Source organism: Rhincodon typus, chromosome 37 (genome assembly GCF_021869965.1).
Source record: "Rhincodon typus isolate 14 chromosome 37, sRhiTyp1.1, whole genome shotgun sequence".
NCBI classification, from domain to species: Eukaryota; Metazoa; Chordata; class Chondrichthyes; order Orectolobiformes; family Rhincodontidae; genus Rhincodon; species Rhincodon typus.
In genome coordinates, this window is record NC_063368.1 from 7949478 (window position 1) to 8014253 (window position 64776).

The following is a 64776-nucleotide window of genomic DNA, read 5'->3' on the forward strand; positions in this document are numbered from 1 at the left end:
TTACAACGGGCCGTAGTTGAAGTGAACAGTATAGGTGCATTTAAGGGAAATGAAAAAGGCATTTTTTTACAATTCATTTACAGGATGTGGGCATAATTGGCCAGGCCAGCATTCATTGCCCATCCAGCAGTTAAGTGGCAACCACATTGCTGTGGGTCTGGAGTCACATGTAGTCCAGACCAGGTAAGGAAAGCAGTTTCCCTCCCCAAGGGACATTGGTGAACCAAATGGGTTTCTCCCCCCGACAGTCAATTCATTGTCATCATTAGACTGCTAATTCCAGACATTTATTGAATCCAAATTCCACCATCTGGCGAGGCAAGATTCAAGCCCAGGCTCCCCAGACATGGCTGGGATCGCCAGATTAACAATCTAGTGGTAATAACACTAGGACATCACCTCCCATGCAATGATAGGAAAGATGGGAGGAAGTTCAAGTGCAGCAGATACTGGGACTGGTGAAGTTGAATGTCTTGTTTCTGCACTGTTTATCTCATGTAATTCCACTTGCAATGGTTTCAAGTGTTCTTACTGTCACAGTCTTATGACACAAGTTTTGTCTCATGTTGAAATTGCTGATTGCACTGCCTCAGTGCATTTAACAGGGTCATGCAGCTGTTTCATAAAGGAATTTGCAATCTCTGCAGCCAAACTCTGCTTTTAATATTCATGCCTGTCATGCAAGGGAAGTTTCACATAGCAAACTGACTTCCAAACCTGTAGGTGGGGATTTTTACAAGGGGAGCACAGCTCATCAAAATCTGGCTTCTTTTCAACACTGTGGCTATTCTTATGAGTTTCGGAACAAACTCTTCCTCCCCTGCCCAGTTAACGCTCTCCTGAAAAGACAATCAACTTTTTGGCCCCTTGGCTCATGTCAGCTGTAGCTCAGTGGTTAGAGCTTCCAATTCCACTCCAGAAATTTAAATCACAAATTCTAAGCTCAGACTACAATGCCTCAATTTAAAAATTATCTTCCTTGTTCACAAATCCATCCATAGCCTGAACCCTTGCTACATCTTATTGTGATAGTGATGCAATATGAACTATCAATTTTCAACATCCATCGTTTTATCTTAAGACGTGAGAGTTTCACGGGCTGTAATAGTTTGGAGACAGAAAGATATTGCCTGAAAGATGGCCACTGTGATCACCTGACCACAGATTGTACCAACATCGGGAAGCCAGACAGACATGAAGAAACACCTATCTCCTTTTTTTTTAATTTACACCTGCATGACACATTTCAGATGTTGGAGAAAAAGTCTCACCTATAATTATCCAGCTTGGAAACAATGACACCAGGCATGGGTAGATGTAAAAGAATATTTTGAGTTAAGCTTTTGCAGAGCAGGATGAGGTAAAATGGATGTGGGGAGGCAATGGCCTAGTGGTATTATTGTTGGACTGTTAATCCAGAGTGCCAGATAATGTTTTGGGGATCTGGGTTTGAATTCTGCCACAGCAGATGGTAGAATTTGAATTCAATAAATATCTGGAATTATGAGTGTAATGATGACCATGAACCCATTGTCAATTGTCAGGAAAACCCATCTGGTTCACTAATGCCATCCTTACCTGGTCTGGCCTACATGTGACTCCAGACCCACAGCAATTTGGTGACTCAGCAACACACTGGGCGATTAGGGATGGGCAATAATCCTGGTCTAGCCAGCAGCACCCTGATCCTGTGAATGAATGAATAAGGAAAATTTGTAACTGCAAGGAGGTGGGGCAGAATCTCCCTCTTTCTCTAACCGCATTGTCTAACCAGTGGCCAAGTATGGCTGTGAAAGCTGGGCCAACAAGAAGGGTGAAGAGGTTCCTACAAAAGCATTTGAAATGAAAGGATATTATGTATGTCATGGACAAAGAAACCAGTTCTTGGGAAACTATTGTCAAGAGAAACTTGTTTGATGCAGTGGTATTAGGAAACCTCATGTAGCTTGGGCAGGTTACATGACCAAGAGGGGAGTGTTTGGAAAAGTACAAGACAGATCTAAGATGACACGGATGGACATTCTTAAAATATGGACAGTTCTCTCTATGAGACAGACAGCGAGGGCAGTGGAGAACAGAACTTGAGTGTAGAAAATTGTACGTGTGCGGTCAACCCTTGGAAGGAAAATAGATTGAAGACAAGACAAGATCACCTTGATATAAGAGTAAAGAACTGGCTTGGGGGTGGGGCGATGCCAGTGGGCTGGAGGCTCGGGAATGGGGCAGGGCCGGTGGGCTGGAGGCTCGGGGGGGGGGGGGGGGGGGGGCGGGGCCGGTGGGCTGGAGGCTCGGGGATGGGGTGGGGCCGGTGGGCTGGGGACCGGAGAAGGTGCTCAGCAGCTTGCAAACCCAGGTGGGCCACATGCTGAAGCCCCTGTGCTGATCTACTACAGATTCTGAATGGAAAGACTGTAACGCTTATCTTTTCAACTTTATTCCCATTTTTCTATCTTATACTTTGAACAATTATAAATAATGTAACTTTTTTCCTTTCTTTTTCCCTTTATTTCTGTATTTTGTACCTAAGATGGCACCATATGGGGTGACATTGTAAACTTTTCATTGTACTCCTGTACTTGAGTACATATGACAATAAAGGATATTCTAGTTCTAATTCTAATTCTTCTAATTCTAATTCCTATAACTGGACTGGAGACAGTACTCCAGAAGATGCTTCATGGTCTGGTAAGATGATGAAGACTTTTTATGCCTGGCACTACCAGCTTTTGTTGCCCATCCCTAATTGCCCATGAGACAACTAAGTGGCTTGCCAGGCTATTCCAGAAGGCAGTTAATTGGGAGTCACATTGCTGCGAATCTGGATTTACATATACAGGATTTACTTCAATGGAGGCTAGGCAGCACTGAAGATATCACCTGGAAGGAGGATGAAACGTTTGCACGAAAACCAGTCAATTCAGCGAACCAATCACCAACGATTTACATACAGACAAGAATGAGTAAGGATGGCAGATATCCTGTCTTAAAGGACATTTGAGCGCCAGATGGGATTTTATGATAATCTAGAACTTTCAAAGTACATACTAAAATCAGCTATTAATTCCAGATTTATTTGATTAACTGAACTTAAGTTTCACAGCTGCTTTGAATTCATGACGTGTGGATTATTTTTCCCATTATTTTTCTCTGAATTACTAATGCAATAACATGACCACTGAGAGGAAAGGACTGGAACAGGGAAGCAATAAAAAAAAAATAGGTGGTTGGCAGGGTGTATTGCAATTATTGGACGCTGTTTTCAGTGGGTAAGTTTAACAACAGCTTTAACAAAGTCAAGGATTTATTGCTGAGTTACTCATTTCCTGACACCTGTAGGACTGCGCTTTCTCACTTTCCAGCGGTCTCATGTTGTGAGAACAAATATCGCCCATTCTTTACCAATGAGGCAAACTGTTGATGGTTTGCACCTACCAGTGCCACGGAAAGGGCATCCTAAATCTAAACTTAGCAGCAGTGGGGTATTGTTGAGTGGAGAAAGTGCTCCCACTAAACAATTAATTCGAACACTGCAGGGTTTAAATGGAGAGTGGCATCAAAGAACGTGAGGAAAATTGTGCTCCGTGTGGATCAAGGCAAAAAATCTCCTCAGTGGCAGAAGTTACACCTGACAGAAAGGACAACATCCAGGTCCAACTATACAATCAGTTCATAGAATCCCTACAGTGTGGGAAGAGGCTATTCAGCCCATCGAGTCTGCACTGACCCTCTGAATAGCATCCCACCCAGATCCACCCTATCCCCAATTTTAGCATGACCAATCCCCCTAACCTGCATCTCCTTGGACTGTGGGAAGAAACCAGAGCACCCAGAGAAAACCCACACAGACAGGGGGAGAACGTACAAACCCCACACAGACAGTCATAGAACAAAAACAAAGTTGCTGGAAAAGCTCAGCAGGTCTGGCAGCATCTGTGGAGGAGAAAACAGAGTTAACGTTTCAGGTCCGGTGACCCTTCCTCAGAACTGATGGTGGCTGAGAAAACGTCAGTTTATATGCAGAATATGGGAGGTGTGTGGGTTAGGGAGTAAACGATAGGATAGAGCCCAAAGAGAGAGAAAGACAGTTGGGCAGACAAAGGAGTTGCTAACGATCAGGCTGGTAGGGTGAGTAGTTGTTAATGGGGACTGTTAGTGAGTAACAACAGGGGGTGTGTAGTGGCAGGCTATGTGGTAACAAGGCCTGGTGTGTGGGGTGGGGGGCTGGGACATGGGAGAGTTTAGGCCCTAAAATTATTGAATTCAATATTAAGTCTGGAGGGCTGTAGGGTCCCCCAGTGGAAAATGAGGTGTTGTTCCTCCAGCTTGCGCCGGGCTTCACTGGAACACTGTAGCAAGCCAGAGACAGAGATGTTGGCCAGGGAGCAAGGTGGTGCATTGAAGTGGCAGGCAACAGGTAGTTCAGGGTCTTTTTTGCGAGTAGAACGCAGATGTTCTGCGAAGCGGTCGCCAAGTCTACGGACAGTCATAGAGTCATCCAGCATAGAAACAGACCCTTCCATCCAACTCCCATTTGCCTGTGTTTGACCCATATCCGTCTAAACCTTTCCTATCCATGTACCTGTCCAAATGTCTTTTAAATGTTGGAATTGCACCTGCATCTACCACTTTCTCTAGCAGTTCATTCCACATACCAGCCACCCTCTGTGTGTAAAAGTTGCCCCTCATGTCTCTTTTAAATCTTTCCCCTTTCACCTTAAAGATATGCCCCCTAGTTTTGAACTCACCTACCCTTGGGAAAAGACTTTTGCTATTCACCTTATCTATGCCCTGTCATGATTTTGTAAACATCTATAAGGTCACCCCTCAACCTCCTACGCTCCAACATCACCCAAGGCTGGAATCAAATCCAGGTCTGTTGTGCTGTGAGCCAGCAGTGCTAATCACTGAACCACCCTGCAGCCATTGCTACAACATAAGATCTGACATCGGTATGTTCGCAAATGCTCACACAGTGTTCAGTTCCACGTGCAATTCCTTAGATAATGGAGCTGTCTGCATGCAGGGAGAGCAGGCCAACATGCTATCAGGCTTGGTCTAATAAGTGGCAAATAACATTCCTGTTGTACAAATTGTGGATTGAACAGCAGAATTGGCTTAATAGGCTGAAATGACATCCTCCTGTTGTTAATGGTCCACTGAAGGTCCAGGCTAGGATGATGTGTGGCTAGGAGAGAAGGTTGGAAGGTAATGGCACCTCTTGTATTGAACCCAGTGCATAGAGTGGGACCTGCTAAACTCAGGACCTTCTTGGTTTTTATGGCTTGGTTACTCTTTACCCGAATTCACTGCATCATTAAGCAGACCTTGTTAGAACAGTCCTTAAGGAGTTAACCAATACTCAAGTCTTTCAGTTGCCTGGTTACAGGGAAGGGTAACTGGTTCATCAAAAATCAACATCATCCACAGCCCACAGTAAGAAATGTGGTTTGTATCACATGCTACAGTGAGCACGAAGAATTTCAACAGGTGAATCCTGTTTGTCTCATTTCTTCTAAGGTTGTTATTACCTTGTGTGCACCTATGCAGCCATTGTGTTCACACCTGTAACATTGCCAACACCAGAACAGTATTGTCCTCCATTTTCCCTCACTCATATGCCTGTCATCCTTCATTGGCTCCCACTTAACCAATGTCATGATTTTATAATCTTCATCCTTGTTTTCAAACTACTCCATGACCTTGCACTGTCTTCCCCCAACTTTATAATCTGTTATATACCTACAAACCTCTGACGTTTCCACATTTTTGCAATTCTGGTCTCTTGCGCAACCCTAATTTTAATTGGTCCACTGTTAGTACCAGACCTTCTGCTCCTGAGACGCCAAGTTCTGTAATTCCTCTCTAAACATCTCAAATTGTTACAGCTCTTTCCGCCTCACCTGACCAAATTTTTGGCCATTTCCCCCAACTATCTCCTTACATGACTGGATCTAGTTTGATGCCATTGCTGTGAAACAACTAGAGATGTTTCATCTTGTTAAAGGTTCTGTATAAATGGACGTTAATGTTGTTTTGCTTTTGAAAAAGTGTCTGTACATCACTGTTTCTGCATAATTATTTTTCTTCCTTGTGCTTTAAGAAATTGTGGAATCAATAGAATCCCTGAAGTGTGGAAGCAAGCCAATCGGCCCATCCTGACACTTAAAAGAGCATTCCATTCAGATCTAGCCACTAGCATATCACTGTATTTCCCATAGCTAATCCACTTAGGCTACATGGGGCAATTAAGCATAGTCAATCCATCTAATTTGCACATCTTTGGACTGTGGGAGGAAACCAGTGCATCCAGAGGAAAGCCACACAAACATTGGGAGAATGTGCAAACTCCACACCTGATGGTGGGATCAAACCCAGGTCCCTGGCACTGTGAGGCAGCAGTGCTAACCACTGAGCTACCATGACGCGTAAAATTTGACTTGAAACGTGAACTCTGTTTCTTGCATCACTGAGGCTGTCAAGTCCAATGAGTATGCCTAGTATTTTTTAACCTTCTTGGTCTCTTCCTACCCCTCAATTTTCCTTCTCTTGCTCCTGGTTTGCCCTCTGACTCTTCAAATGAGCAGTATTTCTGTCCAAAGGTTTTTTTTTATTTATCCACTGGTGGGGCATGGGCATCACAGGCTGGACCAACATTTATTGCCCGTCCCTAGTTGCCCTTGAGAAGGTGGTGTTGAGCTGCCTTCTTGAACCACTGCAGTCCACTTGTTATAGGTTGACCCACAATGCTGTTGGAGAGGGAATTCCAGAATTTTGACCGAGTACTGGTGAAGGAACGGCGATATATTTTCAAGTCTGGACGATGAATGGCTTGGAGGGAATCTTGCAGATACTGGTGTTCCCATGTATTTGCTGCCCTTGTCCTTCTAGATGGAAGTGGTCATAGGTTAGAAGGTGCTGTCTGAGAATCTTTGGTGAATTTCTGCAGTGCACCTTGTAGGCAGTACACACTGCTGCTACTGAGCGTCGGTGGTGGAGGGAGCGGATGCTTGTGTATGTGGTGCCAATCAAGCGGACTGCTTTGTCCTGGATGGTGTTAAGCTTCTTGAGTGTTGTTGGAACTGCACTCATCCAGGCAAGTGGGGAGTATTCCATCACAATCCTGACTTGTGCCTTGTAGATGGTGGCCAGGCTTTGGGGAGTCAGGCGGTGAGTTACTCACTGCAGTATTCCAATCCTCTGACCTGCTGCAGTAGCTACTGTATTTATTTGGCAAGTCCAATGAGTTTCTAATCAATGGTGACCCCCTTGGTAGTGGGGGATTTAGTGATGGTATCAACACTGAATGTCAAGGGATTGTTAGATTGTCTTGTTTTGAAGATGGTCATTGCCTGGCATTTGTGTGGCACAAATGTTATTTGCCACTTGTCAGCCCAAGTCTGGATGTTGCCCAGATCTTGTTACATTTGAACATGGTTTGCTCTGGTATCTTAGGAGTTGCTAATGGTGTTCAACATTGTGCAACCATCGGCGAACATCCCCACTTCTGACCTTATGATGGAGGCAAGCTTGATGATGGAAGTTGAAGATGGTTGGACCTTGGACACTATCTTGAGGAACTCTTGTAGAGATATCCTGGAACTGAGATGACAGACCTCCAGTGAACACAACCATTTTAAAAAAAAAATCGAATTCAAATTCCATCATCTGCCACAGCAGAATTTGAACCTGGGTCCCCAGAACATTAGCTGAGTCCCCAGATTAGCAGTCAAGCACAAATGCCATTTAGCCATTGCCTTTCCTTAAGTAACAAAGAAACGGAATATGGGTGAAGGCCATTCAGCCCTTGAGTCTGACCCATCATTCAATTAGATCATGGCTGTTCTGAGTTGCAGTATGCGTTGCCAATGCCAAGGTGAGCACAAAGATGGCCACCACCTGCATAAGTGACATCATGATGCATCATTACACACACACAGATGCATTTTTAAATGCAAGTGTTCCTAGAGCTGTGCATGTGAATTCCAATTTAATCAGAGCTGACTAGGCTGCAAACTTGATGTCTTACCAAAGTCTTTTGGGGAGGGTGAGATTCACTGTATATGAAAATTTTTATGGGAGGTTGGAGGGCATCACAGGGCACTTTCCACCTGCAGATGGGTAACAAACTAGACAGCTTGGAAACAGTTGAAGCAAGCAGCAATATTTCTGTGCAACATACTGTTACAGGTTGACAGGTAGTGCTCCCAGGATTACAGTTGCACTGTCCCTGTTACGGTACCCAGGCTGGTGGGGGATGGGGTTGGGGGGTGGGCGCCAACACTACTCCTGCACGTCTGTTCAGATGTTGGGTCCTAATTGCACTCCATCATATGGGCAGTGCCATCTTTGTTCCTGATGTGCCAATGCAAACCTATGTTTCCATGAGTACACAGTTACTGAACCACCTAGCAGTAGCATTGATAATAGTTGCAACCTTAAAAATGTGCTTCCTGGAATATTTAAATGTCCACATGACTTGATGCCAGGGTTTCCTATAGCAACGGTCTGCAGATTAGTTTTACACTCTAAACTTTGGAAGATTGACAAGCCCAGAGATGCGTGAGAAGTGAAGATTGGGAAATAGGTATGTGATCAGGAAAGACAAGGTGAAGAGTCGAGATGCAACAGTCAGGTGACAGTCAGCGACCTGGAAATTTTAAAGCAAAGTTAATGATCAAGCCTCCCAGTTCTGGGAAAGCCTATAAAATGGCTGCTACACATCATGAGATGAAAGCAGGTCTTTGCCCTCCTCAGCCTGAATTAGCTTACCAAGAAGCAGAATGATATTGCTCCCTACTGGCAGCTGGGTGTAATAATTGGACAAGCATCACAAAACGCACACAGGTTCCAAACTGACCAGGTTCTCTAATCGGTCACCGGAGAATAACACAGCACAGAAACTAGCTGTTCGGCCCAGCTGTACCAGGTTGTTGCAACAGCCATCCATTGAGTCCGACATGTTTCCCATGCTCTGCACATTTCTCCCTTGTGAAAATTACCATTTACTCTGCTTCCTTTCAGGCAGCACATTCCAGATCGCAAGAACTCACTGTGTAAATCTGTTTTCGTGTCACCTTCTGGTCCTTCTCCCTATTCATACTATCAAAACCCTTTCACGTTTTTGAACACTCCCTGGCAAATATAAAACTAGAAAGGTTTTGCCAAAACTATACCAGGCGTTAAGCAGACCACAACTGTAATACTGGAAACAGTTTATCTAAGGCAAGGCATACTGACATAGGATGCAGTGCAAAGGAGGTTCATTAGGCTTATGCCAGATTGGAAGAACTGTCTTGCAATGAGAGGTTTTCTCGTTGGGGCCTGTACTTGTTGGAAGATAGAAGAATGAGAAGCGCCCTTATTGAAACATAAAAGATTCTTAGATGTGGAAATGTTGCTTCCCCTTGTGGGAGAGTCTTAGCATCAGAGGGCATAATCTCAGAATAAGGGGTTGCACATTTAAGACAGAAATGAGAAGGAATTTCTTTTCTCAGAGGGTAGTGAATCCGTGGAATTCTTTACCGCAGAGAACTGCTGAGGTCGGATCATTAAATATTTTCAAGGCTGAGACAGCCAGATTTTTAATCAGTGAGGGAATCAAGGGTTATGGGGAAAAGGTAAGAAAGTAGAGTTGACAGTTATCAGGTCAGCCATGATCTCATTGAATGGAGCAGACTCGGTGGGCTGAATGGCCTACCTCTGCTCCTACATCGTACAGTTTCATAAATCTTGCCATAAACTTCTTGGCAGTTATAGTCGGTGTACTCAAGATTCTTTTCAGTACAGTTCTAGTGCTGAATGATGCCTGGCAGAGTTGCTTGGAAACTAGTGCTGATTCAGAAAGGTTTGCTGAAAGTTTATACTGAAGATTGCTTGAGCTGATATGTTGCACTTCCCAGACTGAAGGTTATTTGATTCAAAATCAGACTCGAGACATTATTCCTTTAGGGGATGTGGGTGTCACTGACTAGGCCAGCAATTATTGCTCATTCTTATGGTCCAGTTAAGTGTCATCCTCATTGCTGTGGATCTGGAATCACAAGTAGGCCAGATTTCGTAAGGATGGCAGATTTCCTTTGCTAAGGGAAGTTAGTGGACCAGATGACGTTTTCCAATTACGGTTATACTGTCACTATCAGACCAGAATTTTATTGAATTTAAATTTATCACCATCTGCCACTATAGGATTTGAACATTAGCCTGGTGACTAGCTCAGTGGTATATTACCACAATGCCAATGCCTCCCCACTTGAACACAAAGTCTGGGCTGTTAGAGCAGTACTAAGGAAGTGCTACACTGTCGACAGTGTTGTCTTTTGGGCTAAAGTTAGCCTTTTCTCTCAGCTTGGTGCAAAAGAACCCTTCGTAAAAAGCAGGGGAGTTCTTGAGTTGTGTCATTGAGTCATGCAGCACAGAAATAGACCCTTCAGTCAAATCCATCCACATGGACCAGGTTTCCTAAACTCAGTCACATTTGCTTGCATTTGGCCCACATCCTCTAAATGTTTCCTATTGATGTACATATCCAAATGTCTTTTAAATGCTGTGACTATACCTGTATCTATCACTTCCTCTAGCAGTTTATTTCACATTTGAACCACCCTCTGTGTGAAAACAGCTGTCCCTTTAAAACTTTCTCCTCTCATCTTAAAAATATGCCCTCTAGTTTTGAACTCTCCTACCCTAGGGAAAAGACCTTTGCTATTCACCTTATTTATGTCTCTCATGATTTTATAAACCCCTATAAGGTCACCTCTCAACCTCCTTTGTTCCAATGTAAGAAGTTCGAGCCTATCCTGCATGTCCTTATTACTCAAACCTTGCATTGCCTGCAACATCCTACTTTTCTATCATGTGGTGCTCAATGTCTACACTCCCATTTCTAATTGTCTGATCATTATCACATGATCTTGCCTTATGCAGGGCATAGTTTTTAAGGCATTCCTCACCTTGTATAAAAGAATGTGCAGCTGTGGTTCAAGAGGTCCTGCAAACTCTGCAGGGTAATTAGGTATTAGCAATAAACATGACCAAGCCAATGGTGCCAACATCCTGAAGGAGAAAAAAAAAAGCATCATCTGATCAGCAAGTGATTTCATCTCCTACTCATCTTTTTTTTTCTCCCTGCTGCTCCTCAATGGACATAGCCACCAAGATGGCCTGGGTGTCAAATCTGCTGTTAATGAGGAGGTAAACAGTAACAGTTGTGAGTGACTCAATGTTTCCTTCACGGGTTAAGTACACAATAATGCACTTGCAACTTTCCAGGAATAGTCATCAAGGTCCATTCATCTGTCTGATAGGAATAGCTGGTAGGCTATTCAGCCCATCAAGCCTGTTCCACCAATCCATTAGATTGCAACTAATGTGCATCTTATCCACCTGCCTTGATTCTGTAACACTCAACAATTTCCATTTGTGATTTTTAATTGACACCAGATTCAACACCATTTTGGGGGGAGGTCCAGGTTTTCTTTTCTGATGAAGGGTCACTGGACTCAAAATGTTAATTATGTTTTTCTCTCAACAGCTGCTGTTAGACTTGTTCAGCTGCTCCAGCACTTTCTTTGTTCCAGATTTTCACTTCCCTCTTTGTGGAGGTTACCCTGAATGGCTGACCTCTAATTTTAAGGCTATGATACCTGTTTCTCCAATCAGAGGGGGGAAAAGAAAATCGAACAATCACTTAAAAATCCTTTAATGCTAAAATACCTCAATGAGATCACCCCTTGATCTAGACTCGGGGGAACACAAGCTCAAAAAACACAATTTATTATAATTTAACTTGTTCACCCTGGTAGCATGCTGATAAACCTGCAATGAACTCCAAAGTCTTCCTGAAGTGACATGCCGAAAACCACTCACAGTTCCAGATGGACTCTAATGCTATACAACTGTACAGTGACTCCACTCTTTGTCCTAGGTTTCTTTGTGATGAAGACTAGCACTCCATAAGCCTTTTTAATTACTTTTTTCTACATTTTAACTAGCTTGTATTCAGTTATCTACTAATCAAAATCCTCACTATGATCAATTCCATACATATAATTGAAAATGCTCCGGTCTCTATACAGAGCTTCTTAAGTCCCTTTAGTGCAACAGGATTTGCAAAGCAAATAGCAGTTTTAAGAAGAATTGCTGGACACACTGATCGCCCCAAAACGAACAGCAGACTTGATGGGCTGAACGGCTTACTTTTGGTCCTACATTTATGGTCATATAGTGTCTTGGGGAGAGCTCAGTTAGAAGTTCGTGGGCAGGTGGAAGAGACCCTCCTGAAGCAGTAACACAACTTGCTTTTTCTGATGCTCTGGATGAAAACAGGGCTACAATAGAAATATCCAAAGTGATAGGTGTAGGAAATGGAAGGTGGATTTCTAATAATCAGGTTTTCCTGAATTCTTTTGTGGGGTTTCACTTTTGTGGTCATGTGGAACTCTTGCATGTACTGCAGTCACTAAAGGTTGTATGACTGTAGTCAAAGTCATAGAGCTATACAGCATGGAAACTGACCCTTCGGTCCAACTCATTCATGCTGGCCAGATATCCTAAATTAATCTAATCCCATTTGCCAGCATTTGGCCCATATCCCTCCAAACCCTTCCTATTCGTGTACCCATCCAGATGCCTTTTAAATGTAATTAGATCCTCACCATTCTCGACAGAAGGCATTGTCATGCATGCTCTGCCCTGCATCTCCCAACACAAACTGGGGCTTAAAAGTCTAGAGAGATGGGAGGGAAAACGAAATACATTTACAATGCAAGCCAAAGATATGTCAGCAGCTATGCTTTCATGTTAAATCCAAATTCAGTGGTGAGTGTGTATTAACTTTCATATCACGTTACCTCAATCTAGATTTAAAAAAAATCCAGCTTCACAAACAAAGACAGATTTGCATTTATATAGCACTGTTCACAACCACTAAAGGTTCTTACAGTCACTGTCATATTGCTGGAAACACGTCAGCCAATCTACACACAGCCAGCTCCCATGAACAGCAGGGTAATAACAATCAGATTGTCTATTTTGTTTTTGAGACATTAATTGCTTGATAAATATTGTCCAATTAACGAGGAATGACATCCCTTCTCTTCTTCAACATGGTGTTACGGCCTATTTTATATTCAATTGATTGTGCAGATGTACTTCACATTTGAAGGAAGGCACCTGTATGAGTGTAGCCTCCCCTCAGTACTGCACTGGAGTGTCAGCCTTGATCTTTGCTTTCAGGTCCTGTGGTCAGACTTGAACCCAGAATGCTGTGACTCAAGTGAGGCCAGAGATAAGGTTTATTACCAAGAATTAATTCTGATCTGTGTAACAACACAGTGTAGCTCACTGGTGACAGCAGCTGCTGGGGGCAATCTTTTTATTTATTCTTTCATGGGATATCGGTCTCACTGGCCAGGCCAGCATTTACTGCACATCCCCAGTTGCCTTTGAACTGAGTGGCTTGCTAAACTGTTTCAGAGGGCAGGTCTCTTTCCTCCATAATATTAGTGAACTAGACGGTCTTTTCATGATAACTGATTATAGTTCCATGGTCACTGCTACTAAAACTAGCTTTATATTCCAGATTTATTCATCCATTGCATTTAAACTCCACCAGCTGCCAAGTTGGGAATGAACCCATGACTCCAGCACATTAAGCAGGGATTATTGTGGTTGACTCTTAAACTGCCCTCAGTTCTAGGGCAATTAGGAATGGGCCAGCAATACCATATCCCATGAAAGAATGAAGAGGATAACAGGGTTGAAATTAACCATGGTTTCAATCTTATGTGAGGTATTGATCAAAGGTGCAATCTTCAGAATAAATGAGATGTGAGTTGTTTTCTGAACTTTATACTTCCTGTTTTGAAAACACTGGAAGTTTAACAAGGAGAGGGAAGATGCAGGGGCAGGGGTGTCATTAATTGTTCAGTCAAAGTCTTCATCCTATCTCAGTCACATTACCATTCTTCAGGAATTAGCCTTAACAATGAGTGTGAAGATCATGCAGAAGAGACAGGGATCACAATTCTGCCCAATTTCATCCATATTTGATGTCCACATGTAGGCGTTATCCCATGTGTTTATCTCATAGTGCTAAGGAGCAGGAACCTTAGCGCCAGGGGCAACGCAGTGAATGGTAGCCACCCCAGAGATCAGCAAAGACTAGGCTTGAAATTTAGCATCCTGGTCTACCTGCCTGGATAAACCAGCAAGATGGCTGTCCTCTTTAGGATGGTTTGTGGTGGACTGGAAGAGAAAGTGTGAAATTATCTCCGAGCGTTCCTGTTCCATGAATAAAAACCGTGACGTGACTGGGAGCTAAAGGTTACATAAATGGTGGTGCTTGTCAAACCAGGGTTTCCCAAATGGGATTTGCGACCCTAAGTGGGGTTGTGAGCTGTTTGGCAGCAAGAAGCTTCAACCGAGTTAGAACAACCGAGCTCCCTATCAAACAAGATCCTATACTCTCAGTGGGAGAAAGATTGGGAGACACAGTGTTAGACATAGCATTCTAGTGATAAGCGCAAGTAATCTGGTACAATGCAAGGTTTACTCTTTGCTTAACACAAATGTTTGCATGTTGATGTGAAACACAGAAAAGGAGAACGCAAGGTTTTAACAACTAAATAAATGACTAGCAGATGCTGGCAGGTCTCAATCTTGGGATGAACTGGATTTTCTCTCCTCGTTAGGTCTCTCTTGCTCTCACTCACGGATCAGATCAGTCCCCAGGACAGTCTTCATGATTAAGACTTGAGGTAGGCGTTGCTTACAAGGTTTGTGATGTCGTGGTCTGATCTCTCCCCCAACAACTGAAGCCTGCTTGTCCACTCTTTTCACCAAAAGTCAAGGTTAAGGTGCCCCAAAATACTCTCTCTCAAACTTTCTAAAGTCACTCTCTGTGAATATGCTCTTCTCTTCCTTCTTCACTTCCTTTTCCTCTGGGCGATCCTTCGCTTTCCTTCCTTGACTGTAATTCAAGACCTAAAATTAATTTTTAAAAAAATTAGAATTTTATGTTGAGAGTTAACTTCCACGTCAGTCTTCTCTGGCAGCCTGTGTGATAAACTGGAAGAGGCAATAGCTTTATATTTACATAACACCATTCACAGAATCGCAGAATAATACAGGGGAAGGAGGCCATTTGGGTCATCAATGTGATATCATTAGTCCCACATTTGGTTACATTCCCATAGGTCTTGGATAAGGTGTACAGCACGCGTGTTCACCCCAGTGTCCTGGTCAATAATTATCTCTCAATTAACATCACTAAGGCACACAATTTGGTTGTTGTTACACTGCTGTCTGTAGGATCTGGCTGTGTATCAATTGGCTGCCAAGTTCCCTTCATCACAACAGTGACAGACATTTCAAAAAGTACTTCACTGGCTGTAAAGCATTTTGGGTGGGCCTGTAGTGGTGAAAGGCACTATAGAAATGCAAGTCTTTCTCCTTTCATTTAGAAAGGGCTGATCATCTGTTTTAATGATTTTAGTTGAGAGGTAAGTATTGGCACAGGGTGCACTCCCATGCCTTTCTTCAAAATAGAGCCGCATGATTTTTTTTTACAGTCACCTGAGAAGGAAGACAGCACTTTGGTTTGAGGTCAAATCCGAAAGGTTTAACCTCTCTCAGTGCAGCAGTCTCTCAGCCTCTACAGTAAGATTCTGAGGTTAGACTGCGACCCACTGAACCGTGACTGACACATTCTTATGAGCCTAGTCTGTTGTCCAGGCTTGTCTAATACAGCTTCAGCATCTGGTTTCATCAACAAAGTTTCTTCTGGGTAGGACTTCAATCTACAATCATCTGACACATGTGGGAGACAGTGAGAAAGCGATCTATTAGAAACCCTCACCTTTTTAGTCACTTTGCTCTCAGTAAGGAACCTGGCACCGAGCATGTACTGGAGATTTTCCTCTGTGTGATCTGCAGCCTTTTTCTTCCAATACTCCTCTAAGAAAGCAAACAAGACTCACATTAGCTCAGATGTGTAACTACCATAAATACTAAGTCAAATGTAGGATGTACAGAACAGATATGTCAGTCACTGATAAATCAGTAGGGAATTTAACAACAAATTAGTTAGAATGTAGAACTCATCGCCAAATGGAGCATTGTGGTTTATGGTGTAGGGAAATGTAAAGGAAAACTAGGCAAAATAGCAACAGGTGGTCTTGTGGTGCAGTGGACAGAGCTCCTACCTCTGGGTCAGATTTTGGGTTCGTGAACCCGTTAAGGATTTGATGGTCATGTGAAGGTGAGTTTGTAATGTGGCTGAACAAGTTAATTAGCAATCTGTAAATCCTTCCGAAAGGCATATGGCAGGCAGTGAGAGTGGGTGAGTGCCTTGCCACATCATAATCTTGGTGTGGACAGGCACCACTCATCCTAGCCTTTGGAGACAGGCTCATGACTTGTTCAATAGCTTTTGGTATGATCGATCCGTGTGACCCATATATTTCATGTTCCAGACGTTTTTCAGTGTTCCACTGCTGAGGTGGTTTAATCCTCTGAATACAACATCACTGTTAGCGTGTTGGTGTAAACTTGATGCCCGAATTACGACCAAGTCATTAATCTGTTTATTTTAATTAGTCCATTTGACTGTTACTGACCAGTACATGAGATCCAGAAATTTTATCAGAACAAAAGGACATTAGGGTCATAGAGTGATCCCTCTCAATTATCCTCTGCTTTCACTGTCTAAACAACCTACCCTTCCATTTCTCCACACTGTTAGGTTCCTCAAATGCCCTGGACAGTCCATTTCACCTCTTTGATATATCACAATCCCGAAACCATTACAGGAGTCAAAGAATCAGAATACCTCCCTAAAATTATCTAAAAAAGAGACATATACCATGATCTAATTGATTGGCAGAACAGGACTGATGGCTGAATGGCCCCAACCTGTTTGTATATAGTGGATACAAGTACACAGGACACTTGGAGTTATAGAGTCATACAGCACGGAAACAGACCCTTCAGTCCAAATCATCCATGCTGACCAAGATTCCCAAACTAAACCTGCGTTTGGCTCACATCCCTCTAAACCTTTCCTATTCATGCACCTGTCCAAATGTTTTTAAATGTTGTAACTGTACCTGTATCTACCACTTCCTCAGGCAGTTCGTTTCACAATATGAATGTGTGAAAAAGTTGCCCCTCAGATTCCTTTTAAATCTTTCTCCTCACCTTAAACAATGCCCTCTAGTTTTGAACTCCCCTACCTTAAGAAAAAGACCTTTGCTATTCATCTTATCTACGTCCCTCATGATTTTATAATCCTCTATAAGGTCATCCCTCAACCTCCTACACTCCAGTGAAAATAGTCCCAGCCTCTCCATATAACTCAAACCCTCCCATCCCAGTAACATCTTTATAAATCTTTTCTGCAATTTAATAATATCCTTCTTACAGTAAGGCAACCAGAACTGTTCACAGTACTCCAAAAGTGATCTCACCAATTCATGGGAACACACCCAGAATACTGCATACACATTTGACCTATTCTCTAATTGTAGTGGGGTTTGAGACATTGAATACATTTGAGACAGTGATTGATTCTTGATTGATAAAGGAGTCAAGGGTTAGAGGGCTTGACAATTAAATGGAGCTAAGTGCAAGATCAGCTCAGCCATAGTCTTATTGAATGGAGAAGGGTAAGCTAGAGGGGGCAAACAGCCAACTCCTGCTCCTTACATTCAAACTCTGAGCAGATGGGGCTAATTAACTGAAAGAGCACACACAAACCTACAGAGAAAGATACTAAAACCAACACAAGCATGTGGCTTACCTAATGCTGATTTAACAACCTTGCCCTTGACAGTCGCTTTGCTCTTGTTCTTCCCTTGTCCCTGCAGGCTCTTTAATTGCTTTTTTGTTCCCTTCTTGTTTGTATTAACTAGGTGCAAACGGTCAGCGCTAGATGTGTGCCTGGGAATAGCCTTCCTGCTCCTCCCTTTATCTGAAACAGCAGGGCAAAGTTTGGTTTCATTTCCCCAGCATCAGGACAAGAACTTCCCAATCAAATTCAAGCCACTCAAACTGGATAAAGAGCATCTAGAAGTAAAGTGGCACTGGGATCAACTGAATTTCCTTTTCTGTGAGCTAAGGTTGCTCCCGATTTTCATAGGCAGAGAAAAATCATAACTGGGAAGGATAGTTAAAATAATGGTCTCTAAACTCCATTTCATAGCCTGGAGGTACTGCTCTGCCCCAGATCAATGGCTCTTGAACTGAGGTCTATAGATCCTGTGGCTTTGTAGAGACATTCCGGGAAGTCCAGGAAACAGGAGTGGAGTATGACCATCAAATGTCCAGCGCAGTGGGCTGGTGGTCCACCAGATTTTTAAAAAGTACTTTCTAGGGATGTGGGGTCACTTGCTGGCCAGGCCAGCATTTGTCTGTTTGTAAAAGACCTTCAGAACGTGATGGTGTGCCACCTTCATGAAATACAGCAAGCTTTGGGGTTTAGGCACATACACACAATACTGTTAGGAGGGGAGTTCCAGGAATTTGACTCAGGAACAATGATATAGTTCCAAGTCAGGAATGAGAGGCTTGTGCATGTGCTACCCTTGTCCTTCTTTGTCATAGAGATCAAAGGTCTGGAAGGTGCTGGCTGGTGAATGCACCGTGCCAGCATGATGGCCCAAACAGCCTGCTTCTGTACCACGTCAATTCTGTGATTCTGAGTTGATGCAGCGCATCTTATAGATTATACAAATTACTGCTAGTGTGTGTTGGGACTGGAGAGAGTGAAGATCAAGGATTGGAGATGGAGTGCCAATCAAGCAGGCTGCTTTGTCCTGGCTGATGTCAAGGTTCTTGAGTGTTGTTGGAGCTGTACTCCACCCAGGTAAGTGGAGAGTATTCTATTACACTCCTGACCTGATGGTCAATAGAAGGAGAGTTACTTGTGTGGAATTCCCAATCTCTGACCTGCTCTCGTAACCACACTGTTTGTTTGGCTGGGGGGGGAGCAGTTCAGATGGAGAAGCAGTAAGAGCAGCACAAGGAAAACTTAGATGGGGCAGGGGGTGGGTTCTGTGATTAGTAGACCAATTGAAAGGAATTCTTTCCACCAAAAAGGTTTGAGAACCAGTGTCCTAGATACCATTCATTCTTGGATTTGCAGAGTCAAATGCATAGCCACAATCTGTCAAATGTCAACCATATGGCAGTCTCCGTGAGAGGGAGCACAGCTATAACAAGGTCAGTGCTCCATGGTGGCCATTGTCACCTCAGGGCTCACAACCCTAAGATTTCAGCTTGTGACCCATTTGGAGTGCTGGGCCCCACCTAGGGGAGAAACACAATCAGGAAGGCTAATGGACTGTTGGCCCTTATTTTGTGAGAGTCAGAGTACAAGAGTAGGGAAGGTCCTACTGCTGCTGTACAAACTGATGATGGAAATACATCTGGAGCACTGAGAAGTTTTGGTCCCTTTATCTAAGGAAGGAGCTGTGGGGCTGGAGTCCTTGTGTATATTTAAGTCAGAAGTCACACGACACCAGGCTACAGTCCAACAGGTTTATTTAATATCACAAGCTTTCAGAGCGCTGCTCCTTCGTCAGGAATCACTCCATCTGACAAAGGAGCAGTGCTCCAAAGGCTTGTCATTTTAAATAAATCTGTTGGACTATAACCTGGTGTCGTATGACTTCTGACTTTGTCCACCTCAGTCAGACACCGACATCTCCACGTTGTGCATATTGAAGACTGGGACAGATAGATTCTTAATCAGTAGGGGAATCGAGGGTTATGGGGAAAAGGCAGGAATGTGGATGCAAGGAATTTGAGATCAGACATGATCCTGTTGAATGGAGAAGCAGTTTCGAAGGACTAAACGGCTTACTCCTGTTCCTATTTCTGGTGGAAATTGCTGGAGAAACTTACCAAGTCTGGCAGCACCTGTGGACAGAAAAAATAGATTTAACATTTCAGACTCCACTGACTCCTCTTCACAACTTTTCCCACTTTGGGAAGCCCAAGTTCCAATGTCAGAGGCTGCTCATCTCTGATCTGGCGACAGAGGGCGCTGCAGAAACAGGACAAAGCGCCCCCTTGTGTTGGGAGGTCGGAACCGTTGCCTCCGAGTTCACGGCCCACCCGAAGCCAGGCGCGAACGAACAGACTGGCGGCTTAAAATTAACCCGGCGACTCTTCGCCCGGTAGACAAACCTCTCAAATCCTGGCTCATTAACTCGAGCCCCTTCCTCACCAGCGCTGCCGACATCGCCTCGTTGCTTGGAGCCGTTACAGTCGCCGGCCGCCTTCCTCCAGCCGCTCTGAAAGCCCAGGACGGAACAGCGAGGCCAAGAGACGACCAAACCGCGGCAAACCCACCCCACAGCGCCCCCTGAAGCACCGGAAGACTAACTGTCTAGTTGCAGGCTCAACAGTGTCGTCTCCCCTAGCGACATTGCATTAGAACGGCCTGGTTTATTTTTAAAAAAAGGCACAAAAAATACTTCAGAGGCTGGAAACCTCAACTAAAAGGACAGTACTGGAGAAACCCAGTAGGTCTGGTAATATCTGTGGAGAAAAAATATGTCTCGAGTTGGATATGATTTCAGAACTGACTTTTTATTCGATTTGTGGCAACGTATGAATTTAGGAATATTTTGATTTCATGTTATTTGGTACTGGGCTAACGGTGATCGAGGTAGTTCGCTGCCACCATTCCTCCTTTGTTTATACTATTTCCAGGTTCTGTCTAATTATTAGTGGTAGAGAAGAGATCATTGGTTCTAAAGAGAAGAAACATTCGTCTTTGGTTGTCAAGGTGGCTTATTATGTGATAACAATTAGTACATTATGTCAAGATGCCGGTGTCGGACCGGGGTCCATAAGGCATAGAAGCAGAAATTAGGTCATTCAGCCCATCAAGTCTGCTCCACCCTTCAATCATGGCTGATAAGTTTCTCAACTTCATTCTCCCGCTTTCTGCCTGTAACCTTTGATCCCCTTGACAATCAAGAACCTATCTATCTCCGTTTTAAATATACTAAAAAGACCTGGCCTCCCCAGCCTTCTGTGGCAGTGAATTCCATAAACACACCACTCTATGGCTGAAGATGTTTCTCCTTATCTCCGATCTAAAAGGTCTTCCTTTTACTCTAAGGCTAAGCCCCCAGGTCCTAGTCTCCTACCAATGGAAACATCTTCCCAACATCCACTTTGTGCAGGCCATTCAGTATTCTGTAAGTTTCAATTAGATCCCTCTCATCCTTCTCAACTCCATCGAGTATACATCCATGGTTCTCAAAACATTCCTCATATGCTAAGCCTTTCATTACTAGGACCATTCTCATGAACCTCCTCTGAACCTGCTCCAGGGCCAGTACATCCTTCCTGAGATATAGGGCCCAAAACTGCACACAATACCCCAAATGTGGCCTGACCAAAGCCTTATAGAGCCTCAGAAGTACATCCCTGCTTTTATGTTCAAGTCCTCTCAAAAGAAATGCCAAACTAGCATTTGCCTTCCTAGCTGACTCAACCTGCAAGTTTACCTTGAGAGAATCCTGGATTAGAACTCCCAAGTCTCTTTGCACTTCAGACTTCTGAATTTTGTCCCCCTTTAGAAAATAGTCCATGCTTCTATTCTTGTTATCAAAGTGCATGACCTCACTTTCCCACATTATACTCCATCTGCCACTTCTTTGCCCACTCTTCTAACCTGTCCAAATCCATTTGCAGCCTCCTCGCCTGCTCAATACTACATGTCCCCCTATCTATCTTTGTATTGTCTGCAAACTTAGCCAGAATGCCCTCAGTTCCTTCATCTAGATCATTAATGTATTAAGTGAAAAGTCGTGGTCCCAACACTGACCCTTGTGGAACACCACAAGTCACCAGCTGCCATCCTGAGAAAGACCCTTTTATCCCCACTCTCTGCTTTCTGCCAGACAACCAATCTTCTATTCATGCTAGTCCCTGCCTCTAACACCATGAGCCCTTATCTTACTCAGCAGCCTCCTGTGCGGCACCTTGTCAAAGGCCTTCTTGAAGTCCAGGTAGATAACATCCATTAGTTCTCCTTTCTCTAACCTGCTCGTTACCTCCTGAAAGAATTCTAACAGATTTGTCAGGCATGACCTCCCCTTGATGAAGCCATACTGACTTTACCCATTTTACCATGCACTTCCAAGTATTCAGAAATCTTATCCTTCACAACAGACTCCAAAATCTTACTCACAACCAAGGCTAATCGGTCTGTAATTGCCTGTCTTTTGCCTTACTCCCTTTTTAAACAGGGGTGTCACGTTAGTGATTTTCCAGTCCTCTGGGACCCTCCCTGACTCTAGCGATTTCTGAAAGATCACCACACTAATGCCTCCACTATCTCTTTAGCTATCTCCTTAAGAACTCTGGGGTGTAGTCCATCTGGGTCAACAAAGTCAGAAGTCGCACAACACCAGGTTATAATCCAAAAGGTTTATTTAAAAGCACAAGCTTTCCGAGTGCTGCCCCATCATCAGGTGAAGTCTGCAATTAATACATTTTGCATTCCTCATCAGGACTTGCAAGAACATACATTTAATCCCTTCAAGTACTCAGCAATAACTCAAATCACCTTTTCGCAAAAACTGTGACAGCATCAGATTGGGTGGAGCTAATGTTACTTCAACATTTGACCGCAAGACATGGAGTAGATGTAGACCATTATCACTTAGCTAGCTTCTTTTCTTCCCCCGTTTACCAACAATAACTTTGTCTGCCTATCGTTCATTTTTCTCTTTGGACTTCTTCCCTATCTGTCCACTCTCTCCTTCACCCTCCAATTCCCATGTCATCAGCAGAAATACCACCTTTTCCTAGCTGCTTTCAGGTATGAAGGGTCACTGAACTAAAAACGTTAACTTTGCCTACTGTCTACAGATGCTGCCTGACCAATAAGTTTCTCCAACAATTTGTTTTTGTTTGTTTCAGAAAATGCCTTGGTTTTGTCTTTTTGCTATATTTATGTCATGTAATCCTGACTGTTGATGCATTGTTAGATTTTTTTTTCCCACTCCCTGTGCCTTCCTGCAATTCTCTGACCCTCATTTGCCATATTCTGAATTTGATCACCTGTCTCGACTCTACATTGTTTTGCTACACCCACCAAACTTGACCCCTCAATGCCTTGTTTAGTTTAAAGCCCTTTTCATTGTCCCTAGCTATGCAACTCACTGGAACACCAGTCCCAGCATAGTGTACACCTGAACTATTCCAATAGGACAAACTGTACTTTCTCCCATGTTGGTGCTAGTGCCCCATGAACTGGCACCCACTTCTCCCAGTCTTTGAACCATGCATTAATTTCTCTTACCTTATTCACTCTATGCCAATTTGCATATGCCTTGAATAATAATCCAGAAATTTGGACCTATTAGGTTCTGTTTATTAATTTAACACCATGACTACTGAATTCCTCCCTTTTCAATGCAGGTTTCTCGTCAGCCTAGGGCAGACACCCTCAAGCCTGGCACTGGGCAGATAATACAGTTGTCAGGATACACATTCTTTGCTGCAGAGAACAGTGTCAATTCTCCTTGCTGTACTGTTAGGTACTACTACATTCCGTCTTGCTCCACTCTCCCTTTTTCATCAAATATTTTGGTTCTGCATACCTTGGTTACAGAAGGAGCACATTTGAGGCTTTGGGTTCGGAGAGATAAAATTCACAACCTACAACCTTTTCATTATTACTTGCCTTGACAGCAAGGATAACAGTTGGACCAAATGAACTGTAAGTAAAATCTAACCCATTTCTAAAAATGGTGTTTAATGCAATGTTCTGATTCCCCCGCAACAGAAAATACACAGCAAAGACTGCTATTATACCTTTGATCTTTGATGCAAAAGGAATCAAATAAAAATACTTACTCAACTGAATTAATTTTATTGAAATGATTACAATTGGCATTCATTGGGTCAGGGACACAATTAGCAATTAACCTACAAAAAAGTATTAACACTCCTTTCAGTGGAAAGTTAATGACCTGAAGCTCTAATGTTGTTTATTTTCCTCTTGCTTTGATCTGAGACTGTATTCAAGGCCTTGGTTTAATGTCTCACTAGAGACAGGGTATTTCTGGCAGTGCAGCACTCCTTGGATGCTGCATTGTAGAGTCAGTCTAGATTTTATTCTGGAAGTTTTTGATGTGGACTTGAACCCACAACCAAGCCAGCTAACCAAGAAGGTGGACGTCATTGGCAGAAATTCCACTATCTATTTTCTTTGTCCACATTACAGAGGAATTTCCAGACACACGCAATTGATACTTTTGAATGTAGAGTGTAGCACTGAAAACTCATGGGAAGAAAGCCACAACACTGAGCCCTATAGTGTTGCTGCAAACTCAGTTGGTTGTCTGTTACAGACTAATTGAATTCTTCAGATTGTTTGACTTCTCATTGTATCTTATCTACTTTCTATTTTCAGGTACACATTAAACAATTCATCAAATTTATGCAGTAACACTAATGCCCTCATTCCCTCTTTGAATATTCATCTTAATTAAGGTTCTCTTGAAAGTAATCTGGACATATTTGTCTCACACAAATCCTTCAAAACTCAAGCTTTTAATTAAACATTTCAAGTAGCCAGAGGGAAGATTGTTACAGCAGCAAATTAGATTACCTTGGTATTGATTTGCCAACGCCTGTAGCATTATTTCTTTTAATCACAGTGAGGTGTACAAGGAAGGCTTTTTTTGCATAATGTTCCATCTCCTTTTCCAATTTATACTATAAATCTACATTACAGCACACTTGGCCTGTGTGGAAAACTGAGAAGGTCAGAGGCACATTTGGTATGTATTAGGTATACAAAGATGGATAACCAGCCAGAACATGCTGCTGGAAAATATTCAGAATGCTATTGAAAGAACCAGGTTTCATTGCAATGTCAGGAATTGGTCACTGCATGCAAACTTTGGATTTAACACGGATGCTACTTATTCAGCAATTAAGACCAGCTTTACTGTCAACTTATTTCCAATTTAACAACTTGGAACTGGAGATTAGATACACACTTGCCCTGAAAATAGTCTCAGTTTCTATACAGCAAGTCTGGTTAGGATGCAGAGTTTATCGAAGTGTTATTCCTCTCTACTATATTTCTTCCTTGCTGAGGGGAAATGTTTTGAATTTTCAGTTGCGTGGCTTAGATAAGGAATAGAACAGAGATTTACCCGTCATTTCTCTCACACAGTTGGATGCAGCATAAGTAAACTAACTTCTGACCCACAAGTGACGTCCTATTAACATAGGCTGAGACAGTTTACAGTTTACAATGTTAATAACAAAGGGAACTTTGACTCGATAACAAACAATTTCACTTAGAAAGGGAAGATATGCCAGACTCATATTTCAACTTCTGGCATCCAATATTCATCAAAAGTCATCTGGTCTCACATTGAAATCTTGGCTACACACAGAGCAGTCACTGCATTCAAGGAGGAAATCACTGAGAAGCATTTTGAAATTCAGCGGACACTCAGCTTCAGCACGTCTAGCATCTTCAGGAAATAACAACATAGTGCTTCAAACAAACATGGCAAGAAACAAAACTGTGAATGATTCTGGAAGGTGCCAAACCTTACCGAGAAATGGATTCATTTCCCTTCATGGTCAGGCATCTCACTCCAACATTCTATCACTGACTCAGCACTTAAAGCTGTTCTAGACCACCCTTCTGCATCTTGTGAAAAAGATTGAGTCTCCAGGCAAATCATCACTTGAGAAATATACAATTATGACTGAAGCAACATTACAAAACAGGGCCATTGACTGTTGCCATGTATACACAGAAGAACACTTGCTAAGTGCCCAGAGAACCCTTCTAACAGGGAATAGATTGAACCTTTGAAGTAGTTGCTTGATTTTAATTGATATCCTCATCCTACCTCCAACATCATAAAAGGTAGACTCCTTGGCTACTCAAATAGAACTCCCAAATTATCTACTAATCTTGATACTGGAACAGCACAATCTAAAACATTGATTTCAGTGCTACCTATTTGATTTTCTCATTTCTCTCTGAGATAATGTGATTGGGGTCGGCTCGTGCGAACCACTCTAGCCAGGAGCCATCGTAGATCATCACATCTTCTTTCCCACAGAGGTGGGCACCAAGAGCGACAAAGCAGGCAGTGATCCCGGTGCCACAGGTCCCTACCAGTGGTTTCTTCAGGTCAATATTGTGATCCTCAAACAAGCGCTGCAGCTCCTTTTCACTCTTCATCCTCAGAGTCTCTGGATCCATGAACATATTAAAGGGGATATTGGTACTGTTAGGGATGTGCCCAGGTTCAATACCTTGAGAAACAGGACAAATAAAAAAGTGTGAATTGAAGGAAACCACACCCAGTTCAAGTAAATCACATATGTAGCAATGGTCAAATGCTTATACAAATCTTATTAGCATACTGGCAAATATTCCATTATTGTTCTCCGAACCAGTGTCCATTTCTTCTCAGATGTCCTGTAAAAGCTAACAGGTTTCTGAAACATCATTGAACCAAAACCTCTTACTTTATCCAATTTCCTCTCCTAATTTTTTTTTTAAGAATGTTGGAATACTTATTCCTTTGGCCTTGGCTCATCACCCTGATGGATCACCCTCAGCAGTTATCCTTCACTCAAGATTGTCAAAAAAGATTATCTGGTCATTATCACATTGCAGTTTGTGGAAATTGGCTCTGCATTGCTGAATTCGCTGAATTCCAATGCTGACCATCCTTCAGAATATCTTCACTGGCTAAGAAGATTGCCTGTGCTTGTGAGAAATGCTATATAAATGCAGGTCTGAATTTCTGTGTTATCCCGAGTTGGGAACCTGGTACAATTTCCAGATTTCTGTGCAATTGGAATTTTCGCTAACATTTGCTTTTGCTAATCTGTGAGTCACCTGCAGGGAATGGCATAACGGAGGGTGGGGGAGTCTATATACATCAGGAATAGATTATCCCTACTGCTGCAGGCTTCTGAGCTACTTGGTTTGAAAACCCAAACTTTGTGATGAGCTTCCAGAGTGGTAGTACCCTGCTTGCTTAGAAAAGGAATGTAAGGCAAATTATTGTGGCTGTGCTACTGAATATGGTCATTATTTGTGATGTGAGCCTCCGCTGCCAGGTTAATATGTTGTGGAGGTGCCAGCATTGGACTGGGTTGGACAAGGCCAGATTTATTTAAACACACTAGCTTTTGAAGTGTTGTGTCTTCCTCAGGTGTAATGAGAGAGGTGGTATCAAGACACAGAATTTATAAGTAAAAGATCAAAGGATCATATAGCTGATGCGAATGTATTGAATAAGCCTAAAATGGCTGGCTGACTCCCTTCTGTTAAATCTTTACTCAGTTAGAAAGGAGATGCAGGTTTTGATTGATTAAGATGTAAATCCCAAGTCTTTCTTTCAAGTCACTGCCCTGAAATAACTAAAGGTTTTATCAGAATATACAAGAGGTGACATCTCATGTCAGACAAATGCACTTTAGGTGTGAGTCCTTGTTTAGAATCTGTCTGTGTTTCTGCAAAGCAGGAATTTATAAAATGCCCCATTGACTGATTGTGTCAACAAACTGTGTGCTTTTTGAACAGAATATGTTCAAATAAACCTGTTGGACTATAACCTGGTGATTTTTGACCTTGAGGTTAATATGTTACGGGACAATTTGGAATCTGTACCTTCAGATCCCTTAAGTCAAACATTCTTGAAGTCCACAGACTTGAGTGAAGTCTTTTGATATGACTGTTTAAAATCTGAAGTCTGGTTGATGAGTAATGATTTTTATTAGAAATTCCCACAAAACAAACTGAAACAAGTTAATACCACATCATGGAAAAATGAACATATGGTCAATCGTTTACAGCATTCCATTTGTTAGTCTGTAAAAATGTAGATGTTAAATGTTAGAGTTTTGTCAGAATTTAAATACCTGTGCTGCTTAGATTCTCAAGTCACAAGTAATCTTGGGGGCAGAACAATTTAATTCACAACCCACCCTCACCCCAACCAAATGTGGAAGCTCTGCCAGTGTCCAAGCTTTGCATTCAGCTGTTTTGGACCAGAGAATAAATGTCAAGTCTGTACTTATAAATTGCCTCTCGTAACATCTCAATGTACTTACCAGTCAAAAGAAGTACAAGTCATTGTTGTAGGAAACAGGCAGCTTCTAATCTCAGTTTTTAACAGCCTCATCTGAACATATGTGACGGAGATGGAGGAACTGAGAAAATGGGATGGAGTCTTTACCGGAAGTGGGGTGTGAGGATGTATAGTCCACCTGTCAATTTCGACAAGGGAGCCTCCAAAATGTCCACCTTCTTCCTCAATCGAGGATTCCCCAGCTCAGTTGTCGACAGGATCCTGAACCAGGTCCGACCTATCTCCCACACTTCCGCCCTCACCCCTTCTCTTCCCTCCCGCAACAGCGATAGGGTTCCCCTTATCCTTACTTACCAGCCCACCAGCATCCACCTGGACTATACATCCTCACACCCCACTTCCTGTAAAGACTCCATTCCCCTCCCCTCCCTTGTCCGCCTTCCGCAGGGACCGTTCCCTCCGGGTCACCCTGGTCCACACTTCCTTCACCCCGAACACCTCCCCACAGCCCAATGGCATCTTCCCCCACAACCGGCGAAGGTGAGACACCTGCCCATTTATCTCCTCCCTCCCCAGTATCCAAGAGCCCAAACATACCTTTCATGCACTTCCCAGAATCTAGTTTACTGCATTCGCTGCTCATAATGTGGTCTCCTCTACATTGGGGAAACAAAGCGTAGACTTGGCGACCGCTTCGCAGAACATCTACATTCTGCTCGCAAAAAAGACCGTGAACTACCTGTTGCCCGTCACTTTAACGCACCACCCTGCTCCCTGGCCAACATCTCTGTCTATGGCTTGCTGCAGTGTTCCAGCAAAACCCAATGCAAGCTGGAGGAACACCACCTCAATTTCTGCTTGGGGACCCAACAGCCCTCTGGACTCAATATTGAGTTCAATAATTTTAGGGCCCAAACTCCCCTATGTCCAAGCCCCCTACCCCATGGATGGAGCAACAATTTTGTGTGCTGTTTTAAAATAAATCCAAGAAGCTAAGTAATCTGCTTCCACCACCATCCTGTATAATCTCAACACAACCAACTGAGAAGAAACTTGGGACATTTTGCTATTAAATATAAATAAAATGCTGCATAAATCAGTCATTATACTTGCCAAACTGCAAGTAAATATTACACTGGGGCCCTGCTATAATATGGTCTGCTATAGTATAGGTTTGCAGTTTGGTCTAAAATTTATTGCTACCTGACAAGCAATTCCATAAAATGGCCGTTTGTCAAATGTTTTATTTCCAAATCACACTTTACATTTCTTATTTGTTTAAATTCATTTTTGTATATAATGTTTACAGTAATGTATTCAGTTAATTTTTTTTGATATAAAACTCAGTTAGACTTAAAACCATCCAACATAAATAAAGTGGCAACCTTGGGATTAATTAAGGGGATTAGAGAAATTTGCTCATCATAATTGAACAGTGTTTTCAGGATATAGTCATTTGTCCTTGTGCTGATTATCAGACAGCAATCAGCCCATCAAGTCTACACCATCCCTCCGAACAGTATCCCACCCAGACCCATCCTCCCTAACCCCATAACCACAGATTTGTTGTCAGACAACAATCCACATACAATCATGTCCACTGACTCAAAAAAGAAAAAAAATTTATACTTGAAATGAAGCTAAAATCATCAACTGGATGAAAGAAGGCACTATGCAAACACCTCAGCACCAGGGACCCAGGTTAGATTCCACCCTCGGGTGACTGTCTGTGTGGAGTTTGCACATTCTCTCTGGGTCTGCATGGGTTTCTGTCAGGTGCTCTGGTCTCCTCCCACAGTCCAAAGAGGTGTGTTAGGTGGATTGACCATGCTAAATTGACTGTAGCGTCCACAGATGTGCAGACTAGGCAGATTAGCCATGGTAAATGTGCAATTACAGTGTTAGGGAGGGTCGGTGTGGACTCAATGAGGTGAATGGCCCCTATCTGCACTGTGAGACTCTTCAAATCTGTTTCAAAAATAATGGGGATTGCTGAAGCAATGCTTTGCAGATAGCTCAGTTATCAAGTATATTCAAGAGAGAGATTGATAGATTTCTACATATTGAAGGCATCAAGGGATATGGGGATAGTATGGGTGGATGACATTTAAGTGAAAGATCAGCCATGATTTAGTTGAACGGTGGAGCATGCTCAATGGGTCAAGGGGTCTACTCCTATTCCCATTTCCTACGTTAAAGATGAAGAGAAGCTGAAGATGCTGTTGAGGGAGATCGATGGACACAGGTGGCCAGTTGAAAAAGAACACCCAAAAAGATGACAAGGCTGTTACACACATAGTTCAGCTTGCTGAGAGCTGAGGGTATACTGTGTCTGCTGCTGTCATTCACACCCAAGCTAGGATGTTTTTTTTTTCCAGCAAGTGAATAAAACTATCAGATTCCCAGTGAGTTTGGAGCCAGCAAAGATGGTCAATGAGATTCAAGAACAGGTACAGTATTCTGCAAGGTCTCATAAGAGAAAACCAAGCCAACAATCTAGCTGCAACATCAGTTCCCGTTGAATTAAAGAAGATTCTAGATGGCAGAAGATGCACCGATGAAAAATATCTATAACGGTGACCAGGTGGTCGTGTACTACTAAATGTTACCAAAGAAGACACCCATGACAAGAAACGATACCAAAATGTCTGGGTTCAAATAGGCAAAGACAAGGTTGACAGTGCCCTCTTCTCTGAAACAAAACTTGTCAGCTTCAGAAAATTCATCAAACTTCACCACACCTAAAATGGCTAACACGGTAATTCTCATTTGGTGCCAAAGCCTAGATTATTCCATCAATTTCCAAAGACTGGTCCCATCACGAGTCCAGACCAAATGCCAGCAAACACTGGAGACACAACTATCACCTGCTTGATAAAAGGCTTGCACACACAGAATCTGCTAATGTGATGAAAGGATCGAATGCTTTCCCAACAAACACAGCAAAATTTTATCCCATTAACCAAGGCAGCATATCAACCAGGGTCACCAGCTCTGAGGAAGTAAAATAAGGAACAGTTCCTTGTACGCTGTACTCACTGTCTACCTCTTTAATCCAGTCAGTGGTCTTCTCCCTACATACAATATGCCGTTTACTGCCACACAAATGCCTTTCCAACTCAGTCCTCCTTGACCTGACACAATCAGCAGTCTCTTTTTCCAAATCCAACCAAAGACTAGGACTGATTGATATCCACCTCTCTCTCTCTCTCTCACACACACACACACACACACACAGAGCAGAAATACGTAGGCACTGACTGACCAAACTCACCTACACACAGGTACAGCACAAATGTAGAAACAGTGACATGAGACCACCACCAGCCCTAGCAACCTCCCAGTCACTGCCATAGAAACGTAGGACAAATGACATCCCAAGACAAAACAGAACAAGATGCAGGACATACAGCTCAGTTACTGCTGTTTTATCACCCAATATCCACCTTCACATTTTAATGACAGAAATTTGTCTCCAAGATGGCGGTGGAGTAGGATTCGTTTGCTCCATCTATTTCTTTACCTTTTATCTCTCTTTTGTCACTTTTCTTTTTATCTCCTATCCTTTAGGTAGTTTCGGCGATGTCTGGGGTGAAAGCCAGTGTGGACTCCTGGCCTCAGTGTGGACTTGAACTCCTGGCCATCAGGTGAAGCCTGGCGCAGTCTGGGTTGGAAGGACTGTTATTCTGAACACTTATTTCTCTACTTTTCTAATTTATTGCTGGACTTTTATTTCTTTATTTTTCTATTATTCTTCCCTGAGAATTTGTACTTAAGAATCAGTACCTAGGTTCCTTGGTACCTAAGACGGTGCCAACATGGCAACTTAGAGTCAGAGTTGTACAGCACAGAAAGAGACCCTTCAGTTCAACTCGTCTATGCCAACAAAATATCCTAAGTTAATCTAGCCTCATTAGCAGCATTTGGCTTATATCCCTCTAAACCTATCCAGATGCCTTTCAAATGTTGTAATTATACCAGCCTCCACCACTTCTTCTGACAACTCATTCCATGCACACACCACCCACTCTATGAATAAGTTGCCCCTCAGGTCCCTTTTATATCTTTCCCCTCAGGTCCCTTTTATATCTTTCCCCTCTCACCTTAAACCTATGCCCTCTAGTTTTGGACTCCCCTACCCTGGGAAAAAGACATTGGCTATTCACCCTGTCCATGCCTTTCATGACTTTTGACTCGTAAACATTTCACTGTACTAATATGAGTACATGTGACAATAATAGCTAATCCGAATTCTAAGTAACCAAGGATATAGTGGACAGTAAAGTGCAGTCACAACTTGCTTGAAGAAACTCAATGTGAAAGAGGGAATCTACATAGACAACTGTGCCCAGTGAGAGCCGGTAAGCAACTGTATTAAGAGCTTGAGGTTATTCCATTTGAGTTGGACAGCAATGCTGATGACGAGAAGGATGAAGAAGAAAAGGTACATAGGAGTGAGAAGACAGTTTTGAACTAGGATGTTAATCTAAGCACCACCAGGTCCATACTTGGAGATGAATTAGACAGTGACGACATCAATGCATGGCAGAATATCAATCCCCATGATGACAGATGCTGATATATTGGCCAATGTAACAGATCCAAATCCTTACGATGTCCATCCCGCAAAAGGTGACTCCCAAACCAACCCAGTCCCAGCCATCCCAGTTACTCACAATTATCATAGAACTCCAGAACTGATACAGCACATTAGGGGGCATCTGGCCTATCTTGTCCATGCCGATACAAAGACACGCAGATGCCTTTTCTAATGCCATCCTCCTGCATACAGCCCATTGACCTGCAGCTTACAGCTCTTAAGATGCAGGTCCAGGTACTTTTAAAAGAGTTTAGAGTCTCTACCTCCAGCACCAATTCAAGCAAATTTGAGACACCCACCACCCTCTGCATAAAAAGGTTTTCCCTCACATCCCCTTTAATCCTTCCGCCATTTAGCTTGAATCCAAGACTCCTGAGTTTCAAACTATCTGCCAAGGGAAACAGGTTCCTCCTGTATACTGTCTTTCTCTCTCTTTAAATACCCCTCACATTTTTGTATACCTCAATCATATCACCCCTCAGCTTTCTCTGTTCCAAGGACCTCTCCTCGTAGCTACAATCCACCCCACCTAACTGTACTCTAGCACATTTTCTCTGCACTCTCTTCACAGCAAATATGTCCTTCCTGTAATGTGCTGAGCAGAACTGCACACAATACTCCACTTGTGAAGAAGAATCACCGAGATGGCTGAAAGCCAATAAGACATCAACTGCTTCAAGTGAGTCACAACCTCAGAACGTTCTACATCTATCACAGGTGGAGGCAAGCAGTAAACATGAGTAGTTCAAAATTTATTGATTTCTTCAACACACATCCATTTGTGCAACTAATGGGCCACAATATCTTGAATGTGCATGCTCAAAATGTTTTTGTCTAATCCATGTAACTGGGAACTGTACATGTAGGTTCACATTTTTGTTATCAGGAGAAATACTATTTAATTTGTTTGAGTCATACAGTCATACAGCATGGAAACAGACCCTTCGGTCAGCCAACCCTAATCCCAAACAAAACTAGTCCCACCTGCCTGTGCTTGGTCCGTATCCCTCCAAACATTTCTTATTCATGTATGTTATCTAAATGTCTTTAAAACGTTGTAACTGTACCTGCATTCACCAATTCCTCTGGAGGTTCATTCCACCCACGAATCACTCTTTGTAAAAAAAAAACTGCCCCTCATGTCTTCTTTTAAATCTTTCTCCTCTCACCTTAAAAATATACCTGAGTCTTGAAATCTTCTCACCCAAGGGAAAAGACACCCGCCATTCACCTTATCTATACCTCTCATGATTTTTTAAACCTCAATAAGATCACTCCTCAATCTCCTACGCTTTAGTTAAGAAGACGACCCAGTCTATCCAGTCTCTCCTTATAACTCATACCCTCCATTCCCAGCCACATCCTGGTAAATCTCTTCTGAACCCTCTCTAGCTTAATAACATCCTTCCTATCATAGGGGGACCAGAAATGGACAAACAGTACTTCAGAAAAGGTCTCACCAATGTCTTTTACAACCTCAGCATAATGTCACAACTCCTGTATTCAAAGGTATGAGCAATGAAAGCAAGTGTGCTAAATGCCTTCTTAACCACTCAATCGATATGTGAATTGAATTGATCAGAAATCTGATTATTTACATCAGGTCAATTGGCCTGTTTATAAGGCCGTTTTAATCAGATTATCTATAATTCTGTCTACTACCTTGGAACTTTTGTAACAACCTCATCATAAGACATAGTCCGTCAGCTGTGTCATAGTAGGGCCCCAGCGTAACTTTAGACTCAATGTATCGTCTGCCTTTCAAAAAATTAGGGGAACATGCTGGGTAACCTTGATCCTGAAATACACAGTATAAATTTATCACTATCTTACACTGTAAAAATGCAATGAAAAAACAAAGCTAACTGTACCATGAGGGAGATAATGATGTTATGGTAATGCTATTGGACTTGTAATCTAGATTCCTAAAATACTCTGGGGTCATAGGTTTAAATTTCATCACAGCTGCACGCAGGACCTAAGATTTAATGAATAACATTGGAAATATAAAGTTAGTCAGAAATAGTGACCATAAAACCAATAATTTTTGTAAAACCTCTTTGCTTCACTAATATCCTCGAGGTGAGGAAATCTGCCATGTTAGCACACTGTGGAGCTGGAGGAACACAGCAGGCCAGGCAGCATCAGAGGAGCAGGAAAGCTGATTCAGATTTTCTGAAGAAGGGTCCCGACCCGAAACGTCAGCTTTCCTGCTCCTCTGATGCTGCCTGGCCTGCTGTGTTCCTCCAGCTCCACACTGTGTTATCTCCAACTCCAGCATCGGCAGTTCTTACTAATCTGCCATGTTACCTGGTCTGGCCTACACGTGACTCCATGCCAACAACAATGTGACGACTCCTAATGCGTTGGAAATGACCGAGCAAGCCATTTACTTAAAGGGGAACTAGGGACAAGTAACTAACGTGGGCCTTGCATACCCAGCTTTGCCCTGATATGACTCCAGTCCCACAGCAGTGCTGTTGCCTCTTGGCTCGGGAAACCTCGAGCTGTTTAAAATTGCAATAGAATATAGAATGCAGTAGTTCAGGGAAATATCTACCCCTTCGCTGTTGCGTTGAGCCCCAGCACAGCTATTCCAGAGTTGGCAATAAATACTAGCTCACTACTGGAAGCAAGAGTTGGCAGCCACCTTAGAAATGTTGGAAGAAATTTAAGTGAAGGATCTCAATGCAAAGTGCTGCAAACTTTAGGCGGATGCAATAGTGAAATAAGCTATATTGAGGGGTGAAGCAAGTAAAAAAAAACTCTAAGGAACCTTCTCTGGGTTCAGGTTCGGTGCCTTTGAATCTGCCCTTGGACCTGGCATCCACCAGCTGGAACTGTTTGCTCCGGATGTTGTCCAGGATCTCCTGATAAGTTTTAACCCAGGGTTTGGCGTTTGCCTTGTACTCAGCCACGGTGTAGTCCTGCAGTTCCGAAGTCACCGGGAAACCCTCCCTGCACCAGTTGAGCAAGCCGCCGTCCAGCACCGACACTCGGCTGTGACCGAAGGCCCGGAACATCCACCAGGCCCGGGGGGCACAGAAGATCCCGAAATCGCTGGCGTCGTAGATCACGACGTGGGTGTCGTTGCAGATACCCAGGTTGCCCACGTATCGGGAGAAATGCTCCTGCCCGGGCATCATGTGCTCGTAAGGGGAGGAGTGGTCGCTGCATTCGTCCAAGTCGAAGAAGGTAGCGCCGGGGATGTGCTTCTCCTGGAATTCCTTCTTGCCGTCCCGCTGCAACTTCGGGAGGTACCAGGAGGAGTCCAGGACCCGCAGCGGCCCGGCCTTAGCGCTGCTTATCGCCTTGTTCAGCCAAGAAGCAGATACCAGAGTCCGCGCTAACGCCATTCCCCTTCCCTTCAGCGGGTAGAATCAGCTCTAACCTGCTGACTCTAAACCCAGGCCACTGACGCTGAACTCTACCCCCTCGTTGCAGTTTTATAATTTGCCACTTCCCTGCGCAACACTGACTGCACACATCAAAACAACTTTTTATTTTCAAAAATGTGTTTTGTTGGCTCGGGTCGCGAAAGGCGTGGCATCAGTTATTTGCAACTCTTGCACAAAAGCCAAGTGAATGTTTGCTGCAAATGCTGGGGACATGAAACAGCAACAGTTTTACGTAACTCGTGTAACACGATGTCCCGCATAATATCCCACATTATTGTGGCTCAGTGGTAATGTCCCTACCCTTGGACTAGGAAGCCCAGGTTCAAGCCCCTCCTCCTGAGGTTGATTAGAGAATAAGTTAAAACTATAAAGCAAAGTACTGAATTACTTAAGGAGATAAATCCTACTCATGAATATATTAAATGGGGAAAGCAAAGTAGAAAGGTTGTGAGTTTTTGAAATTCATTTACATGATGTAGACATTACTGGCTAGTCCAGCATTTATTGGCCACCTTTAATTGCCCAGACGGCAGCTAAAAGTCAACCACATTGTTCTGGGTCTGGAGTCACGTGTAGGCCAGACCAGGTAAGGACAGCTAGGAATGCACATTCATCTCCTTCCTGGACCTCTCTGTTTCCATCTCTGGCAACCACCTGGAAACCGATATCCATTTCAAGCCTACCAACTCCCACAGCTACCTAGAATACACCTCCTCCCACCCACCTTCCTGCAAAAATGCCATCCCGTATTCCCAATTCCTTCACCTCCGCCGCATCTGCTCGCAGGATGAGGCATTCCACTCCCGTACATCTCAGATGTCCTCGTTTTTCAAGGACCGCAGCTTCCCCCCCTCAGTGGTCAAGAACGCCCTCAACCGTGTCTCCCGCATTTCCCGCAACTCATCCCTCACACGCCCTCCCCGCAATAACAAACAAAACAGAATCCCCCTCGTCTTCACGTATCATCCCACCAACCTCCGGATCCAACACATCATCCTCCAACACTTCCGCCATCTGCCATCCGACCCCACCACCAAAGACATTTTTCCCTCCCCACCCTTATCTGCTTTCTGGAGAGACCACTCTCCGTGACTCCCTTGTCCGCTCCACACTCCCTTCCAGCCCCACCACACCCGGCACTTTTCCCTGCAACCGCAGGCAGTGCTACACCTGCCCCTACACCTCCCCCCTCACCCCCATCCCAGGCCCCAAGAAGACATTCCACATCAAGCAGATGTTCACCTGCACATCTGCTAATCTGGTTTAATGTATCCGCTGTTCCAGATGTGGCCTTCTCTACATCGGGGAAACCAAGCGGAAGCTTGGGGACCGCTTTGCGGAACACCTACGCTTGGTTCACAACATACAACTGCACCTCCCAGTCGCAAACCATTTCAACTCCCCCTCCCACCCCTTAGACGAGATGTCCATCCTGGGCCTCCTGCAGTGCCACAACGATGCCACCCGAAGGTTGCAGGAACAACACCTCATATTTCGCTTGGGAACCCTGCAGCCCAATGGTATCAATGTAGACTTCACAAACTTCAAAATCTCCCCTACCCCAATCGCGTCTCAAAATCAGCCCAGATTGTCACTGTGTCCCGAACTTGTCCTTCCTCCCACCTATCCCCTCCTCCCACCTCAAGCCCCACCCCCATCTCCTACCTACTAGCCTCATCCCGCCCCCTTGACCTGTCCGTCCTCCCTGGACTGACCTATCCCCTCCCTAACTCCCCACCTACACTCACCTTTACTGGCTCCACCCCCGCCTCTTTGACCTGTCTGTCTCCTCTCCACTTATCTTCTCCTTTATCCATCTTCTATCCGCCTCCCTCTCTCTCCCAAATTATTTCAGAATCCCCTTCCTCTCCCCCATTTCTGAAGAAGGGTCTAGGCCCAAAACATCAGCTTTCCTGCTCGTCTGATGCTGCTTGGCCTGCTGTGTTCATCCAGCTCTACAAGGACATTATAGTATTTCAACATTATACATTGAAACTTCTGGGCATAAAGTATCTGAAGAAACCTAACTCCAGCTATAACATTGATTCCTATGGGAAACTATGATTCACTTAAAGTTGTGTTTTTCAGGAACAGAATCATAAATTTAAATTGAGTAGTGAAGTCTTGCTTCGGTTGTCTAGAGGCTTGGTTGAACAGAAAAACATTCCTGCAATCCTTTTGTGAGTCTTCTTCATTGCATCCCATTTATGGCAGTGATATCTCTTCTGAGGTAAGGAGAGCAAAACTGCACACAATACTCCAGGGGGTTGGATTGCTCAATTGGCTGAAGAGCTTGTTTATCATGCAGGGTAATGCCAACAGCAAGGGTTCAATTCCCATACTGGCTGTGATTACTATGAAGGACTCTTTTCAATCTCTCCCCTTACTTGAGGCATAGTGACCATCAGGTTAAACCACTGCTAATGAGAGAGTAGCCATATAGTCCAGTAGGACTATGGTAACATTACTCCAGGGCAATCTAACCAAAAACTTCTGTACAATTGAACCAATTTAAAGTTATGGTTCTGTTCCTGAAAATTACAACTTTAAGTGAATCATAGTTTCCCAAAGGAATCAATGTTATAGCTGGAGTTAGGTTCCTTCAGACATTTTCTGCCCTGAAACAGCAATGTGCAATGTCGAAATACTGAAATGTACATTTATATTAATATGCATTCCTAACTATAATAACACCAGTAAAATACATAATTTTATATTAAAATTCTCAATCCTGTTTTCGCATATTTCCATTGTTTTGTGCCCTCTCCAACACTGTGCCTCTTCAAAACTTACATTTCTCCAGTCCTGATCTCTTCTAAGTTCCAAATTCCTTCACCCCACCATTCAGTGCCTTGGAAGTTACATATGAACATAAAAAATAGAAGCAGAAGTGGACCATTCTGCCCCTCAAGCTCACTCTGGCATCCAATTAGATCATGGCTGATCTGTTTGTGGTTTGAATTCATATTCCAACTTATGCTTCGTGACCCTTGATTGTCTTGCCTAACGAGGATCTAACCATCTCTATCTCCAAAATATTCAAAGACCCTGCCTCCACTGCCTTGTGAGGCAGTGAGTACCAAAGTCATACAACCCTCTGGAAGAAAAAAATCTCCTCACCTCTGTCCTGAAAAGGTACCTCTAGTTCTAGGTTGATATGGAAGAAGTCAAGTTCTAGAATTCCCTTCATAAACCCCTCCATATTTCCACCGGTCTTCTTTAAGATGCTCATTAAAGCTTATATATTGGACCAACTTTGGTCAGTTGTCTGAGTATCATCTTATTCAGCTCAGCATCAAATTCTGTCTGTTAAAGCTCCAGTGAAATGCTTTGACCTGTTAACACACCGCATAAATGCAAGTTTCTGTTGGTGTTGGAAGCTGACTGTAAGAGCATTGAGATAGTCAATGGGGGAACAAAGGCATGAATGGTCTTTCAGCGCAGGAGAGCTGAGACAAGGCTGGAGATAGGTGATACTACAAAGTAAGAAGTAATTGGCTTAGCGATGGAGAGAATATGGGTACAAAGCTCAGGTCAAGAATGAACATGATACCAAGTTTGTGACTAAGGGCAGGATAATGTTAAATGTTATACTGCGTAATATTTCATTATTTGCTGATAACATGATTTACAATGTTGCCTGAACACGCAAATCACTAGAAATTGGTTCAAGCTAGACTTATTTTTCAGCTTGACCCATCAGTGTGCTATGTTGAATTTTCTAGGTCTGCAAGTATGCCTAGGATAAAAACTGGCCAGAATGGAGTTATTTATGTTTATCACTGTTCTCCTTCAGAATTCCCCTGGCCTGACAATGCATCTGCTCCGATTGACAAGAGGACCACAATTGTACTAGATGGGAATAAGATACAGAAAAGTGAAAGATGGTGAACTACAATCTTGGGGACCATCCACTTGATGGTGTTGGATGGTGGAGTGATAAAGACAAGGAATTGTGGGATATAAAAGTGTCTTTTTGTCTTCCATGTAGCCGCAATGTTGGTTGTCCAGAGACAGCAAAAAGTGTTTTAATTCCCGATTGTCTCTGGAGACTTGGATACTTGATTTTTTTTCCCCTCAAATTTCACACAGGCTGCAATCCCAGGATGCACCAGGATCCTACTCACCAACACCCACGCCAGCACTGGGCCCACTAGAGAGTCCGGAAAGGGGCACCAAATTAACATAAAGTTAAAGATCTCCGTCACATCTCCAGAAGCTGCCAGCCTTGTAATCAAACTTTGCTACCAGCTGCAGTGTGAATAAGGAGCCCCCTATTGATGAACCCTGAGCTACCATCTCTGGAGAGGGTTTTGTAAGTTAAACAGAAAGTTTCATCTTTGGGGTCAATCCTGCGTACACAGGCTAAATATCTCCCTCCATCAACTTCACCACAATCATCTCATAGATCATAGAATCCCTTCAGTGTGGAAACAGGCCCTTCGGCCCAACAAGTCCACACTGTCCCTCAATGCATCCCACCCAGACCCATTCCTCGATAACCCACCTAATCTACAAATCCCTGAACAATACCAAATCAAGGTTAACTTCTGTCCTTCCATTGGCCAGTGCTTGTCTTCAATCCTACACCAGATCTTTAAGTTTCTTTGGTCTAATTTTGAGAAAACACCCAAGGATAACTCCAAGCTGTTTACAACTGCCTGTGTGAAGCAGATATCCCAGCACCACTGTGGCAACACCTCTCTGCAAGGGAAGCAGCACAGAACACAACTCTGTTAAAGGCACTGTGCTGTCGCATGCTGTAGGGTCTCCCTGCACTTTGTTGTGTCCCTTCTCATACTGGTGCCCTATGGAGGCCAGAATTCATTTCCATCTCACATTAGGCTTCAAAGAAGCCTCTAAGGTATCAGTCATTCACCCTACTGTTTCAATCTCCTTCAGAATCTCTTACAGACCTTGTCCCAGAGTATCAGTTTTAAGCAAGTTTTGCAATCTTCCCAGTGAGCTGTGACTGATTCTGGCTGGAGTCATCTGAAGAAGTCTGATTTGTTTAAGATGACTAACTCTAATAGGGCAGTAATTCGCATCTACATGCACTAAATTATTTGAAGGCAGTTCATAAAGATGGATACCAGTTGACAACAGAGGTAGCAGTCGGAGTTAAGACCCAGCAGTCTGAAAGGGACAAAGGGAGGTTGTGGTGCCATTGCCACGTATTCCTTCACTCCTGGACAATGTGCCAACTACTATCAAATTTCAGCAATTCCCCCAGTCCTACCAGACTCTATTTTGCTAAATCTGCCTCTCTTGGCCATGTCAGGACTTCCCTGCACACTCTGAAGACCCTGTCTATGTTTAACATCTCCAGGATACATTCTAGTTCTTCTTGATCTAAGAACATTTTGCAACTGCTCTGAGCCCCGACAACTCTTCATAGCTCCTCCATTGATCACACCAAGGATCCCACTTCCAGCATACTCAGATCCTTTCAAATACTGCAGTACCATATAATCTGTAGGGTTGGGTTAGATATTATTGGTTATATGTATATAAGTATTTAGCTGGATGATTGGTTTGTGATACCAACAATGCAGGTTCAATTCATGCAATTCACCAATGCAGAAGTTACTGTAAGGGGCCTCCTTCTCAATCCCTCCCGTCTTCTAATGGGCTGTGACCCTCAGGTTAATCATCTCGCTCTAATGAGAGAGTAGGACTACAGTGACTTTAATTTTACCTTTATAAGTATATATTATACCAAATTCAGATATTTGAAAAGCTTAGTGTTCTGGCACACAGTCCCAACAGACTGGGAAGCCTTTGGGGAGAACTAGCAAGTAATCAATCTCCCACAATCAGCAGCTATCAATCTCCACAATGGACGTGAACAATCTGAAAATGACAGGGTGAGGGTGAATTGCTTGATTAGATTGAGCCATATGTCAATTTCTCACTACAGTTAGACTAAAAAAGAATACAAAGATGAAGGAAAGATACTAAATAATGCAACCAGCTCCACAAAACGAATAGAGACCCGATGAGAATCTTCCCGTCAGTGGAACCTAGTGGTATTGTGTCTGCTGTATTAAATACTTTAACATGCGATTTTCTTGGACACAGCTTCTTAACTTTGTTTAGTAACACATACCAGCCACAGAATATACTGTTTCTTTCCATCCCATTATTCCTGGAGTCATATACACCCTCAATATGCATTAACCATTGTTCCTTATCATATTACTTTGCATATCACTTTTCTGAGAAACATTCAACATTCAATCTAATGATAACCGTGAATCCGTTGCCAATTGTCGGAAAAAACCCATCTGGTTCACTAATGTCCTTCAGGGAAGGAAATCTGCCATCCTCACCTGGTTTGGCCTACATGTGACTCTAGACCCACAGCAATGTGGTTGGCTCTTAACTGCTGTCTGGGCAATTAGGGATGGGCAATAAATGCTGCCTGGTCAGTGATACCCTCATCCTGTGAATGAGTAAAGAAAAAAAACTTCAACGGGAAATGTCTCAAGAAATTTGCTAGTAGTGATTAAATGGCTGTCTCTTCATAGAATGAGCTTTTTCTCCTTATGAGACTTGACGTCACTAAGATTCTCTGTTTCTATGGTCTGAAACAGATTGTGTAGTTAGTTTTGGTTCTTCGCTTATTAATATTATCCTTGTTGGAGCAGATGGCCCAGATACCATTGTACTGAACCCCTCAGCTCCTGAAATGTGCTGGGAGTGAGATCACCTGATGATGACTGATTGGAACCCATTTAGAGTCCAGTCAGAAACCTAAATTTGTTTCACATCAGATAAAGACAACATTCAGTTTTCACACTAACTTCCTCAACACCCAGACTGAATATTAAACACTGCGTTTATTTGCATTTCAACAACTATGGGGACGAGGGAGTGTTCTATCCAATATATTACTACTAAGGTGTTGGTCAGAGTGGATGGCTGTTTTACAATGGAAAGTGACATTAACAGTGTGGCTTCAATTCCTGCATTGGCTCAAGATATTATGAAGGGCTGTCCTTTACAATCTCTCCCCTTACCTAATGTATGGTGACCCTCTGGATAACCACCACAGTTGTCTCTGTTTCCCTAATGAGAGGACAGCCCTGTGGTCTAGTTGAACTATGGCAATATCACCTTTGTACTGCTGTTTTACGATAGTGTGCACATAAGGTCATATGAAATAAGACTTCCCTATTAGAACAATCACTGGTGCTGAGCTGGAGAGACATCATGGAGCAGGATAAAAGACAATTCATTGCTCACCCATTGTAGGCTTCTATCACAACGGTTACATTCAGACAGCACTTACAAGAGAAAAATACCTCTGAGCATTTTACTGAAATGCAATTATTGGGCAACGGGGAGAATCAGAAGAGATAAATGAAAAGCAACATTTAGGACCTCAAGAACTACTCAAAAGTTTCTGATGAGAAATTGCTCATTTATGATCATTCAAAATGACTTTTAAATTCTGAAGAAGGGTCACTGGGCCCAAAATGTAAATGATTTCTCTCCACAGATATTGCCAGACCTGCTGAGCTTTTCCAGGAATTTCTGCTTTTGTTGTCTTGAAATGTTAAGGTGTGCCATTTGCTGAATTATTAAGTACGATGTAGAATTACACACCACACAATCTGGGAAAATCAAATAAAAGTAATATACTGAGGCTGCTGGAAACCTGAAATAAAAACAGAAAATACTGGAGAAATTCAGTTGAAGAAGTATCATATTGGGCTCGAAATATTAACTCTGTTTCTCCTCCACAGATGCCACCAGACCTGGTGAGTTTCTCCAGTACTTTCTGTTTCCATTACAGAATCAGAAACAACTGGTCTTCGCTCCTCCCATGAGCCTCCTCCCATCCTATGTCATCTCATCCTGTCTATTTCATTCCCTTCTCCGTCTCATGTTTATATAATGATTGTCATTGCTTTTAACCACAGACCTAAAGGAATACGTGAGACTGCATCAACTAGTGAAGGTTGGAATAAATCCAGCACTGAGCTTAGTATTCAGATTGATTGAATCTTTGACTCAAATTCTCTTTACAATTTACCACTTTTGTGTCTTTCTCTTTCCCTGGTGCATGACAATCGACACTTTCACTACATTATGTAGTTGTACAAAAAATCATTTTTACCCTTACTTTAAATACGGTGTGATACAAAAGCAAGGCAACGACCATCTCCAACAAGAGACAATGTCAATCCCTTGACATTCAATGGCAGAATTATTGTTGAATCCCCCACTATCAACGTACTGGGATTTACTATTGACCAGAAACTGAATTGGACCATCTACATAAATTATCTTGAATCTACAATGGCAGGTCAGATGTTGAGAATTTTGCAGTGAGTAACTGACCTCCTGACTTCTCAAAGCTTCTCCTCTATCGACAAGGCACAAGTCAATAAGGTGATGGGATATTCCCCTCTTGTTGTATAGCTCCAACAACACTCAAGAAGCTCGACACCATCCAGGACAAAACAGCCTGTTTAATTCACACCATATCCTTGTATATTCAATCCCTCCACCACCAACACACGGTAGAAACTATAAGTACCATCTACATGATGCACTGCAGAAATTCACCAATGTTTCTTCGACGGCACCTTTCAAACCCATGACCATTTCCAATGAGAAAGAGAAGGGCAGCAGAAACATGGGAACACCAGCACCTGCCAGTTCCCCTCCAAGCCACTCACCATCCTGACTGGAAATATATTGCTGTTCCTTCACTGTCACTGGATCAAAATCCTGTAACTGCCTCCCTTATGGCAGTGTGGCTATCCTTCTATGAAATGGACTTTAATAAGGCAGTTCACCACTGCCTTCTGGGGATGTGCAATAAATTCTAGCCCAGCCAGTGACACCCACATAACTTGAATGAATGAAAAAATAAGAATCAAAATATTGTGAATGCTGGAAATCTTGTGGGAGGCATAGTGGTAATGTCACTGGACTAATAATCTAGAGGCCCAAGCCAATGCTCTGGGATATAGTTTCACCAGTTGCAGTGATGGGATATAAATTCGATCAATAAATCGTAATTTAAATGTAGTCTCAGTGATGATGACCAAGAAACTATCATGAATTGTCATAAAAACCCATTTTGTTCACTAATATCCTTACATGGTTGGGCCTACATCTGATTCCAGACCCAAGCAATTTGGTTGACCTTTAACTGCCCTCTAAAATGGCCCAACAAGCCACACAGTTCAAGGGCAATTAGACACAGGGCAGAAAATGCTGGCCTTGCCAGTGACGCTGCCATTCCATGAAAGAATAAAGGAGAATAAATCAGAAAATGCTTGAAAACTCAGCAAGTCTGACAGCATCTGTAGAGAGAGAAATAGAGTTTGAGTCCAGGGTTCTAAAAAACTCACATTGGACTCAAAATGTTAACTCTGTTTCTCTCTCCACAGATGATGCCAGATATGTTAGATTTTCCAGCACTTTCATCTCATTAATTGGAGACAATGAGGACTGCAGATGCTGGAAGCCACAGTCTATAGGTGTGATGCTGGAAAAGCACAGCAGATCAGACATCATCTGGGGAACAGGAAAGGTAACATTTTGGGCTGAAACCCTTCATCAGGATGCTATCTGACCTGCCATGCTTTTCCAGCTTCATTTCATTACTATCCTGTTGCATTTATTCATTGTACGAGTACAACTGCAAATGATTATTCTTAGTGTACTTCTCCAAATTTTGATTTATGTTATTTAGAGGAAATCCTGCTCAATGATGTGTATCAAAAGATGCTTTGGGTCCTTATTACACAACTCTGGGAGATGCCACTACACATTTCCTCTAGTCTAAAAAAAAGCACTGTTGCTTATGATGTTCTGCTTTCAGTCTCTTAGCCACTGCAGGAAGAGAATTCAATATGAATGTATTGTCTCAATCTGTGACACTATGGAAGGCTGGTAGACAACAAGTTGGAATTTATCTCTATTTTAAAACAATTTGAATTAAAGTTGCAGTTTTCTTAGTGAATGCTAGCCATTTAATTATGTCAGAAAACATTTTACCTGACAAAGGAGCAATGCTCAGAAAGCTTGTTGTTTCAAATAAACCTTTTGGACTATATATAACCTGCTCTCGTATAACTTCTGACTTTGTCCACAGCAGAACAACACCAGCACTTCAACATCACATTAATTATATACTTGCGGGAAGAATATATTTGCATATTCAGGTATTTTGGCATCTGTTGGGAAGACCGAAAATGTTTGTCTCGGTACTATGGCTCACGTGAATCATTGTCGGGTTGAAGTGCCGCTTTAATCCTGATGGTGGTGATGTTGAACTGTTAAAATCCAATTGTACAGCAGCTCCTGGAATCCTATGGATCTGGCTTCACTGAAGGAACATTATTGATCTAAAGAATTAGAATTAGCTTTATTGTCACATGTACTCAAATGAATTCAGTGAAAAGTTTACAAAGTTTACAACCACATATAAAGAAAGATAACTGGATACTTGTAATTAATGATAACAAGGTGTAGAGCTGGATGAACACAGCAGGCCAAGCAGCATCAGAGGAGGAGGAAAGCTGATGTTTCCGGTCGAGAACCTTCTTCAGAAATGGGGGAGGGGAAGGGGATAGGTCAAAGAGGCGGGGATGGAGACAGTAAATGTGAGTGTAGGTGGGGAGTTAGGGAGGGGATAGGTCGGTCCAGGGAGGACGGACAGGTCAAGGAGGTGGGATGAGGTTAGTGGGTAGGAGATGGGGATGGGGCTTGAGGTGGGAGGAATGATTACGGAGGCGGGGACGAGCTGGGCTGGTTTTGGGATGCGGTCGGGGGAGGGGAGATTTTGAAGCTTGTGAAGTCCATATTGATGCCATTGGGCTGCAGGGTTCCCAAGCGAAATACGAGATGCTGTTCCTGCAGCTTTCGGGTGGCATCATTGTGGCAATACAGGAGGCCCAGGATGGACATGTCATCCAAGGAGTGGGAGGGGGAGTTGAAATGGTTTGCGACTGGGAGATGCAGTTGTTTATCGTGAACTGAGCGTAAATGTTCCACAAAGTGGTCCCCAAGCCTCCGCTTGGTTTCCCCGATGTAGAGGAGGCCACAACAGGAACAGCAGATACAGTATACCACATTAACAGATGTGCAGGTGAACATCTGCTTGATGTGGAAGGTCTTCTTAGGGCCTGGGATAGGGGTGAGGGGGGACGTGTAGGGGCAGGTGTAGCACTTGCTCTGGTTGCAGGGAAAAGTGCCGGGTGTGGTGGGGCTGGAGGGGAGTGTGGGGCGGACAAGGGAGTCACGGAGAGAGTGGTCCCTCCGGAAAGCAGATAAGGGTGGGGAGGGAAAAATGTCTTTGGTAGTGGGGTCAGATTGCAGATGGCGGAAATGTCGGAGGATGATGCGTTGGATTCGGAGGTTGGTGGGGTGGTACGTGAGGACGAGGGGGATTCTGTTTTGGTTGTTATTGCGGGTAGGGGGTGTGAGGGATGAGTTGCAGGAAATGCCAGAGACACGGTCGAGGGCATTTTCGACCACTGTGGAGGGAAACTTGCGGTCCTTGAAAAATGAGGACATCTGGGATGTCCGGGAGTGGAATGCCTCATCTCGGGAGCAGATGCGGCGGAGGTGAAGGAATTGGGAATAGGGGATGGCCTTTTTGCAGGAAGGTGGGTGAGAGGAGGTGTATTCTAGGTAGCTGTGGGAGTCAGTAGGCTTGAAATGGATATCGGTTTCCAGGTGGATGCCAGAGATGGAGACAGAGAGATCCAGGAAGGAGAGAGAGGTATCAGAGATGGTCCAGGTGAACTTAAGGTTGGGGTGGAAGGTGTTAGTGAAGTGGATGAACTGTTCGAGCTCCTTGTGGGAGCATGAGGCGGCGCCGATACAGTCATCGATGTAAAGGAGGAAGAGGTGGGGGATAGGGCCAGTGTAGCTTTGGAAGAGGGATTGTTCCACGTATCCTACAAAGAGGCAGGCATAGCTTGGGCCCATGCGGGTACCCATGGCCACCCCCTTTGTCTGTAGGAAGTGGGAGGAATTGAAAGAGAAGTTGTAATTAATGAATTAATTAATGAACTTGTAACTAATGGTCCATTTGTGTGGAATTTCTGTGCTCAAGAATTAAAGAGAGGAGAATAAAACAAATTGCATTTAAAGAGCATTTTTTGCAACCACCAGTGCTTTGCAGTTACTTATTAAGTATAATCATGGTTGTTATGTAGAAAATGCAGAATCCAATAAGTGCACTGAAATGTAGTAATGACAAGATAATCCTTTCCTTGTGATATTGATTTGAGGGATAAGTATCAGCCAGGACACTGGAGATCACTCCTTTGCTGTTCTTTGAAGTAACCTATGGGATTGTTTGGAGTTGCTGGTTGGTTTACCGAGCTGACTGGGTTTTCATGCAAACCTTTGTTCTGCCCTGCCCTGAATTCATGTGGTCCGCTCTGCCATTGGTGGGCAGTCTTGCTTCTGGTTATACCATAGTGGTAGGTAGATGGGGTCTATTTCAATGTTTGTTAATTGCATTGGTGGTTGAAAATCAGGCCTCCAGGAATTCTCATGCTTGTCTTTGTCTTACTTGTCCTAGTACTTGTCCTTACTTGTAACTTTGTCCCAGTCAAATTGACAGAACAACAGTGCTTCAACGGAGGCCACACAGCACTGACAACGTCATCTAGAAGGGAGATGAAATGTTTGTATGAAAACCAGTCAGCTCGGTGAACCAACCAACAACTCCAACGCAACCCGAGTTATTGATCTACATAAAAATATGTGGGATTGTTTATGTACAGTCGAGAAGCATAAAGATCTCAGACAGTTGTAGGGCTGGAGAAAGTTACAGAGACAGGGAGAAACAAATCATATGAGAATTGCAAATAAAGATTAACACTCCTGAACGAGGAGTCAATGGAGGCAAGCAAATACAAGTGAGAGTGATTAAGACTTGGTGCAATATGGGTAGGAGATTCATAGGTTTGGATGACTTCAAGTTTACAGAGGTTGGAAGATGAAAACTGGCCTGGAGAGCATTAAAATAACTGCATCTGCAGGTAATAAAGTAATAGGAGAAGGTTTCAGCAGCAGGTGAGGCATCTATCCATTCATCCAGCCATGAGTAGCAATGGTTCACAAGGGGCCATAGTCACTTCTCCCTGTTCACTGCAATTCTGTATGCTGCTGTCATTCCTCCTTATGTCCAGTTTCTGATAAAGATCCCCCCATCTGGTTCTTCTCTGACCTGGCCTGTTCTTTCCTCATAGTTCAACTTCTATTATCACCAACACCGGATTCTCATCCTACTTTTCCAGTTGTTGAAATAGTCATACAGCACAGAAACAGACCCTTTGGTCCAACCAGTCCATGCCAACTCTAATCCCAAAGTAAACTAGTCCACCCGCCTGCACTTGGCCCATATCCCTCCAAACATTTCTTATTCATGTACTTATCTAAATATCTTTCAAACATTGTAACTGTATCCACATCCACCACTTCCTCTAGAAGTTCATTGCACACATGAACCACTCCCTGCAAAAATAAATTGCCCCGCATGTGCTTTATAAATCTTTCTCCTCTCACCTTAAAAATGTGCATCTAGTCTTGAAATCCCCCACCTGTCATTCATCTTATCTACACCTCTGATGATTTTAGAAGGTCTAGAAGGTCACCTCTCAACCTCCTATGCTCCAATGAAAAAAGTCACAGCCTATCCAGCCTCTTTTTATAACTCAAATCTTTCGAGGGACCAAAAACTGTAATCGTCTTCTCATCAGCCTGATTGAGGGTCCATTCATCGATGCACACAGTTGAATGATCCTCACCAGGAATTTTGCAAGTTATCTTTTTCAACTGCGTGCTGATGTTAGATGCCATCCATATTTCATTCAGCTGATGAGTTGTAGAGCAAGCAATTGCTCACCTTGTTTTCATTTCTAAATCCAGATTTGGTCACTTTTAATCCCAGAAATTGAAATTCATCGATTTTTCAATCATCGAGGACAGAATTCTCTTACTGCTCTCATTATGAATTATTTGGTACAGAATTCCTAGTATTTATATGGCTAGTCCAGTTCATTTCTTGGTCAATAGTAAGCCCCAGGATGTCGATAGTTGGTTTTCAGTGACGGTAATGCTGTTAAGCATCAACGGGCAATGATCATCTCGAAGAAGAGACAGTCTAACAATTGCCCTTGATGGTCAATGACATCACTGTTACTGCATTTGTGTGCATGAGTGTTACTTGCCACTCATCAGCCCAAGCATTCTGATTTTACATGCAAATACTGGAAACTGTTACAACTGATTTAAAATGACAGCTTGGTGCCACCTTAAATGATATTTAGCTTTTAACTATCACTCAGAGCTTGTGCAGATCTAGGGTATTTCCCTGCTAACTTCTGTCCACTGAGTTCAAGTTAGTCAATCCAACAAATATTTATCCTGTAGAATTCTATAGAATTGCCATAACCATTATACAGGGGAAGAAGATATCTGGGAATATTACCTTCCTCCAAATAGGCTTCTTAATTTCAAAAAGCTTTAGCTATGCTATATACATTACAGATATTTTAAGAGTCCAGGGTTTAGAATCATAGAGGTCTAAAGAGCAGAAAAAGATCCTACAGCCCTTTGACTCTGTGTTATACAAAAACAACAACCTAACTAGGTGGAATAGTGGCTCAATGGTTAGCACTACTACCTCACAACATCAGGGACCTGTGTTTGATTCCAGCCTCAGATGACTGTCTGTGTGGAGTTTGCATATTCTCCCTGTGTCTGTGTGGTTTTCCTCCCATAGTCCAAAGATGTGCAGGTTAAGTGGATTGGCCATGCTAAATTGCCTATAGTGTCCAGTGATGTACAGGCTAAGTGGATTAGCCATTGAAAATGCAGGGTTACGGGCATGCTCTTGATGGGCTGAATGGCCTACTTCCACACTGTAGGAATTTTATGAATAACCTAACTATTCTAATCCCATTCCAAGCAGTTGGCCCATAGCTGTCTATACCTTATACTTAAATGTTATGAAGTTTTCTGCTTCTATGATCCTTATTGGCAACAAGTTCTAGATTCCCAATGTCCTCTGAGGGAAAAAAATATTTCCTTACATCCCCTCCAAACCTCCTGCCCTTTGCCTTAAATTTATGCCCCTGGGTCTTGATCCTTCCACCAACGGGAAAAGTTCCTTCCGGTCTACCCAGTCTCTGCCCCTCATAATTTTGTACATCTCAATTATGTTCCCCCTCAGTCTCCTCTGCTCCAAGGAAAACAACCTCAGTTTGGCCAATTTCTCCTCATAAATAAAACTGTCCAAACCAGGCAACATCCTGGTAAATCTCCCTTGCACACTCTCCAGTGCAGTCACATTCCTCCTATATGGAGTTTAATCCAGACAGATTCAGGTGCAAAGTATATAATAAATAGCAGAATCCTTAGGAGCATTGACATACAGAGGGATCTGGGCATACAGGTCCACAGATCCCTGAAAGACCATAAGACATAGAAGCAGAAATTAGGACATTCTGCCCATCGAGTCTGCTCTGCCATTCAATCATGGCTGATAAGTTTCTCAACCCCATTCTCCCACTTTCTCCCCGTAACCTTTGATCCCCTTGACAATCAAGAACCTATCTATCTCTGTCTTAAATATACTCAATATCTCCACAGCCTTCTGTGGTGATGAGTTCTACAGATTCATCATTCTCTGGCTGAAGAAGTTTCTCCTCATCTCTCTTCCCTTTACTCTAAAGCTGTGCCCTTGGGTTCTAATCTCTCCTGCTAATGGAAGTATCTACCCAACATCCACTCTGTCCAGGCCATTCACTATTCTGTAAATTTCAATTAGATAGCCTTCTCAACCTTCTAAACTCCATCGAGTATAGACCAGAGTCCTCAAACATTCCTCATATGTTAAGTCTTTCATTCCTGGTATCATTCTCGTGAACCTCCTCTGGACCAACTCCATGGCCAGTACAACCTTCCTGAGATATGGGGCCCAAAACTGCTCTCAGTACTCTAAATGTGGTCTGACCAGAGCCTTATAAAACTTCAGAAGTACATCCCTGCTTTTATATTCTAGTTCTCTCGAAATAAATGCCAACATTGTATCTGCCTTCCTAACCACTGACTCAACCTGCAAGTTTACCTTAAGAGAATCCTGAACTGGGACTCCCAAGTCCTTTTGCACTTCAGATTTCTGAATTTTCTCCTCATTTAAAAAATAGTCTATGCCTCTAATTTTCCTACCAAAGTGCATGACCTCACACTTTCCCACATTGTACTCCATCTGCCACTTCTTTGCTCACTCTCCTAACCTGTCTAAATCCTTCTGCGGCCTCCCCGCATCCTCAATACTACCTGTCCCTCTACCTATCTTTGTACCATCTGCAAACTTAGCCAGAATGCTCTCAGTTCCTTCGTCTAGGTCGTTAATGTATAAAATGAAAAGTCGTGGTCCCAACACTGACCCTTGTGGAACACCACAAGTCACCGGCTGCCATCCTGAGAAAGACCCTTTTATGCCCACTCTCTGCTTTCTGCCAGACAGCCAATCTTCTATTCATGCTAGTCCCTGCCTCTAACACCATGGGCCCTTATCTTACTCAGCAGCCTCCTGTGCGGCACCTTGTCAAAGGCCTTCTTGAAGTCCAGGTAGATAACATCCATTGGCTCTACTTGGTATAACCTGCTCATTACCTCCTCAAAGAATTCTAACTGCCCTGTTTTACCATGTACTTCCAAGTATTCAGAAATCTCATCTTTCACAACTGAGTCCATAATCTTATCAATGACTGAGGTCAGACTAATCGGCCTGTAATTTTCCGTCTTTTGCCTCACTCCCTTTTTAAATGGTGGGGGGGTTACATTAGTGATTTTCCAGTCCTTTGGGACCCTCCCTGACTCCAGCAATTCCTGGAAGATCACCACTAACACTTCCACTGTGTCTTCAGCTATCTCCTTCAGAACTCTGTGGTATAGTCTATCTGGTCCAGGTGATTCATCCATCTTTAGACCTTACAGTTTTTCTAGCATCTTCTCCTTGGTGATGGCCACCATACTCACTTCTGCCCCCGACTCTCTTGAATTTTTGGAATGTTTCTCATGTCTTTCACCATGAAGACTGACGCAAAGTACTTGTCCAGTTCCTCTGCCATTCATTTGTTTCCCATTACTACTTCTCCAGCTTCATTTTCCAGTGGCCCAACGTTCTCTTTTGCCCTTTATATATCTAAAGATGTTCTTGTAATTTTCTTTTATATTACTGGCTTATATTCAATCTTCTCCCTCCTTATTTCTTTTCTCGTTGTCCTCTGTTGGTCTTTGTAGTCTTCCCAATCCTTTGGCTTCCCATTTCCCTTTGCCACATTATATGCTTTCTCTTTTGTTTTTATGCTGTCCCTGACTTCCCTGGTCAGCCATAGTTGCCTCATTGTCCCTATACCATGCTTCTTTCTCTGAGGGATGAATTTTTGCTGTCTCCAGAATTACTCCCAGAAACTCCTGCCATTGCTGTTTCACTGTCTTTCCTGCGAGGCTCCTCTCCCAGTCAATTCTGGGCAACTCCTCCCTCATGCCTCTGTAGTTGCCTTTATTCAACTGCAATACCATTACATCCGATCCTACCTTCTCCCTCTCAAATTGCAGAGTAAATTCTATCATGTTATGGTCACTGCTTCCTAAGGGTTCCTTCACCTTAAGCTCCCTTTTCAAGTCTACCTCATTGCACATCACTAAATCTAGAATTGCCTGTTCCCTGGTGGGCTCCACTACAAACTGCTCCAAAAAAAATCTCATAGACACTCCACAAATTCCCTTCCTTGTGATCCATTACCGACCCGGTTTTCTCAGTTCACCTGCATATTGAAATCCCACATGATCAGTGTAACCTTGCCTTTCTGTCACGCCTTTTCTATTTCCTGGTGCATCTTGTGCCTCACATCCTGACTACTGTTTGGAGGCCTGTACATAACTCCCAGTATGTTTTTTTTTCACGTTTGCGGTTCCTCAACTCTACCCACACAGATTCCACATCATCTGATCCTATGTCGTTTCTTGCTAGCGATTTAATTTCATGTTTTACCAATAAGGCAACCCCACCCTTTCTGCCCACCTGCCCGCCTTTTCAATAGGATGTATATTTAGCTTGGATATTTAGCTCGCGGTCCTGGTCCCCTTGCAGCCATGTCTCTGTGATGCCCAGCACATCATACCTGCCAATTTTGATCTGTGCCACAAGCTCATTTACCTTATTTAATACACTGCGTGCATTCAGATACAACACCTTCAGTCCTCAATTTACCGTCCCTCTTCTCATTGTCATCCCTTTATTCAGTGTGCTTGAAGTTTGATTCCTAACCCTTTGCAAACACTCTGCCCTATTTTGTGTTCTAGAGACTATAATACTCACTCCTGAGATATCCTTTCTTTTCATTTTTTCACATTTATCAGTGCAGTTGGATCCACCCCCCAAAATGTTAACCTGTTGCTTTGTTTCCCATTGGCTATTAGACTTCTTGGAGTTTTACCCTTCCCTCCACAGCTCCCCCCCGACCAATTTCTAGTTTAAAGTCCTGTTGACCACCCGATTTACCTTTTTGGCTAGAATATTTGTCCCAGCTCAGTTCAGGTGGAGACTATCCCAGCAGTACAGATCCCTCCTGCTCCAATACTGATGACAGTGTCCTATGAAAAGGACCCCCTCTTTCCCGCACCATTCTTTTAGCCATGTGTTTCCTTCCCTTATCCTCACGTCCCTATGCTAGTTTGCACGTGGCTTGGTAGTAATCCAGAGATTATAATCCTTGACGACCTGTTCCTTAATTTAGTTCCAAGTTTCTGATAATCCCTAAACAGGTTCTCTTTCCTAGTTTTGCCTATGGACATGGACCATAACAACTAGATGCTTCTCCCTCCCTCTCCAATATCCTTTCAAGCCTGTTAGAAATGTCTCTCAACCTCGCACCAGGCAGGCAACATATGATGCAGGACTCTTGATCCTGCTTACAAAGGATGCTATCGATTCTCCTAATTATAGAATCCCCTACAACTACCACTTGTCTTTTTGCTCCCCCTCTTGAATGGCCTCCTGTACTACAGTGCCATGGTCAGCTGGCTCATCCTCCCTACAGCTCTGTTCCTCATCCACACAGGGAGCAAGTACTTCGTACCTGTAGGACGAGGTCAAGAGCTGTTCCTGAATACAGGATCCCTCTACCTGCCTCATTTGCAGTCACACCCTGCTGTCCCTGGCCACTGACTGAATCTAATCTACCAGACATGACCACCCCCCGAAACTAAGCGTCCAGCTAACTCTCCCCTCCCTGATGTGCTGCAGTGTCCGAAGCTTTGACTCTAGCTCATCAATTCTCAGCTGAAGTTCCTCCAGTAGCCACTGCTTTCTGTGGATGTGGTCACTGCAGCTCGCAATGGGATCAGCCAGCGTCCACATCATATAGCTACAGCACATCACCTGCCCAGCCATCTCTACTTAGTTATTAATTTATTAGTGGCAACACAGGTGGATAAGGTGGTCAAGAAGGCATACAACACATTTGCCTTCATCAGCCAAAGCATCGAATATAAACGTTGGCAAGTTATGTTACAGCCTTATAAAACTTTACTGAGGCCATATTTGGAATATTGTATGCAGTTCTAGTCACCATCCTACCAGAAGGACATGAATGCTTTGAAGAGGGTGCAGCGGTTTACCAAGATGTTGCATGGTCTGGAGTGTTTTAGTTACATGGTGAGGTTGGATAAACTAGGATTGTTTTCACTGGAAAGGCAGAGGCTGAGAGGCAACCTGATACAAAATTATCAGAGGCGTTATTGGTTGGATAGTCGGAGGCTTTTTCCCAGGGTGGAAAGGTCAACTACAAGAGGGAACAAGTTCAAGATGATGGGGGAAAGTTTAGGGGACAAGTGCGGGGAAAATTTTTCACACAGAGGATGGTGGGTGCCTGGAACACACTGCCAGTGGAGGTGATGGAAGCAGGCATGTTAGCAACATTTAAGGCGTATCTTGATAGACACATGAATGGGCAGCGAACTGAGGAACAGAAACTGCCTGTAGGCAATAAATGCCAGGTCTAAATAAGGACTAGGAATCAGTGCAGCCTTGGTGGGCTGAAGGGACTGTTCCTGTGCTGTGTTGTGTTATATCTATTATTACACAGATTCCGGGACCACACAGGACACAAGTCTCTGGTAGATATACTTACCCCATTTAAGGAGTATATAGAGGGTGGGGTTCATTTCCAGTGTAACAGAAAAACTTAAATGAAATGGTTTATGAATTTTACAATTTTATTATCAGAAATTACAAGTGGATATGTTTACAGCAATACTAAAACTATAAAAAAGATGGAGATTAATCAATGGCTGAAGAGCTGGTGCATTGTTCAGGGATTCAGGTTTTTGGACAATTGGAATGTCTTTTGGGTTAGAAAAGACCTGTTCAAAAAGGATGGGTCTAACCTAAATTGGAAAGTGGCCAATATCTTAGCAGGGAGATTTGCTCATTCCATCAAAGGAGACTTTATACTGATAGAGAGGGGGAGTAGAGGAATTCCATGTAGCAGTGTAAACAGAAGGATTAATGGGGAAGATTCTGAACGGGAGGAGACCACGTCAATTAGAAATGAAAGGCAAGAGACAGTCAGAGTATGTAGTAACTCTGAAAAACTAAACTGAATTTATTTGAATGCAGGGGGTCTTACAGGTAAGGCTGATGAACTCAGGGCATGTTTAAGAACATGGGATAGGGATGTCATCGTTATTACAGAAACTTGGCTGAGAGATGGACAAGACTGGCAGCTCAATGCTACAGGAAGGATAGAAAAGGAGGCAAGAAAGCAGGGGTGGGGGTGGTGTTTTTGATTAAGGAATACATTACAGCTGTAACCAGGGAAGTTATTTCTGAAAAATCGTCCAGTGAAAATATATGGGTAGAAATTACAAATGAGAAAGGAAAAATCACTATGATGGGATTGTACTATACGCCTCTCAATAGTAAGGGGGAAATTGAGAAACAAATATGTAGGGAGATCTCAGATATATGTAAGCATAATAAGGTTGTAATAATGGGCGATTTTAATTTCCATACATTGACTGAGGCTACCATAGTGTTAAAGGTTTGAATGGTGAAGAATTTGTCAAATGTTTTCAAGAACATTTTCATTTTTACAATTTGGATGCAAAAAGACAAGGAGCAAAACTAGACCTTCTTTCGGGCAATAAGGCAGGGCGGGTGACTGAAGTAAAAGTGGGGAAGCGCTTTGGGTCTAGTGATCATAATTCTATTAGTTTCAAAATGGTTATGGAAAAGGATAAGCCTTCCATAAAAGTTAAAGTTTTTAATTGGACGAAAGCAAATTTTAATGGTATGAGACAAGAACTTTCAAAAGTTAATTGGAGTAGACAGTTTGCAGGCAAAAGGATGTCTGACAAGTGGGAAACATTCAAGAGTGTGATGACGAGAGTTCAGAGGCATTTTGTTCCTGTTAGGTTGAAGGGTAATGCAGGTAAGATTAAGGAACAATGAATAAATAAAAATATTGAGGTTCTAGTCAAGTATAAAAGAGAATCATATTTTAGATATAGACAACTTGGTTTCATATGAATCTCTTAATCAATATAAAGAGTGTAGGGGCATTCTTAAGAGAGAATTCACGAAGGCAAAGAGGGGATATGAGATAGCATTGGCAGATGGGGATAGGGATAATCCAAAGAGATTCTACAAATACATTAAAAGCAAGAGGGTAAGTAGAGGAGGGTAGGGCCTCTTAAAGATCAAGAAGGTCATCTTTGTGTTGAATTCCAGGAGATGGGAGAGATACTAAATGAATATTTCATGCCAGTATTTATATGGAGAAAGAAATGGAGTCTAGAGAATGCAGAGAAATAAAAACTTTGATGTTTTAAAAACAGTTCACATTATAAAAGAGGGTGTTCGGGAGGTCTTAGAAAATACAAGGGTGGATAAATCTCCAGGACCTGATCTAATATATCCCAGAACATTGTGGGAAGTAAGGGAGGAAATTACAGGACCCCTTGCAGAATTATTTCCATCATCTATAACTATGGGTGAGGTGCCTGGTGACTGGAGGGTGGCTAATATTGTACCTTTGTTTAAGAAAGGTTGTAAGGAGAAACCTGTGAGTCTGACTTTAGTCGTAGGTAAATTGTTGGAGGTGATTATAAAAGATAGGATTTATTGACATTTAGAGAGGCAAAAATTGACTAGGGGTAGTCAGCATGGTTTTGTGCAAGGAAAATCGTGTCTCACAAACTTGATGGAGTTTTGTGAGGAAGTTACCAAAAAGATTGATGATGGCAGAGCAGTAGATATTGTTTATTTGGATTTTAGTAAAGCCTTTGACAAGGTTCTGCATGGTAGACTAATTATTATAGTTTAGATTCCCTACATTGTAGAAACAGGCCATTCGGCCCAACAAGTCCACACCACCCCTCCGAAGAGCATCCCACCCAGACCCATTCCCCTAATTTCCCATGTCTAACCCACCTAACCTAAACATCCCTGGGCACTATGGGCCATTTACCATGGCCAATCCACCTAGCCTGCACACTTTTGGACTGTGGCAGGAAACCGGAGCACCCGGAGGAAACCAACGCAGACACGGGGAGAATGTGCAAACTCCACATAGACAGTCGCGCAAGGTATGGAATTGAACCCGTGTCCCTGGCGCTGTGAGGCAGCAGTGCTAACTACTGAGCCACCATGCCGCCCAATTAGTAAAGTTAGGTCACATGGGATTCAGTGTGAGCTTGCCAATTGGATACATTATTGGCTTAACGGCAGGAGACAGAGAGTAATGGTGGAGGGTCGCTTTTCGGACTGGAGGCCTGTGACCAATGGTGTTCCACAGGGATCGAATCTGGGTCCTCTTTTGTTTGTCATTTATATAGATGATTTCGATGAGAATATAGAAGTCATGGTTAGTAATTTTGCAGATGACACCAAGATTGGTGGTATAGTAGAGAGTGAAGAAGATTTTCTAAGATTACAAAGGGATCCTGATCAAATGGGTCAATGGGGTGAAAAAAGGCAGATGGAATTCAAGCTGAATAAATGCAAGGTGTTGCATTTTGGTACAACAAACAAGGGTAGGGCTTATACAGTTAATGGCAGTGCCTAGGGTAGTGTTGTAGAACAGAGGGACCTAGGGATACAGGTACATAATTCTTTGAAGTTTCGCCACATATATACAGGGTGGTTAAAAAGGCATTTGACATGCTTACCTTCATTGCTGAGTCCTTTGAGTAAAGGAGTTGGGAAGTCATGTTGAGGTTGTACAGGACTTTGGTGAGGCCTCTTCTAGAATACTGTGTCCAGTTCTGGTCACCCAGTTATAGGAAGGATATTATCAAGTTGGAGAGGGTTCAGAAGAGATTTATGAGGATGTTGTCGGGTATGAAAGGTTTGAGTTATAAAGAAAGGCTGGATAGGCTGGGACTTTTTCACTGGAGCGTTGTAGGCTGAGAAGCGAGCTGATAGAAGCTTATAAAATAATGAGAGGTATAGATAAAGTAGTTGTCTTTTCCCTAGGATGGGGGACTTCAAGACTGGGGACATACTTTTAAGGTTAGAAGAGAGATTTAAAAAAGACTAGAGGCAAATTTTTTACACAGAAGGTGGGTTTGTGTGTGGAATGAGCTTCCTGAGGAAGTGGTAGGTGCAGGTACAATTACAACATTTAAAAGAATTTGGATAGATACATGAATAGGAAAGGTTTGGAGGGATTTGGCTCAGCAGCAGGCAGGTGGGACTAGTTTAGTTTGGAATTATGTTCAGCGTGGACTAGTTGGACTGAAGGGTCTGTTTCCGTGCTGTATGACTCTATGACTCTATGTAATATTAATACAATAGAATCAACATTAATGTTATTCATAACTATTCAAGAATATTTAACAATATCTAAGAACAGAAAATCCATTAACATTTAAAGTTTTAACACAAAGCCCTGAGTAAGATATCGTCTTCCTTTGGGAGAAAATATCTCTGGAGATGTATTATCCCAATGTCTCTTATATTACTGAAATAGCCTTATTTCTTTGTTATTTGGATCTCTCCTGCTTTGCAAATGTGGGTGTGCACCTTCTGTATATGTTCCTCCCACTCTCTTGTGTTGATGTATCATTTAACATCATTATTTAAAGATTCCTTTATGATGTTGTAAGCTTTTACCTAGCCAATTTGTTTGTGAAGTGTTATATTCTCCATGGATATTCCTTTCATTTCTCCCCTATTCTTTCACTCTTCAAATTATCCTTTGGTAAAGATTGATCAGTAAAGAAGATCGAAATAACTGCACAGAAGCTGATATCCCGTCACCAAGTCACCCTTTATTTACATGTGCACAGTACACAGGCTCTGACCAGACAGCTCAAAGCCAGTCCCTAGAATGAGGAGACTCTCTGAATCTCCTGTTTATATCTGTCAGCCAGGGCTCCCTGATTGGCCTAGGTTAACAGCCTCAATAAAGGATCTCATAGCCAATGAGATCCACATGGCCTTGGTTCCAATCACTACAAAGACGTTTCATTGTTGTGTTTATATTAATCTTGTCTTATTTTGATTTTGATGTGAAAAAGATCTTTTCCAACTCTTATCAGTTGGATGGGTCCAGTATTGCTCCTAAAATTAACATGTTATTTTCACACTTAGCTATTATGTTACATTTTTTTTTTTCCAGGCCTTCTTTCAGTAATTAAAATATAGTTTGTAACTTTTTGTTGACTGTTTGTCATCTTCATATCCCTTGTAATTACATCCTAACTTCAAACTTTTCTTGATGGTACTTTTAATAGTTAACTTCTACATAAATATTGAAATGTTTCTAATAACTACCTGATAGTTATGCTTATTTTTCAATAAAACATATATATCTAACCAAGTATAATTACAAATGAATATGAAGGGGCAATAATTAGGCTCTCTCTTGTTGAATTATGCATTATCTGGCACTTGTGCGTTGTGACTGTTACTTGCCACTTATCAGCCTAAGACTGAATGTTGTTCAGGTTCTTGCTGCATATGGACATGGTCTGCACAATATCTGAGGAGTCAATGAATATCCCCGTTTGTCATTATGACGGAGAGAAAACTAAGCAACTGGAGATGTTTGGGCTGAGGATACTGTCCCAGAAACATGTTAGTGATGGCTGGGCCTGAGATGATTAAACTCCAACAGTCACAAACATCCCTTTTTGTGTGAGGTATGACTCAAATGAAGTAGCTCAATACTTGTCACTGAATATGGATGTAAGTTCTTTAACTCTGTCCTTTGCATTGATGTCCTGTGCTCCCCCATCATTGAGGATGGAAATATTGGTGGGACTTCCACTTCCAGTGAGCTGTTTAATAGTCCACCACTATTAATGATGAGATGTGGCAGGACTACTGAGCTTAGACCTGATCCATTAGTTGTGCAATTGCTTAGCCTGTCTATTGTAACTTTCACTATTTTGCGAGCAAGTAGACACATTATGTGCTGCTGCTGGCCTGTTCCTCTGCAATTTTCATGGAACCAAGATTGATCTCCTGGCTTGCTGACAATGGTAGAGTGGGGGATATGCAGTCCCCGGAAATTACACACTGTGTGTTGAATACAATTCTACTGCTGCTAATGGCCCCCAGGATCTCTAGACCTGTTCAAAGTTTGTTTCTTTCACCATGGTGGTACTGCCATACAACACAATGGAGATATTCTCAATGTGAAGTTGTTGGTTATACCAATGTATTGGAATATGATTTAAACAGAATTAATTCCATGTATTTTTATAGTAGCTGTGACAGCTATAATTTGTCTCTATATTCATACAGAATAATCATTACAGAATTACCTTTAAATTCTCAGAGTTGCAGAGACTGAGAAATACAGCATTAATCTTTTGCCAATCAACCATTCACTGGTCCAGTGAATTTCACTGATCCAGTGAATTTCACTGACAGTCAGCACTGCAGACTAGAAGATAAGCAATATCTCATTTTCCACAGGCAAGACACCAATCTGATTAAGTAAACATACCATTACAACCTGTATTTGGTTTGACAAAATGTAGTGCTGTGTACATTAGTATAAATTTTTAGGCAAAAAGTAGGGGTTGATTTTAACATGAGTATTATTTTTGTTGGGTAGCAATCATATTTTGAGGGGTTGAAGTCATTTAATGTTTGCTTTAGCATTGTGGATTTGATACGATTAGTATATGCACTTAGACGCAGGGTTTTTGCTTTCTCATCATTTCATATCTTTTATATAAACGATTTGGATGCAATTTTAGCAGGGTTGATTAGAATGTGGATGACAGCAAAATTGGTGGTACAGTCGACAGTGAAGAAGGTTATCTAAGATTATTCAGGAATCTTGATCAATTGGGGCAATAGGCTGACGAGTGGCAGATGGAGTTTAATTTGGATAAATGCAAGGTATTGCATTTTGGTAAATCAAAAAAGGCAAGGCTTGTACAGTTAATGGCAGGGTCTGAGATATTGTCAAAAAGAAAGACCTAGGAGTTCATGTACATAGATCTTTGAAAGTTGTATCACAGGTAGATAGGGTGGTTAAGAAAACAGCAAATGCTGGAGATCATAGCAGGTCAGGCAGTATCCACAGAGACAGAGCAAGCTCACATTTTGAATCTAGGTGACTCTTCATTAGAGTTGATGTGAGGTGTAGCATTTATGCTATATTTGGGGTGGGGGGTGGTGTGTGAAGTGTAGAACGCTGGGGAAGAAAAGGTTGCTAGTTCAGATTAAGCGATCAGAATGTGAAAATGGCAGAACAGTTGCGTGTCTAACTGCCAGACTTGAAAGAACAGACAGTCCCACTGGGGTGGGGGGAGGGGAGACAGAACATGATGACAGACAGTGTAACAAGTAAAGCTAAAAGAAAGGGAAAGAATGGGAGTTCCTTCACAATCTGAAGGGGTTGAACTCGATGTTAAGTCCAGAAGGTTGTAAAGGACCTAATTTGAAGATGAAATGTTGTTCCTCCAGTTTGTGCTGTGATTCACTGGAGCACGCAACATGCCAAGAATATACAACTGGGCTTGTGAGCTGGCCGCTGTGTTAAAATGACCAGCTACGGGAAGGTTGAAGTCATGCTTGTGCACAGACTGGAGGTGTTCTGTAAAATGGTCAGCCAGTTTACGTTTGGTTTCTCCCGTGTAGAGTAGTCCACACTGGGTGCAGCGAATACAATATACAAGATTGGAGGAGGTACAGGTGAAATGCTGCTTCACCTGGAAAGTCTGCTTAGGCCCTTGGATGGTGAGCAGGGAGAAGGTGAAGGGGCAGGTGTTGCATCTTCTCCGGTTTCATGGGAAGGTACTGTGGGAAGGGGTTGATGAATAGACTAAGGTGTCCCGGAGGGAACAATCCCTGTGAAATGCAAACAGGGGAAGTGAGGGGAAAAAGTGTTAGGTGGTAGTGTTCTGCTGGAGTTGGAGTTGGGATGTAATGTTGAGATTGGTGAGGCCACCTTTGGAGTAGTGTATAGTTCTGGTTGCCCTCATATAGGAAGGATATTATTAAATTGTATAGGGTTCAGAAAAGATTTCCCAGGATGTTGCCAGGACTGGAGGGTTTGAGTTATAAGCAGAGGCTGGGACTTTTTTCACTGGACGTAGGAGGTTGAAGGTGACCTTATAGAGCTTTGTAAAATCATGAGAGGCATAGATAAGGTGAACAGCAAAGGTCTTTTCTATTGAGTGGGTGATTTCAAAACTATGGGGTATATTTTTAAGGTGAGAGGAGAAAGATTTAAAAGGAACGTGAGGGGCAACTTTTTCACACAGAGGATGGTTCATATGTGGAGTGAACTGCCATATGAAGTATTAGATGTAGGTACATTTACAACATTTAAAAGACATTTAGATAGGTACATGATATGAAAGATTTGGAGGGATATAGGCCAAATGCAGGCAAGTGAGACTAGTTTAGTTTGGGAAACCTGGTTGGCATGGATGACTTGGACCGAAGCGTCTGTTTCCATGCTATACATGACTGAGGGAGTGTGTGTGACTCTATTGCTCACACCTCTTTTAGTCTCTCACTCCGCCTCTCCTGAGCCTCTCCTGCAGGGATTGGGAGAGGAAGTGACAAGTGGGCAAATTGGGCCAGGAAGTCCCTGATTGGAGGAGTGGAATAATGAAGTAATGAGCAGAATTGTTATATGCTGCTCCGAAGCCAGGCACTACCAGGTTGTGGTTATAGTTTGCTGCTCACATCCTCTTACCTTGACTGGGTCCAAAGGCCCTACTTGGTTGACAGTAGAAGAAAACTAGAAACTCTTATCCAGAAGAGGTTTTTCCTTAAACAAGATGTAGTTCACCATCAGCTACAGTGTGATTCAAAACCAGGTCCTGGGACATTAGTCTGAGGTTCTGGACTCGATCGTTATTTCCCTTGGCATGTCATTTCTCTCTGCATCCTTCCCCCTGCCCCATGTTTAAACCTGAATGTAACCAAAAACCTGTTCTGAATCTGAATTCCATCCCTCCTGCCGATTCTTTATCTCCCTCAAAGCTTTCATCTACTCCCATGAAACCTTTCAATATATAACCTGAACACCAGATCTGCTGCCCCTAATGAATTCAGTTCCCCCCTGTATCTGTAACTGGTTCCTCCAGCACCTTGCGTCACTCAATTCAACCCACAGGAATTGAATGCTGACAGCAC

General features: G+C 42.9%; 2 protein-coding genes across 3 annotated transcripts; both read right to left on the minus strand.

Moving 5' to 3' along the window:
• Positions 1-14529: 14529 nt before the first annotated feature.
• On the minus strand, positions 14530-20359 carry rps19bp1 (ribosomal protein S19 binding protein 1). 2 transcript variants are annotated; one of them, XM_048617306.1, is made up of 5 exons: positions 20188-20359; positions 19903-19917; positions 17798-17968; positions 15857-15954; positions 14530-14982 (listed from the first exon to the last, which is right to left on the minus strand). In XM_048617306.1, the coding sequence occupies exons 1-5, from the start codon at positions 20240-20242 to the stop codon at positions 14851-14853; spliced, it is 471 nt and encodes a 156-aa protein (XP_048473263.1). In that variant the 5' UTR covers positions 20243-20359; the 3' UTR covers positions 14530-14850. The 2 variants fall into 2 exon arrangements, with proteins under 2 accessions (XP_048473263.1, XP_020375101.1); XM_020519512.2 differs by lacking the exon at positions 19903-19917 and having other exon boundaries at positions 20188-20354.
• Positions 20360-23880: 3521 nt separating this feature from the next.
• mpst (mercaptopyruvate sulfurtransferase) lies at positions 23881-36297 on the minus strand. The gene is made up of 2 exons (XM_020519513.2): positions 35483-36297; positions 23881-26316 (listed from the first exon to the last, which is right to left on the minus strand). Exons 1-2 carry the CDS (start codon positions 36060-36062, stop codon positions 26015-26017), a joined length of 882 nt encoding a protein of 293 aa, XP_020375102.2. The 5' UTR covers positions 36063-36297; the 3' UTR covers positions 23881-26014.
• Positions 36298-64776: the final 28479 nt, after the last annotated feature.

What these genes read in the sequence shown, in the direction of transcription:
- rps19bp1 (XM_048617306.1), bottom strand. Translation starts at nt 20,242, where the DNA reads ATGTCGGCAGCGCTGGTGAGGAAGGGGCTCGAGTTAATGAGCCAGGAT. An exon ending in GGTTGTTAAATCAGCATTAG is followed by an intron (nt 15,955 to 17,797) that starts GTAAGCCACATG and finishes TTGCTTTCTTAG; the next exon opens with AGGAGTATTGGAAGAAAAAG. An exon ending in AGAGCAAAGTGACTAAAAAG is followed by an intron (nt 14,983 to 15,856) that starts GTGAGGGTTTCT and finishes AATTAATTTTAG; the next exon opens with GTCTTGAATTACAGTCAAGG.
- mpst (XM_020519513.2), bottom strand. Translation starts at nt 36,062, where the DNA reads ATGGCGTTAGCGCGGACTCTGGTATCTGCTTCTTGGCTGAACAAGGCG. An exon ending in CGAACCTGAACCCAGAGAAG is followed by an intron (nt 26,317 to 35,482) that starts GTTCCTTAGAGT and finishes CTGTTTCTCAAG; the next exon opens with GTATTGAACCTGGGCACATC.